The following is a 69,937-nucleotide window of genomic DNA, read 5'->3' on the forward strand; positions in this document are numbered from 1 at the left end:
TCCCTAAAATGGCTAAAGCAGTGCTGAGAGAGAAATTTATAGCATTTAACATGTACATTAGAAAAGGGGGAATTAAGAAGATGGGAAAGATATTTTTAGTAATACAGAAGGGTATTCAGGACACACTGTTAAATGGAAAAAGTTTAGTTGATAAGTCACGTCCGATTCTTTGTGACCCCACGGACTTTAGCACCCCAGGCTCCTCTGTCCATGGGATTTCCCAAGCAAGAATACCGGAGTGGGTTGCCATTTCCTTTTCCAGGGGATCTTCCTGACCCAGGGATGGAACCTCAGTCTCCTGCATTGGCAGGTGGATTCTTTAGCACTGAGCCACCAGGGGAGCCCATATTTTATGGTAGTATATGCTATAATATAGATAATTATTTCCCATTGAAATTTGTTTATAGCTTTTTTAGAAAAACCCATTACTGGTAATATACTAACGAGCTGTCTTACTTAAACAGCTTAAAATTTTAATTTTTATAACGTGAACTTAGATGAGTCTTGTGGGGAATACAATAGTTTCCTCTGTTGCTACGTTTCTTTTCCTCATGTATTTAAAACTATTTTTGTGAGGGCAGGAGAGAGAGAGAGGAAGAGAGACAGAAACAGGGAGAGAGAGACTAATTTTCAACACCCGCTCAATTAATGGAGGCTCCTAAAAGAATGCAGGGCTGGAATGGGAAAGATGCTCTTGGATTCTGTCGGTTTGGTCTCTCATTCCAATTAGCCCAGAGAGATAAATGTCCTGCCCAGAGCCAGGCTAGGACACTGCTCGCCCTGCGTCCACACGGAGCTCTTTCACCTGAGCAGTCCTGCCCCTCCAGTCAGTCCCCTGGTTACCCCGTCTCTGTTGGCAGCTGTCACTCTTCCTGTCCCGCTGTGGCTATCTCCTCCCTTTACTGGGTCTGAAGGGTGCCTCGAATCTGCTCCTTGGGGTCTGGCGCCCTCTGCTGGCTTTGAGGATTCACCACAATCGTTAAAGGACCACCCGATCTGCCCTGAACTTAGCAGCTCATTCATTCCCCAAAGTCATAGGGGAAACTGAGGCTGCAAGTTGGGAGAGTGACTGGATCCAGAACACAAAGCAAAGAAACTTCTTGGGCTAATACTTGGGCCTTCTGACCCTTCTTTCTGCACTCTTTCTGGCACACCGTCGTTGGAAGAAATGAAGACGTAGGAGATGGCAGACTTGACTCCAAGGCTGGCGAAAAGTCCACCTTCCAGATGTATCTTCAGGAGCCCTCCTGCCATGTTGGGGAAGGACTGAATGTTGAGCTGGACTTTTCCATTGCTGTATTCTAGGGCAGTGGCCCTACTTCCCTCTCTCAGTTTAGTCAGTTCAGTCGTTCAGTCGTGTCCAACTCCATGGACTGCAGCATGCCAGGCCTCCCTATCCATCACCAACTCCTGGAGTTCACTCAAACTCATCTCCATTGATTTGGTGATGCCATCCAACCATCTCATCCTCTGTCATCCCCTTCTCCTCCTGCCCCCAATCCCTCCCAGCATCAGGGTCTTTTCCAATGAGTCAACTCTTCGCATGAGGTAGCCAAAGTACTGGAGTTTCAGCTTCAGCATCAGTCCTTCCAACGAACACCCAGGACTGATCTCCTTTAGGATGGACTGGTTGGATCTCCTTGCAGTCCAAGGGACTCTCAAGAGTCTTCTCCAACACCACAGTTCAAAATCATCAATTCTTCGCCTCTCAACTTTCTTTATAGTCCAACTCTTACATCCATCCATGACTACTGGAAAAACCATAGCCTTGACTAGACAGACCTCTGTTGGCAAAGTAATGTCTCTGCTTTTTAATAACCTCAATACTCCCATCAGAGTGTGGATGGATTTAATGATGCCCTAGGCATAGCCTTTGCTTCCCCAGACTCCATCATTCACAGCTTCCTTCATGGATTTTGCATGTCCATGAGTCACTCAGACTATAATTTACTTAATATGTTTCTTTAAGGTGTCTCATTTTAAACTTCAAAGTCTGCAGGAATGAATCACTTTTCCCTGGGTGATGACCCATAGATGCATCTGGTTCCCTCGGAATTGTCTTTGAGCCCTTGCTGTCTGCATTTTGTGCAAGAAGACTTGATCCCACTCAGAATTCTTCCCTTTAAAAACAAAATAAAAACCATAACTTGCTGGAAAGGGTGTGGAGAGAAGGGAACCTTCCTACACTGTTGGTGGGAATGTAAATTGGTATAGCCACTATGAGGAACAGTATGGAGGTTCCTTAAAAAATTAAAAGTAGAGCTAATATATGACCCCGCAATCCCACTCCTGGGCATTTATCTGGAGAAAAACATGATCTGAAGGATATGTGAACCCCAACATTCATTGTGGCACTGTTTACAATAGCCAAGACATAGAAGCAACCTAGACATCCATCAACAGACGAATGGATAAAGACATATATATTATAGAGGTATTTACCTGGTGGTCCAGTGGCTAAGACTCAGCTCCCAATGCAGGGGGCCCAGGTTTGATCCCTGGTGAGGGAACTAGATCCCACATGCTGCAACAACAACAAAAAAGATTCTGCATGCCTCACCTGAGACCTGGCACAGCCAAATAAATAAGGAAATAAATAAATATATTAATACAATGGAATATTAGTCAGCCATTTAAAATAATGAAATAATACCATTTGCAGCAACATCGATGGACCTAGACAGTGTCACACTAAGTCAGATGGAAAAGGAGAAGTATCGAATGACATCGCTTATATGCGGAGTCTAAAAAGAAACGATACAAATGAACTTACAAAATAGGAAGAGACTCACAGACTTAGAAAATGAACTTATGGTTGCTGGGGGAAAGGGATAGTTAGGGACTTTGGAAAGGTCATAGACACATTGCTGTATCTAAAATGAATAACCAACAAGGACCTACTACACAGCACATGGAACCCTGCTCTATGTTACGTGCCGGCCTGGACAGGAGAGGGGTTTCGGGGGAGAATGCTGCTGCTACCAAGTCGCGTCAAATCGTGTCCGACTCTGTGTGACCCCATGGACTGTAGCCTATCAGGCTCCTCTGTCCCTGGGATTCTTGCCCCAGGCAAGAGTACTGGAGTGGGTTGCCATTGCCTTCTCCAGGGGGTCGGGGGGAAGAATGGATACATGTATATGTATGGCTGAGTCCCTTCGCTGTTCACCTGAAACTACCACAACACTGTTAATCGACTATCAGTTCAGTTCAGTTGCTCAGTTTTGTCCAACTCTTTGTGATCTATGGACTGCCGTATGCCAGGCTTCCCTGTCCTTCACCATCTTCTGGAGTCTGCTCAAATGCATGCTCATCAAGTTGGTGATGCCATCCAACCATCTCATCCTCTGTTGCCCCCTTCTCCTCCTGCCTTCAATCTTTCCCAGCATCAGGGTCTTCCAAAGAGTCAGTTCTTCGCATTAGGTGGCCAAAGTATTGGAGCTTTAGCTTCAGCATCAGTCCTTCCAATGAATATTCAGGGTTGATTGCCTTTAGGACTGACTGGTTTGATCTCTTTGCTGTCCAAGGGACTCTCAAGAGTCTTCTCCGATACCACAGTTCAAAAGCATCAGTTCTTTGGTGCTCGGTATTTTTTATGGTCCAACTCTCATATCCATACATAACTAATGGAAAAAACATACCCCAACACAAAATAAAAAGTATAAAGTTTTAACTGGAACCTATTATACAGAGTGAAGTAAGCCAGAAAGAAAAACACCAATACAGTATACTAATGCATATATACGGAATTTAGAAAGATGGTAACAATAACCCTGTGTACGAGACAGCAAAAGAGACACCGATGTATGGATCAGTCTTATGGACTCTGTGGGAGAGGGAGAGGGTGGGGAGATTTGGGAGAATAGCATTGAAACATGTATAATATCATGTATGAAACGAGTCGCCAGTCCAGGTTCGATGCACGGTACTGGATGCTTGGGGCTGGTGCACTGGGATGACCCAGAGGGAGGGTAGGGGAGGGAGGAGGGTTCAGGATGGGGAACTCGGGTATACCTGTGGTGGATTCATTTCGATATTTGGCAAAACTAATACAATATTGTGAAGTTTAACAATAAAATTAAATTTAAAAAATGAGATAAACAGAAAAAAAGAAGTATAAAGTTTTGGGGAAAAAAACAACTATTACTAGGGAATGAGAAACTGGTATCCTTCAGATACCATTCTCAGTCTTCACTTACTCCTCATTACACTCTTTAGGGGTAGCTACTATCGAAATTGAACATCGAGGCACAGACAGACTAGTCCAAGGTCTCACAACTGAGAAATAGTTGAACTGAACTGGATCACACTCTACTTCTAAAGCCAACTGATGTGAACTTGCTGATCTTTTGAAATTAAAGGTAAAATGGGGGCTTCCCTGGTGGTTCAGTGGTAAAGAATCTGCCTGCCAATGCAGGAGACATGGGTTCAATACCTGGTCCAGTAAGATCCCACATGCCACAGAGCAACTAAACCTGTGTGGCACAATACTGAGCCCATGTGCTGCAACTGCTGCTGCTGCTAAGTCGCTTCAGTCGTGTCCGACTCTGTGCGACCCCATAGATGGCAGCCCACCAGGCTCCCCTGTCCCTGGGATTCTCCAGGCAAGAATACTGGAGTGGGTTGCCATTTCCTTCTCCAATGCATGAAAGTGAAAAGTGAAAGTGAAGTTGCTCAGTCGTGTCCGACTCTTAGCGACCCCATGGACTGCAGCCTACCAGGCTCCTCCATCCATGGGATTTTCCAGGCAAGAGTACTGGAGTGGGATGCCATTGCCTTCTCCAGTGCTGCAGCTACTAAAACCCAAATGCTCCACAAGAGAAGCCCCATAATGGGAAGCCCGTGCACCACAACTAGAAAGTAGCCCTTGCTCGCTGAAACTAGAGAAAAGCCCACGCAGCAATGAAGACCCAGCACAGCCAAGTAAATAAATGCAATTTTTAAAAAGTAAAATGATGCAAAGCAATAGTAAGAGATACTGACCAGTGCAGCATCTGTGCTTTGGAGGGACTCATTGTGCAGGTGGGAGGCAGACAGCAGACATAGGAATACAGGGGGGTGGGCCATGTGTGATAGCAACAGGGAACCAGGAGCAACATCCAGCATGTGGGAGTATAAGAAGATCAGAGAAGATGTGGGTCCTAAGTCCCAGGGAGGTGGAGAGGGCAAGAGCATTCCTGGCCATGCTTTTCTGATGCCACAGGGAATGGCATTGACACTGCTGGGTCCTCTGCAGCCCCTTTTGATCACTTATAGATCATCCAGTAACATTTATCCATGGGAGCCCTTCTTGATGGGGTAGCTCTGCCTTCAGCCTTCTCCTAGGGTAGGGCTGTGTCCTATGGGACAGGCAATCAAGGTGGGGGTAAAGGTGCAGGTGGAAGGATAAGCTGGACTCATAGTTCTACCTCTTGATGACTATGACCTTGGCCTCAATTTCCTCATCAGCCAAAAGTCCCATAGAGGTGCCCCGTGCTTCCCCTTCATGGAACAACTTGCTGCCCGTCTATGGGAAGTGGGGTCAGCAGCCTCCAGCTGTCTGCTGCTTGAGGATCAGCTGCAGAGAACCCACTCTCCCCTTCTCCAGGCTGCGGGCACATCTGCCGACTGAGTGAAGGTGTGGGGGGGGGTTGGAAGGCCCAGCCATTTTAACCCGATAAGGGACCCTCCCTCCAGAGCTCAAGGTCTCAGTGTCGGTGGAGGCTTTGTTCCACTTCTGCCTCTGTCCAGGGCAGAACAGGGGCTGATTCCAAATAAACCCTTGGCACCCCAGACTCCCTCTCAGTATCTGTTTCTGGAGAACCCGATCTGTGACATAGCCGTTTTACACACTCAGGACAGAGGAGGCATGCTGCCGGTTTTGATGAAACGAGGTTGGATGTTAATCTAAATATGAGAGTTGTCCAACTCATCGGGACCTACCTTCTGACCAGACCAAGAGTCATTTTGGGAGGAGGCACTGAAGGATGCAGGACAGTCAGGCAGCCTTGCTTCGTGATTTGACCTCACAGAACCAGGGCAAATCACTTGAAAACAAAAGGGCTAAAGGGCAGTCAAAGGAGGCTTTGGAGAGAGAGCGGTGCTGAGACGGGTGATGTTTCCAGCAGTGCATCACTTTAGGTAGTAGCTCCACAGACATTCATTGAACATACATAACGTGTGAGAGCGCATGCTAAGAGGTGAAAAGTTTTGGAGAAAAGCCTCAAAGAATTTCTCTGACCCTGACTGTCCCCAAGAGCTATTCCTTAGCCCTATGAGCTCTGGACATTTTTCTAAACAGTTCTCTCCTTCTTTGATTTCTTTTCACTGAATAACTGAAGCCTCTATAATAAAAAATGAACTTTAGCCAAAGAGTAAATAAATAAGCAAAAAAACTCAAAATGCTTTTTCACCACTGAATATAGCAAATTGTTCAGTCGCTCAGTTGTGTCCAACTCTTTGTGACCCCATGGACTGCAGCATGCCAGGCTTCCCTGTCCTTCACCATCTCCCAGAGTTTGCTCAAACTCATGTCCATTGAGTTGGTAATGCCATTCAACCACGTCATCCTCTGTTGCCCCCTTCTCTTCCTGCCTTCAATCTTTCCCAGTAGCAGGGTCATTTCCAATGAGTTGGCTCTTCACATCAGGTGATCAAAGTATTGGAGCTTAAGTCCTTCCAATGAATATTCAAATTTTATTTCCTTTAGGATTGACTGGCTTGATCTCCTTGCAATCCAAGGGACTCTCAGGAGTTTTTTCCAACACTACAGTTCGGAAGCATTAATTCTTCGGTGCTCAGCCTTCTTTATGGTCCAACTACTTGTAAGATTTAAAAAGCCTCCCCTGATCCTTATTGCTGCACTCACTGTTTCTACTGCATAGTCTTTTAAAAAACTTATTTATTTGTTTTCGGCTGCGTTGGATCTTCGTTGCTACTGGGGCTTTCTCTAGTTGTGGTGAACAGGGGCTACTCTTCTTTGCCACGCATGGTCGTCTCATTTCTTGGCTTCTCTTGTTGCGGAGCATGGGCTCTGGGCATACGGGCTCAGTTGTTGGGCTTGCAGGCTCGAAAGCAGGGGCTCAGTAGTTGTGGAACACGGGCTTAGTTGTTCCATCGCACTAGGTATCTTCCCGAACCAGGGATAGAATTTGTATCCCTTGCATTGCAAGATGGATTCTTAACCACTGGACCACCAGGGAAGTCCTGCATAGTCTTTATTGTAAAAATAACAATTTGGGTGCTCTTTTGGTCACTTGGCATTATTTTATAGGAATTGTTCTTTGTTTCAATACAGTGAATGTATTTGTCACTGTAATGCCTGCACAATATTCTATTGAATGATCAGATCATACATGGTTTAACTAAACCCTATTACTGGCTAAGTACTGCATAAACTTCTAGATCTTCACAGACATAGAAAAACATAATTACATTTGTATGCATAGAATAAGTTGTTTTTTTCCTCTTAGGTAGCTTACACTGGATATCACCCCAGAGGTAAAATCATGCAAAGCATATGATTGATCAGTTTTGTCAGCATGTCCTCTGGAAAGCATGGTCAAATTTATAGTGCCACAAGCAATAGGCAAGGGTTTTCTCGGTCAGTTTTGAATTTAGAAATACCTTCTAAAATTTTGTTACTGACTTAACAAATTGATGTTCTTCTTGGTTCTAATATTTTTTAAATTTGCAGTTCTGTTATGGTGACCTTGCAGAAAGTATTCTCTTAAGGCCTAGGGACCAGTGTCCCATCTTGCCAAGAGATGGCGCTGTGACTCTGTGCTTAGGCTTCCTGAGACAGCCTAAGCAGCCTGTTAGCGGTGGGGGGGTGGGGGGAGGTGCGTTTGTGTATGAGTACCAGGAGAGCGGATGTCAAGAAATCCTCTGGTTTCCCCCCACTGGAACCCCAGTTTCACACCTGAGGTCCGAAAGACCTGGTTTTGGTTAGGAGGTGACACCCCACCTGCTGAATCTGCTTTGCCCCCCACCCCCCAGGAGTGTATCTACCACCCTCTCAAACTCAACAGAACCCAAGTTCCACTGCAGGCCAGACATAGACCTGTTCAGGCACTAAGTCCTGTCTGACTCTTTGCCACCCCATGAACTTCAGCACGCCAGGCTTCCCTGTCCTTCACCATCTCCCAGAGCTTGCTCAGACTCCTTGAGTCAGTGATGCCATCCAACCATCTCATCCTCTGTGGCCCCCTTCTCCTCCTGCCTTCAATCTTTCCCAGCATGAGAATCTTTTCCAGTGAGTCAGCTCTTTGCAACAGGTGGCCAAAGTGTGGAGCTTCAGCATCAGCATCAGTCCTTCCAATGAATATTCAGGGTTGATTTCCTTTGGGACTGACTGGTTTGACCTCCTTGCAATCCAAGGGACTCTTAAGAGTCTCCTCCAGCACCACACTTTGAAAGCATCCATTCTTTGGCGCTCAGTCTTCTTTATTGTCCAACTCTCACATCCGTACATGACTATTGGAAAAACAGTAGCTTTGACTACATGGACCTTTTGTAGGCAAAGTGATGTCTCTGCTTTTTAATATGCTGTCTAGGAGCAAGCATCTTCTTTTTTTAGTGTCTTCTAATTTCATGGCTGAAGTCACCGTCCACAGTGATTTTGGAGCCCAAGAAATAAACTCTGTCACTGTTTCAATATTTTCCCCATCTATTTGCTATGAAGTGATGGGACTGGAGACATAGATCACACCTTCTCAAAAACTCACAAGCAAGTGGAGGACAAAATCAACTTGAAATGCTGTACTTCCTATAAAACAGCTTCTAAGTGCACTGAGGGATTGGGAATTGGAAAGATTGTCTCCAACTACAGGATGGGGTCTTGGCGGATGTTGGGGCTGAGCTGGGTCAGCTGGGACAAGAGGTGGGTGAGCAGAGCATGGAGGGGAGGAGGTGGGGGCCAGGGGTGGGGGCCTGACCAAGAACCTTTGTGAGTCTAGAGCTCTGGTGGAGACTAACAGGCAGATGAGGTTGGGGAGACCCCAAGAGAGCCCAATTGTAGTGTGGCCTGAATGCCACGCTAAGAAGCATGGACTTGGTTTTGTAAGAGGTATGCTCATGGAAGTGTCACAGCAATAAAATGATGGGGTTATCCTTGTGCTCTGGCAAAAGTAGCCTGAGATCTAACTGATTCAGTGGTTTTCCTAAGCGTGTTCTGTGGATACATCAAGGGGCATAGCCCGTCAGGCTCCTCTGTCCTTGGGATTTCCCAAGCAAGAATACTGGAGTGGGTTGCCATTTCCTTCTTCATGGGATCTTTCTGACCCAGGGATCCAACCAGTGTCTCCTGCACTGGCAGGCAGATTCCTTATCACTGAGCCACCTTGGCTTCTGGGAAAGCGTGATGCTTTTTTCCCCCTCCTGCCTCTGTGGCCCCTCCTCAGTCTCCTTTGCAGCCTCTTCCCCTTCATCCAGCCATGAAACATGACTTCATGCAGGCTGCTCTCACTCCGCACTCTCCTCTGGGCTCAGCTTAATTACACCCTACCTCAGGATGACTCAGGCCTCCCCTCTGAGCTCCAGACCCATATATCCAATTGCCTCTTTGACAGTTCCTTCTGAATGTTTTCAAAGCATCTTTAATTCATGTCTCAAACTCTCCCACTCAAGTTCGCCAAATGCTGGTCCTCTTCCAGCATGCATCGCCTGAGTGGACATCCCACCATTCATTCTGTTGTGGGGCCAGTTAAAAATCTCAGAGGCACCACCCTTGCCCCCTCCCTCTTCCTCATCCCATTTCCAACCTCTCCCCAAGTCCATTGACTCCACTTCCCCCACAGCAGTTAGCACTGTCGGCTTCTTTCCTTATCTCTGTGTGGTCCACGCAGGTGGAAGCTGCAAAGGCTTTCCTGGACCACTCAGGGCCACTGCGGAATCTCCTAACCGATCTTCTTGCATGCACTCTGGCTCCTCTGCAATCTCCTCTTTTCAAAATGGAGAGCTGATAGTGTCACCCACTGTCCCAGTGAAATCTCCACTGCTTCCCATTGCTTAAAAAATTTTTTTTATTAAGATGATACAGAAAAGAGTATAGAACCAATGTACAAATGAAACACTCTTGAAACCAGCTGCCATGAAAGGAGGCAGAACTTGGCTGCCATCCCACTCCATGTGCCACCTTCCCTCACCCCCAGAGAAACTACTAACCTGACTTTTATGGTAAGCATCCACAGATGCTTCTTTGTCATCCAAGCATGCATCCTGAAATGTTAGAGTTCCCAAAATACTTTGCTGGTTTTTAAAATTTATGTCTGTTAGTTCTCTTTTAATCTAGCAGCTCCCCCCTATCTTTTACGCTCCCTTCTTCAAATGTATTTAAAAGAATTCCCATTGCTTTCAAAGTAAGAAAAAAATTCCCTTCCATTCCTGTAAAGTTTTGCTTGGTCTGATCAGCCCCCGCTCCAGTCCCTCCAGCCTCTTTCCCACCAGGTTGCTTTCTACTCTCTTGTCAACCTCAAGCCAACCTTGAGTGGATGCTCCTCCCCCCACCCTGGTGCCTTCTTCATATCCCTGCAGGGCTTTTACACAGCTGTTCGCCTGGCCAGAAATGCTCTTCCCTCCCTTGTAGCTCCCAGTTAATTCTGACTTATTTTTGTATCTCACTTGGGGGGTTCCCCCCTCTGAGAGGCCTTCTCCACCTTCCCTGACTTGATCAACCCTGCTGCCTGAGCCTCTCACAGTGGTCTCTCTTCTCTGAAGCGCAGGTCAGAGTTGTGATTTTTCCACTTGTTTGTGAGATGATATGATTAAAAAGCATCAGCTCCATGAAAGTGAGGATTATGTTTGTTTTTCCTCACCATTGTCTTTCCACTATTTAGCTGGGTGCCTGGCACATCGGTGGAGAAGGAAATGGCAACCCACTCTGGTATTCTTGACTGGGAAATCCCATGGACAGAGGAGCCTGGTGGGCTACAGTCCATGGGGTCATAAAGAGTTGGACACAACTGAGAAACTAAATAACAACAACAACTGGCACATAGTATGTGTTCTATAGAAAAATTTCTGACTGTTGTCCAGGGAGAGAGAGCCAGCAGACACCAACGCGGTTAGGAGGGAGTCTGGGTCTGAAGACCTGGGTGGAGAAGATCTGATTTCCTGAGAGGTGAGGGCTGAAGCAGTGAGGATAGGCGGTGTGACCTGGGAAGGAGTGATAGTGTGAGAAGAGGATGGGGACTTGTCTCCAGAACCCCAGAGGCCATGCCAGGGATCTTCTGCCTACCCCATGGCCTCTAATGCTGGAGCCAGGCCTGGACGGGGATGCCTGGGGAGGCTCCTGGGCCCAACCACTCCTCCTTGGGGCCACTGGGGCTGAGCTAAGTGGAAACAAATGTTCCCTGGCTTCCCACCAGCCCAGTCCTGGTGGGCGAGCAGCAATCCCTCCCTCTCAGCCTCTGCTCCCCCCTCCCCCTGTCTCACCCTCCCATCCCACTGAGTTCTTTCTCCCTTTGACTGATGGAGTGATGCGAAGGCTGGAGCATGGATAGGGTTGAGAGATGTGGAAGATATAAAGCAGGTGGGTTCTATGGGGAACCAGGGCCTGGGGTGGGGGTTCCCTTGGACAAAGGCCCAGAGTCAATCTCAGGAGAAACTTGACCTAGATTGACTAAAGCTGGGAACCAGGCATTTGAGTTCCCACTCTGGGCTGGAAAGGCACATTCTCATGACTTCAGGTGGGCTGGAAAAAGTTGGACTAGCATCTGGGATTCAGAAAGTAGAGGACAGCGGTTCTTCCTTTCTTCTATCTTTTTCCTTCTCTCCATCTCTCTAGAGGCCTGGCCTTTCCTCTGTCTCTCTTCTCCTGGGACCCAGAGATCCAGGGCCCTGAGGAATTCTCAAGTCCCATCACCACCCTAAAGGAATGAGAGTCAGGTCTCATTGCTGGGGAAGGAGGAAGGGAGGATGGTGGGGAGGGACCGAGAGGGAGAGAGAGGTGACTGGGAGGGGAAGAGTCAGGCCCAAATTCCTGGGCTCCTGCAGTTTCAGTCGTTCTGAGAAACAAAGAAACAGAGAAAATGATTTAGAGACAGACACAAACAGAGACCGAATTATGGAGATGGGAAAGACGTGAAAAGATGCACAGAAAGACAGTGAGAGAGAGAGAGAATCCGACAGAGGGCTCCGCTTTCCCCTGCAGCGAATCTGATGTTATCTATCCCCAGCTGCCTCTCTCCCCCTCCACAGTCCCCACTTCTGCCCCTCCTTCCTCTCCAACCCCATAGCCAGACTACCCTGTTTCTCCTTCCCCGCCTCTCTTTTAGACGACCTAAGGTGGAGGGATGGGGGAAGAGGTGGAGGGGGCCTGGAGGACAGAGAGAAAGAGATCAGAGTGGCACTCCATCCATGCTACAGAGGTGGTGTGTGTGTGCACGTGTGTGTACATGTGTGTGTGCACGTGTGTTTGCGTGATCTCCAGGAAAGCCAGCATGTGTCTCAGTCTGAGCCAGCCCACCTATGTGGCCAGCCCTACCTGTGGATGAAAGTTACCCAGCGTCATCTAGGAGAGGCGAGGTGTCCTGTGATTTCTGCGGGGCTGTCTGGAAACCTATGCCCAGCTGTGGGTGTGTGTGAGTGCATATGTATGTGCGTGCATCTTGATCTGTCTTTGTGTGCCTCTGTTTCCATCTCCTAGTTTCCCAGCCCTTCTCCGTGGAGGGTCTTCCAAGGTGATAGTGATGGCTTGAAGCCTCAGGAACATCTGAACTCATCTCTGTGAAGGTTTGAGGGCTTCAGGAGTGAAGTTATGGCTCTCGCTCTGCCCAGATGCCAGCCAACTCCTAGATGGGGGTGCAGAGAAGCAGAAAGCAGTGGGCAGAGGCAAGGTTGCCCTTGGAACAGAGGCCTTGAGAACTGAGGCTTCAGGAGACCTGCCCATCACAGACTGCAGCCCACCCCTCCCTGCCCCAGTGCTTCCACAGGCACTAGTGGGCCAGCTGTTTCTGGAATGGGATTCTGGGGTGCTTGAGTTGGGGGAAGGATGAGGACTTGGGAAATCCAGGGGTGGCCAAATATTCTACAAGGTCTGGCCAGAGAGAGTACTGCAGGAGGGTGGGGTGTTCTGTGTGTGTTTTTAGGAAAGGTGGGGGGTGGGGGCAGAAAGGCCGCCTGCGGGGGAGAAGGCTTCTTGGCAAACGCCCCAGTTTCCTGAGCTGATCCCTGCTCCCTGCCACTGCTCCCAATTCTGTTGTTTCAATAACATCATTTTTATCCACCCCACAGAGAGACCATGTCTTAGGAGGGGGAGGTGAAGGGCAGGGCTAGGGCATGAGGGGGTGGTAGTGAAGAGAGACTGGGGTCTGGAGGGAGCAGGGACCAGATTTGGGGCGCTCCCTCCTCAGGCAGAAGCAGGGCGGTCCCAGAGCCCTGGTCCCCTGATGACAAAGACAAATACATTAAAATTCTTGCCTCGGAGAAGAATGCAGGATCAGGAGAGCATTTCATAATCTGCAATAACAGTAGCAGGGTGGGGGTGGGAGGGCAGAGGGTTCGGAACCCAGGCAATAGTTCCCAGGGGATTGGTCATTGGCCACCTGCAGCCTCTAGGGACCCCCCCCAACCCCGGCCCCGCCCCCAGCCAGGGCCCTCCAGCCGCCTGTTCAGCACCATCTGGCCTGAGTGTGGGCCCAACCTTGGCTGCATTGTTCAGTGTGCAGGGTCCAGAGTTGGCACTGCCCTACAGAAACAGCAACTGGGTGCAAAATTAAAAGGTGCAGAGGCTGTGCCTGGCATCTGGTTGCTATTAAAGGCTAAAATGGGAGGGGCTGCACTTGGGCCACGCCCCCTACCTCTCTCAGCCCCTAGCCCCCGTCTCGAGAGCACTCCAGCACCCTCACCAGAACTCTCAGTGCCCAGGACAAGGGGTTAGACTGATTCAACTTGGACACCACGGCCCTAGGGTGGGGGTCCCAGCAAAGCCAGGGGCTTCCCCGTGTGCCTAGGCCAATGTTTCTCCATTTCTTTTCTCTTCTCCACTTGCTCATCCTTCCTTTCCCAGATCTGCCTCCTCCCCTGGGACCTGCATCTGTGGTCTTTTCTTACACCCCCAGCCCATCTTGATCCGCTTGTCCCTACACTCAGAATCTTGGCTTCTCTCTGCTCACCGGGGTGTTTCTCTCTCTTATCTCTCTTGGCAGTGGCCCTACTCCCCAAGTTCAGGTGCTCCCCACTCTCCTCCCCCCAACACACATACTCCAAAAGACCAGGAGCTTCCTCTAGACGCCTGAAGTTTCTGCCACATGGGCTTGAGGTCCTCCATCGTTATCTCCAGCCAGGAGCACCAGTACAACTTGATGGCTGTTCTGGATAGAGGTGGAAGGGAGACTGGCCCTTGCCATGGAATGTCCTGCACCACCTGTCCCTCTGCACCCCCGGGGCACACGGGGCGGGAGCGGGGAGCAGGGACTACAGCTCCCTGCCAGCCTGCTTGGTGTGATGAATGGAGCTGTCCTTTCTCCCCACGGGGGCCTTTGATCTCCCCTCGTGGGGAGGGGGCCAGGGGCATCAAAGACATTTTTGTGGCATTAGAGAATCAGATAAAATGCCATCTCACCTGCAGCTGCCCTCCCACCCGCTCCGGCCCGGCCAAGTTGGGGGAACAGCGATGAGGCAGGGACCCTCGGACTCACGAGGCCCGGCTGCAGTGAGTCCTGACCCTTCGCTCTGCAACCTCCACTCTGTCGCTCGCTTGCACGTGCGAGCGCTTGATCGCAGGCCATAAAGAGGTTCTTCTCTCTGGCTGTCTAATCTGCCCTCCCGCACCTCCTCCCCTGAGTGCAGGCCTGATGAGGCTGGGGCTGGGGAGCAGAGTGGAGGCCCATTGCTTCCTCCCGTGTTCAAGAAAAGGCTGAAAAGGGGGGCTTGCGGCTCAGAGGCGGGGTCCGGTCAGAGGTGACCCCCTCTGGAGTCTGCCCATCGGGCCATCGAGTTCTACACCCCTCCCCGGAGCACCCAGCGCCGGGGGCAGACTGTATCTCCCGGCCCCCGCTCCAGCATCCCACTCCGCACCGCCCCCCAACCCAAACTCCCTCATTCCTGGGAAGTTTTCTCTCTTTACAGTCAACAAACCTGTCAAACGTCTCCCTTCCAGCCCGTCCCCCATTCCTTCGCTCCTCTTCCTTCCCCCCGCTTACCCTTCTCCACCCTGCTTCCCCGCCCCTCCTTGCCCCCGACTCCGAGCGGCGGCGGGGGGCTCCCAGGCCTTGAGAGAGGCGAGGTGAGGGGGCGAGGCAGGCGGGTCCCCCAGCCACGAGCGTGTTCGGGCCCCGCCCTCCGCCGAGCTCAGCGCCCGCCGCCCCGGGGCGCTCGGCTCCCTCCCGAGAGTCCCGCCGCCTGACTGTCGCAACTGCCACCCCCACGGCCCCCCTGCCCCTCGCCCCCGCCCCAGCCCCGCTCCCCTCCCACCCCCGCCCCCGGCTCTGATTTCTTCTCCCGAGCGAGCTCGGCAGGAGACACAGGCTCTGGCTGCCCTGTCCGCTCTCCGCCTCCGCCGCGCCCTCCTCGCCCAGGATGGGCCCCCCCGCCGCCGCCGCCGCCGCCGGAGCCATCGCCTCCCGGCCGCCGCCGCGCTCGCCCTGAAGCCCGGGCCCCCGCGCGCAGCGGCTGGCCCCTCAGCCCCGCGCCCTGCCCGCACCCGCCGGCCCTAAAGCTGTCACGATGCAGCCGCCCGCGCCCTCCCGCCTGGGGCTGCTCCTGCTGCTGCTCCTGAGTCCGGCGCACGTCGGCGGACTGTGGTGGTGAGTGCTGCGTCTGGCTGCCCCCGCGGGGCCCCTGGAGCTCGGACGTGGGGACCTCGGGGCCGAAGGTGGGGCTCCGGATCGCGCTCCCGCCGCCTCCTGGCTCTACCTGTGCGCGGAGCCCAGCCCCTCCGCAGCTGGAGACGCGAGGGGGAGGTGCGTGCCGCTCCTGCCGACCTCCTCTAGGGGCATTTCTGTACTGCCACTTAGACGTGCCCACACACCCCCTGCCCCCCTCCCTACATTCTACTGTATTTCCTCCTCCTGTGTCCCACCCCAACCGCAGGTTACGCGCTCAACCCAGGTCACCGAGGAATCAGCGGATGGGTAGGAAAGAGATACGGGGAGACGGGGGCAAGATCTGTAGTCTGAGACACAAATGAATAAAAGAGTGTGTTAAGACGGCTTTGGATTTAGGGGAGAGAGGCTGAATTTGGGGGAAAGAGAAGAACAAGGTGGGAAACCACTGGCAGGGAGAGTCAAGTAGCTGCCTCTTCTCGCCCCACTTTGCTCACAAACCCACCAGCTTCTCTCTGGGCTCCTTCAGAATGGGTGGTAGGGGCGGGAAAGGGAGCGTAAAGGGGGAAACTGAGTCAGAACCTTCGCTTTCTCTACTTTCTCCTCCCCGAGCAAAGAGGAGGAAAGGCAGGAAAAGGACCCAAGCTCCTGGCCCTTCCAGATGTAGAGGTCATGGATGAAAAAATGTGCTGCTGGGAATCGTGGAGGGTCCTGGTGGAAGGGAACAAGGCCTGGCCAGCCAAAGGTTGGGGTCGAGTTCCCAGACTGCCCTAGCTAGAGCAGACACATAGGCAGCTGAGGTTGCGGGAACTTGGAGTCTTGCGGGATGGATAGAGGCTGGGGAGGTGGGTGCCCGGCCGGGACCGCTCAGCGATCCGGATCCCGTAGACTTTTTTTTTTTCCCCTTCTCAGTCTTAGGAGCAGCGAGGACCCGCCCGGAATAGTTGTGTTTAGAGAGGAGGGACTTGGACGATACCGCTGGTGCATTAGCCAATCCTAACAAGTCAAAACCTTGTCTATTTGCATACCGCCATATCATTGGCTGGATTCTCTACCCTCCACTCCTCTCCAACCCGGGGATTTGGAAGAAGGGGTGGGGCAGGCAGTTCCCTCTTTTCTAGGAAGATAGCTGGATGCCCACACAGGGAGCTGCTGGCCACGATCCCACTTCCATGATGTAGGAGAGAAGTCCCTCAGGGTGTCAGTGAGGGGGCCAAGCCAGGGCGACCTAAGTCTCGGCCAGGCAACATGAGTCCTTGGATCCTGACTTAGAATAATGCAGTAGCAGCTTTGAAATAAAGAGAACTGCAATCTAATCTCCCCCCATTGTCAAGCCTATGACCTTGGGCAAGTCACTTCTCCCTGCTTCCTGATGTCTCAACTGTAAGATAGGGAGTCAGTCCTCCTACCTGGAAGGGTTGATAGGAGGATTGGGTGGGATGACCTACAACATAATCTGACGTTGGGGAGGTGCTCCTAAATGTAAGTCCTTTCCTCCACACCCCAGGTTCTGGCCAGAATCCCCAAGGGTGAAAGGGGGATCAATTTAAATTAAAATCTAGGGTTTCTAGCAAAATTTTGCAAAGGGATCTCTATCTCTTATTCCCCATACACACCTGTCCTAACTTTGCCCTTTCTCAAAGTATGGAGACAGAGGTTTCTCCCTGAGGGCTGTTGCCTTCCTTCCCCACCCCACTCCACCCCCTATTATTTGTCCCAATTTTATCATCCTTCCGCTTAAAAATACCACTTCCTCCATGACGCTGCCCCTCTGTCTTCCCTCCCTTGCCTTCTCTATGCTTTCACTGCAGTCCATGCATTGGACATTATACCAGTTAGGCATTTCACTGACTGCCCTCTCCTCTTGGGTCCTCTTTCCCTGCTCCTGGGAGGCGGAGCCTTTGTCTTTAGGGCCCTGGAGACTAAAGGTGCTGGGGAGAGCTGTATGGCGTTCTGCTGGGATTTATGTTCATGGTGGCTCCTTTGTTTGGGAGGGGCTGCTGGATGGGAGCCATGCCAGAGGAAGAGAGACCTCATCCCTTGGAGACTGACCCTGAAGCTGGAAAGGAGGGAGTGGGGGAGGAGGGGAGGAGGGCAGGTGTGGAAGAACACAGAGGCCTTCATGGCCACAGCTGCAGGGCAAGCCGGGTGAAGAGTGAGGAGTTGGAGTGATAAGGTGTCTAGCAACTGGCTCACTCAGATACTTTGGAGAGGTTGTCCCCACCCCTGAGGCTTCACCTGAAGCAAGAGCTTCTTCAGGCAAGAAATGTCCAGGCTGCTCCCTGATGTCTAGAACTGGTTGGCTGGATCTTTTCTTCCTGCTTCTCAGAGAACACTGACCAGGCCAGAGCTCCAGCAGTGAACAGGAAAGCAGCTGGCCTCACAGCAGCTCATTGCAGTCCATGCTGCCATTCTAGCAGCAGCCAGGCTGGGAAGACATAGTTCCCCAGGAACTCTGAGTGACCGGACTGTCCTGGTTAGGAAAGGAGGGCTCTGGAGGGGCAGTGGCCCAGGCCTTAGGCTCACGGACCTGGCTCGAGGTCCACCAGAAGTTTCCCATTCCAATTTCTTCCCTCTTCCCCCCTTCTTTCCCACCGCCCCTCTTCTCCAACGCTTTCTAAACTCTGCCTCTGACCTCTGTCTGTCTCTCTCTCATCTGTAACCATATCTTTGTGAATCACAGAATCCCAGATTCCAGGACATTGGCCAGGCTCTCTTGAGGTCATCTTGTCCAGCTTACTGCCTCCAGGCTATCCAGCTTATGCTCTGGCCCTGACAGATTCTGTCCTGGTCATCAGCTCCCAGCCCTCCCATCCTGCTCTCTGCCCCTTCTCATCCTCCCCCAGGAAGTTCTTCTCAATATCTGGCCCATCTTTATTTATACCTTCAATCAGTGGATGTAGAAAATAGCTCACTCTCACAGAATAGCCAAATCAATCTCCCTTCTTCTCCTTTCCTCTTTCCATTTGATATTTTCTGTGAAAGAAACTAACCCTCCTGTTGTCCCACTCGGAAAAGCACCACTTGGTCTCGCTCCCTTCCCCCATCTCATCTTCCCTATGAGAACAGGAGCCAGGCACTGGTCAGCTCTGGCCCCTCGGGGAGGCAGGGAAAGGACCCAGGCTTCTTCCTGACACCCAGGCTTTCCAGTTGTGACTCCCATCACCCCTTCCCATCCTCTCGTTCTCTGGGGCCCCTGACCCTTCATGGTCAGTCTTGTTGCTGGCTCCCACAAGCTTAAGATGGGGTGGATGGTGGGGGTAGGGTGGCCATCCAGGCCTCCCCTCCCAGCCCTCCCCACCCCTCGCCTTGGCAGCTTCCCCTGGAAGGAGACAATGGGGCTGTGAGCAGAAAAGGGCAGGGGCAAAAGGAGGCTGGCTTGGTCCAGGCCAGAGCATGCCCTGAGCCCACCAGAGTCCTGGCACCGTGACATTTCCCGGGGGGTGCAGTCCCCTCCTGCCCTGTTCTCATCGGAAGCCAGGAGTTGGGTGGGAGCGGGAATTGGCGGGGGAAGTCAGCGGGAGGCTTGATCATCAGGGCCCAGCCAGGGGGATTCCAGAATGTGTACTTTGATGAAGAAATGCAACGGTGGAGGGGATGAGGCGGTGGGGGGTGGGGTGGGGTTGGGGGGTGCGGGCAGCCGGGCTGCAGTCAGGCTGGCGGTAGGGCACCCAGCCAGTCAGAGCAGGAGGTGTTCATGAACACAGAAGCCTGTCCCCTGGGAGTGGGGAGAGCGCCCTCTAGCCTGCACCCTCCTTCCTGCCAGGGGCAGGGTGGGGCGAGGCCCTGGGTGCTTTCCCCAGACAGCTTGAGGAGGAGCACAGGGAGGGAAAGGTCGCTGGGCAAGTACTTCACCCACTTTCCACCTGGTCTCTTTGGCTGTTTCCTCTAGCTTAGAGCCCTCTGCTTAATCCAGAAATTAGATCTAGAAAGGACCTTACAGATCATCTGGGCCAATCTTCTCACTCTCAGTGACAGAAGTCTAGCAAAGTTCAGGGACAGGAGGTGACTTGCCCAAGGCCACCCAGAATGCAAGTAGCTGAGGGCTGGGGACCAGGAGTCCACCTCCCTCTGAGTGCTGTGTCCTGGTGTGCAGTAGGGGTAGGGGTCAGGAAAGGGGTACAGGCCCCTGCACAGGCCCCTTCTGCTCCCCCCGTCTCACAGTGCTTCCCCACCTCGGTATGAGAGAGCAGATGGCACAGGACAGACTCTCTGCAGGATATCCAGTGGATGGTCGTTGTGTCCAGGCCTCTGACCAGCAGCAAGCCATCTTGTGTGGGGAAGTCATTCAGGGCAGGGAAAGCCCCTGCAAGGGGAGAAGTGTGAGGAGGTGGGAAGGGCAGCACCTGGGACTGGGCAGAAAGAACCCAGTTGGGCCGGGGGAGGGGGGCGGGTGTGGAGCCAGGGAATGGGGTGGCTGGTGGGCGGTGGGGAGGTAGGGGTTAATGGAGCTGGGGCATTACTGACTTTGATGTGGTGGTTGGGGTGGGGGTAGGGACTGGGGGAGGGGGAACAGTAATTACTGAGTTAGACAGAGCAGGACAGGACAGGCGGGCTGGGCACAGGCCCGGGCCCAGCCTCCTCGGCAGCCCAGCCGTCAGGCAACATTTTTCTACCCCTTCTCCACCACCCACCTCCCCCACCCCTGTGCAGCCCCCACCCACAGCCCCAGGGCTCAGGGCTCCCTCTGCTGGCTCTTGGGAGCTGAGGGTCAGACTAAGGAGTACCCAGAATGAGTGCGGGGAACTAGTGGGGATTTGGCTGTGAGACCCTTTAGAGGAGCAGGCATCAGAAAGGTCTGTGATCCTCTTGGCCTCAAGAATCCACCCAGGAGCGCCGGCTGGAGAAGGGAGGAGGGGGGTGGGGGGATCTTGGAGGGTGCTCCTGGTCCATGGATTAGACTGGCAGGGGAGGAGGAGATACTGAGATCCAGGCTAAGGAGAGTTGGAGCAAAGTATGTTCTCAGGAATTCACACATGCTGCCTGATTGCCGTGCACTGTGCAGGCCCAGGAGATGGTTAAGGGTGTGAATGGGAAGTCACCTATGGGAAGACACTTGTGGAAGCCCACTCTCTGCACAGGCTCTTTTCAGAAGTAGGCAGGTATTATTATTTATTTCCACTTTACAGTTGAGGACACTGAGGTTCAGAAGGTTAAGTTTCCTCATCCATTCAACAAAGGCTTGTAACAAAGGCCAACCTCCCCGGCTAGGGGCTTGCTAACATTGTGGAACCAGCAAAGGACAGAGCCTAGATCCAAACTCAAGTCCGATGGATTCTCAAGGCCCCGAGTTGTGTTCTGCTAATGACATTATACTTCTCCCTGAGATCTTTGGAATGAGTTTATATCTAATTGGAAAGAGAAGACGAGAAGATGTAACAAAACAATTATGCCACCGGCCAGGATGACAAACAACACTCCCGCCCCCATGAGTGAGGCAGGTGAGGGAGGTCAGTGAGGGCTGGGGCCCACCACTGGGTCCTTAGAGCAGGTGGGATCCGGGGCGAGTTTGGAGAGATGCTGTGTGAGATTTGGATGACTTAGAAGTGAGGAGGGGGGCGGGGTTGTCTCTGAGTCTGGAAACTTAGCGGTATGATCTGGGATGGATGCAGAGTCAGCCAACCCTGATCAGACTAATGACCATGTGGAGGACAGTATGCAAAAGCCCCTGAGGTATCAGAAGCCCTCGGGGTGGGAGGGCTGTTTCCTCCAGTCCCTTTGGTTTTTAAAATATTCGCCTAAATTTATTGCAACGGGGATTCCCCCATTGAGTGGCCGGGGTCAGTCCCCTATCTTGCTTGCCTGTACAATAAGGGTGAACTGGGTGGAAGTGGACTAGAAAATTTTCCACCCTCTGAAGCCAGGCATGGGAAGGTAAGTTAGGCCAGAAACCCAGGCCTCCAAGGCTTAGATTCACAGATGCTGCCAATAGGAACTGGCTGCCCCCGGATGCCACCTCATTTGGCTACTTATTCTACCAACTGAGGTCCCTGGGAAGGAGATCTTGGCACAGGAGGCCAAGCCAGCTAGAATGGCCAAACCCAGGCTTGTTCCTTCTTGTCTATGTACTGATTTCTTTTAGGGCTAGCTTTGTTTTTTCTATGCCCAGGAGCGGCTATTTGTTTAGGATCTCAGATCCTACATATTATATATTTCCTACCACCATTGTGCTCCAACCGCCAGCCCCCGCCCAACACACAGATGCTTCCAGACAGGCACCTCTTCCCTAGGCTGATTTCAGGCCAGTGCGAACTCAGAGGCCCCCAAAGCAGAGTTCAGTCCCTAAGCAAGCAGAAGGGAAGGAAGGAGGGCAAAGGAAGAGGGGCATTGAGGGAGTTATTTTGTGATTCGGTTAAAGATGGTGTTAAAGTTAGAGAGGCTATTCGAGTCTGTCTTGCCAACTCCTTATCTTCCTGACGCCCAGAGAGGGAACTGACTTGCTCAGCATAGCTCAGCTCACCCAGAGTGGACAGAGACCGGAGTACAAATGTGAGGCCTGGTGTTTTGCCCAACGCTTCCCTGCCAGTCCCCTTCTGGAGTTTCCTTTCCTGTGACTTGAAGATGGGAGTGAGGACAGGAGGGCAGGGAGCAAGCTGGTCCCTTGGGATTCTAGCTGCTACTATTGCCCATCCCTCCTCCTGACTGGCTTGTAAACAAGTCTAGTTCCCAGGCAGCCAGCCAGCCTGAGGAGCCAGACCCGGACCAGAAGCTGACTCCAGGGCAGCCCCTCAACCCTGTGCAGGGCCAGCCCCACCTCCTGGGGGGCTCTGCCTGTCGTGCTCCTCCTGATTCCTCTCCTATCTCAAGCTTCTGGGAAAAAGACAAGGTCAAGAGGTTCTTTCCCTTTCTCGCCTGCACACCCCACCCTCTCCTACTTCCCCAGAGCAGGAGGGGGGAGAGAAGCGGGATGGGACAGAGTAACCTTGGGAAGATAAGGCCAGTCAGCCTTGGGAAAGTAGGGAGTTAGCAAAGGGCAGGATTGGGGAGGGGAGACTGGGGAACTTGGCAGCTTGTGGGTGGAGTGGGGAAGACGGGTTTGCAGAGTCCCAGGCTCCCAGGTTGAGTTCTCAAGATGCAGGTGGCAGAAGAGGAGCTGAATGGCTGTGTGGAGGCCTGTTTCCCTGCCTCTAAATCCAGCTGGGGAGAAAATGTTTCTGGAAGCTAATTAGGAGTCATGAAGCCACATGTGGACAGGGTTCAAGTGAGGACCTTCTCCTTAGATGGCTCCTTCATTCACTCAAAAACATGCATTAGATGATATTCATTGGAGAAGCATAGTAATCATTCACAATATGCAAATTTTCATAATAAACATTGGAGGGGAAATACAAATTAAGCAGCTAAAAATCTGCCATGGAGAACGAAAATAACAGTCCTAACTCTCAAGGTGCTCCATAGTCTTGTTTACCAACCTTGTACAACCATACTGGAAGTTGCCCCCAATTATTTTTGTAATGAAATGGGATAAGTAGAAGGGGGATGAAGAGACTGATAGAAATAAAGATAGATAGATAAAGACTGATCAGCTTGTACAGCCAGGGGTTTTCCTACCCTTGGCCCACTTGCCCCTGCCCCATCTATTACTTCTCTAGAGATGCGAAAGGGTTGGGGCTGGACCTTCCCAGGTACAGTGGGAATGCAGTGATGGCAAGTCCTAAGCATGGAGGCAGGCAGGTTTGGATTATGAGTCTCTCCACTTAGGAGAGAACTTTGGTTCCTGGACTACTGGGGTAGGGGTGATGACTCTGACCGGACAGGGTGGTGATGGGGGTGGGGTGGAGTATGGTAGGACACTTTACAGGATTGAGGACTGAGCTCAAGGATTGAGCTTACACATCTTCCTGCAATCATGTCTCCAAGCATCTCACTCCTTAGTGAGAGAAGTTCTACCTTAAGACCTAAATTCCTCCTGCTGCTATTTAAGCCCATTATATCTCATTGTTGTGGGCCCAGAACATGCCTGGGCAGCCCGTACTTGCGGAGCAAATGGGGACAGTGGTGTGGATGTGCACTAAAGCTAAGCTGAAAAGTAGGCCACTTTGACCTTTGGTACATATCTACCAACATTTTCCTCCACGTTTTCTTTCTCATGGTGTTGCTTCTCCCCGCCCAAAATCTTATTCCACCCCCTGCTAAAGGCTTTTGAGTGGTTTCAAATTACCCTCAGCCTAAATACTCTACCTAGTTATTCCTACCAGACAGAGATCTCAGCTAAGTGCTCAAATAAGAGCATTCCAATTAAAATAGTCCCCTCCAGGTGTGAATACCCAGCCGAGTGAACCTTCAGGGGTATGATGTACAGCAACTAAAAGGAAGTGCTAGCCTCGGATGAAGCAAAGGCTGAGAATGGAGGGATTTCTGAAAGTGTGTGAAACTCCCGGTAAGGTCTTTACCCACCAAGCCCAGGAGTATCCCCTCCCCAGTCAGTTATGTTATCTGCCCTGAGACCCCCCCGCCCCGTGCACGGGTCTTGGCTTGCTGCCATCTTGCTCTGGAAAGGTCACAGACCCTGGAGCAGGAGAAGGGGTCAGTGTCATCTACTTTACAACATGGCTTCAGAGACTCAGTCCCCAGTGCCTTCCTCCTGCTCAGGGAAACAGGGAGATATCGGGGTTGGGGTTGGGGGTGAGGGGTGGAATCTGACAGAAGGAGAAATCTGGGCTAGAGAGGAAGGGGGTGTGACTTTCCTCAAAGGCGCCCTTCCCTGACCGCTCTAACATACCGTGGCTTGCTGTATTGCTGGGATTGCCCTACCTTTCTTGCATCAGGGCTAATCAGCTAACACAAGACCAGCTTGTGGTCCACTAAGACCAGATCCTTTTCTGACACTGTCTACTCTTCTTTATATTTCTTTATAATATGTACCTTCTTTTCTTTGACAGCTTACTTTTTTTTCCTATTGAGTTTATTTGTTATTTTTATTTTTGGCTGTGCTGGGTCTTCATTACTGTGTGCGGGCTTTCTCTAGTTGCAGAGAGTGGGGGCTATTCTCTAGTTGCAGAGTGCCCAGCTTCTCATCGCAGTGGCTTCTCTTGTTGCAGAGCAGAGGTTCTAGGGTGTGAGAGCTTCAGTAGTTGCAGCACATGGGCTCAGTAATTGTTGCACACTGGCTTAGGTGCTCAGAGGCATGTGGGATCTTCAGGACCAGAGATCGAACTAGTGTCCTCTTGCTTGATCTTCCTTCCGTTAAGGTCCTCTTCCTTTCCCTTTTGGGTTAGGCCTGGTGAATTTTAACCTTGGTCTACCTGGTGCCAGATGCCTTCACCTTGAGTCAAAATCCTGTAAGGATTTATTAATGAAGGTGTACACAGAAGGATAATACTAACTCTTTGATCTATAGCAATTTCAGTCTAGAATCTAGCTCAGAGGGGACACACACACACACACACACACACACACACACACACGCACGCACGGAATAGTAAGAGAACCAGGTGGGACAATCTCTGTCTCAGTTGGGGGTGCTGGTGGGGCAAGAGGCATGTCACAGCTCCCGGCTGTGGGCTGGGCGGGGCTGGTCTCCTGCCCCTCCCCCAAGCTCTTCGAGTTACAACCATGGTCTGCTGTTCTTTACTTCCCAGGGCCGTGGGCAGCCCTTTGGTCATGGACCCTACCAGCATCTGCAGGAAGGCCCGGCGGCTCGCAGGGCGGCAGGCTGAGTTGTGCCAGGCCGAGCCAGAAGTGGTGGCCGAGCTAGCGCGGGGCGCCCGGCTGGGGGTTCGGGAATGCCAGTTCCAGTTCCGCTTCCGACGCTGGAACTGCTCCAGCCATAGCAAGGCCTTCGGGCGCATCCTGCAACAGGGTCAGTGTGGGGAGGACCCCAGGAGGGGGCTGTTGTCTCGCCGTTGGAGAGTCAGAGGAGAGGGTGGGGGTGGGGGGAGGCCCACGGAGCCCCACTTCCTCCACGGGTCAAAGGACACGGCCCCGATCACGTCTCCCAGCCCTACGCCACTCTGCCTCGCGCCCACCGCAGCGCCCCAGAACCCAGCCCAGGTCTTGCTGTCTGACCGCCCCTCTCCGCTTCCGCAGACATCCGGGAGACGGCCTTCGTGTTCGCTATAACGGCGGCAGGCGCCAGCCATGCGGTCACGCAGGCCTGCTCCATGGGCGAGCTGCTGCAGTGCGGCTGCCAGGCGCCCCGAGGCCGGGCCCCACCCCGACCCCCCGGCCTGCCAGGCACCCCTGGGCCCCCCGGCCCCGCGGGATCCCCCGACGGCAGCGCTGCCTGGGAGTGGGGAGGCTGCGGCGACGACGTGGACTTCGGGGACGAGAAGTCGAGGCTCTTCATGGACGCGCAGCACAAACGGGGACGTGGAGACATCCGTATGTTGGTGCAACTTCATAACAACGAGGCGGGCCGGCTGGTGAGTGGGGACAGGCACGTATAAGGGTGCGCGCGCGCGCGCGCGCGCGCGCGTGTGTGTGTGTGTGTGTGTGTAAATGTGGGAGTGTGGGTGAGTTTGAAAGGATGTGGAGACTGTGGTATATGAGGAGGAGTGAGTTTGTGGAAGGGGTGAGTGGGGTACACGGTATAGGAGTTTGTTAATGTGTGGGAGGCCACTGGGGAAGATTGGCTGGGGGTGTGGTTGGGCCAGTGGGAGGCAAGGTGGCTGACCTAGAAGAGGGAGTCACTTGTGGGGCCTGGGAGGGGTAGGGTCTGATGGCCTAGTGGGCAGGGTAGGGAGGGGACACTCAGGGAAGAGGACCCAGGACCTTTAGGGACCTCAGGTAGGGAGGACATACTTCTGAAACAGGACAAGTAGGGCAAAGCTTGGGTGGCTAGGGGCTGCCAGGGCAGGGCCTGAGGAGGGAGACCAAGGCCAAGGATGAGAGAAAGGACAGAAGCCCAGTAAAGGCATGGGATCTGGAGGTTGGGGAGCTGGGAGAAGTGAGGGAGGCTCCAGGGACAATGGTCTTGGAAAGGAGTGAAGGACGAGGAGTGGATCCTGATGGTAGGAGGGGTCAGGCAGAGGCCAGGAAAGCTGTGACAGTCTAGGCACTTGTCAACTGGCTGCCTGGCAATCCCAGACCAGTCCCTGCCCAGAGCCCTGGCAGCCTCTCCCCTTCCCTCTATGATGAGGAGGGCCTCAGGAGCTCCTGTTTAGGGACAAGAAGCAGTATGAGTCAGATGTTCCTGGGGCGGGGTGGAGGGGAAAGAGAAGAGGCCTAGGAGGGGGCCCATAGACTTCAAGACTGTAGATAAGGTTGGCCCCTGGACTCTGAGCTTCCGGAAATGATCTTCCTGGGGCATCTGACCCCATAAATCTCTAGCAGGGTTGTGAGTTTTCCATTCCAGCTTCAGACATAAATGGTAAATAAAGGGCAGGACTCCTGGGTTTCAGTTCTCAGTAGGGCATTCATAGGGGCCCTCCTGCACCCTATGCCTCAGTTCTAGCATGTGCCAGGGAACCCCCATATCCTATGTCTTGTAGGGTTATGGCCTGAGGCATTGGGCATGGGTGGGAGGAAGAGGGGACTTGGAGAGGAATGTCCAGACAGGCCCACATACCTGTCGGAAAGGATTGGGGAGGGGTGGCGGAGACAGAGCCCAGGCAGCCTGCTCTGCCTGGGGCCCTGAGAGCAGGAATGAGAAGGCTGGCTGGCAAGAGGAATCCGTGCGACAGCTGCCACCTTTACCCTCTCCCTCCAGGGAGAATCTCACCCTTGCTGTCCATTCCGCTTTCTCCCCCATTCCTTGGCTTTGGATCCTGGAATCTTTACACTGCATACTGTCCCCCACTCCCCACTGTTCCCACTTCTCTATCATTCCTCCTCCTTTCCCGGGTGTCGGGCCGTGATTTCCTCCTTCCCACTTTGCGCGCTCTCGCTTTTTTATTTGGCTTTTTTTTTTTTTTTTTGGTCTGCTCTTTGCTGTCTTCCATTCACCACCCTCCTCTATCTTATTTTCTGTCGGTCCTCTGGGCCTTTCTGCGCCCCACCTCCCGGATCTGTTCCCATCCGCCTGCTCTTATGCTCCCCGCAGGCAGTGCGGAGCCACACGCGGACCGAATGCAAGTGCCACGGGCTGTCCGGCTCGTGCGCGCTGCGCACCTGCTGGCAGAAGCTGCCCCCGTTCCGCGAGGTGGGCGCGCGGTTGCTCGAGCGCTTCCACGGCGCCTCGCGTGTCATGGGCACCAACGATGGCAAGGCTCTGCTGCCCGCCGTCCGCACGCTCAAGCCGCCGGGCCGCGCTGACCTGCTCTATGCCGCCGACTCGCCCGACTTCTGCGCCCCCAACTGGCGCACGGGTTCGCCGGGCACCCGCGGCCGCGCCTGCAACAGCAGCGCCCCGGACCTCAGCGGCTGCGACCTGCTGTGCTGCGGCCGCGGGCACCGCCAGGAGAGCGTGCTTCTCGAGGAGAACTGCCTGTGCCGCTTTCACTGGTGCTGCGTGGTGCAGTGCCACCGCTGCCGCGTGCGCAAGGAGCTCAGCCTTTGCCTTTGACCCGCCGTGGCACCCGAAACTGCGCGCGGAGCCGCCTCTCGGTACCTGCGGGACCTCTGGGCGCCAGCAGAGGGCGCTGCCTCGGCCCGGCTTCCCCCTGAGAAAGTCCATCTTCCAGGCCTCTGGAAACTGCGAGGCGGTGGGACTTGAGACTTATGCCGGTTCATCAAGGCCCAGGGCACTGAGGGAGCCACCCGACAGGGGCTCCCGGGGACTTCATGAGGAGACCATATAGAGCCTCTCTCCTCGGCCCCCAGACGGAAACCAAAGAGCCAGTTTCTAGGCCTCTGGATGTGGGGCTCCTCAGAACTACTGGCCATGGGGTGGGTGGGTGAGTTTTGTATCAATAAAGATATTTAAACCAATAGGATATATCAATAAAGATATTTAAACCTAGGCCCAGAGTTTTTGGGGCGGGGGGGCTGCCATGGGACAGGCTCTGAAAGGAGTGAGTGAGTAAAGGGACATGGTTTTGATAGAACGGGCCTCTCAGGGGTCATCACCTGGGTCCCCATCTGTCTTCCAGAACTGGGCTCTCCTGGTGGTGAAGAGTGCCAGATCCCGCCCTTGGCATTCTTCTTATTCACTCTGGTACACATCTAGGGTCTGTATCTGCAAGCTGGGGGAGAACTGGGATCCCCTTTAATGGGCAGACTGAGGGGATCTAGGGAAAGAGGACCAGAAGCCTCTGGTGGTGTGCTGAGTTCTCAGGTCAGCCCTTGTCCTAATTCAGGGTGTGGGGAGTTTGTTTTTCTGTTTCTGGGAAATTTGAGGGTAGACTTATAAGGCCACCCAAACTCAAATGTTAACTTTATAAACGGTAGAATGTGATGAAAATATCCTTAGTAACATCAGATTTTGCTGTCATCAAAACTAGCTTCACCCCCACTAACACTGAAAAAACTTAGAATGGCATTTCCAATCAAACTTAGAGGGAGGTGAAGCAAAGCTTTGCCAAGGTTTCTCTTGGTATCCAACCACGTTTCTGCCTTTCTGATTCCTCTTGGAAAGCTAATGGTGAGGGTAAAGGGACAGAGGAAGGTTTGGGGTTCTGGGTTTTCCAGAATTGAGGGTAAGGCCCCCATCTTTCTCCAGAGAGAATGGAAGAGGACATAGCCAAATGGCTGGGATTCAGAGCCCCCAGTGTCCCCACAGTCCAAAAACTGCAGTGGAGAATGACTCTCCCATCAAGGTATGCAGAGCAAAGCATGAACGTTAGATTCAGGTACTCTGGGTTGGAAACCAGTGCTGTTGCTTAGAAGTTTACGATATAGGCCATCTTAGTCCCAGTGTCTTTACCTATGCAATGGGAATATAATTGTTTTAGTTATCCATTGCTGCATAACAAACAACCCAAAAGTAATTATTCCTCATGATCCTTTAGGTCAGGAATTTGTCAGGACTCAGCTGGGTGGTTCTGCTCTTTGTGACAGAGCTGTTGGTTGTAGTCATCCACTTGGCTGATTCTGCTGGTGGCTCTGCTGGGATGGACAGTCCAAAAGCCTTCACTCATGTATGTCCAGTGTCCCAGAGTTTCTCCAGTAGCCTCCTCTCCATGTGACCAGCTTGGGCTTCCTTACAGCATGGTGGCCTCAGCATAAAGCTGGATTTCAAATTATACTGTGCCAAACTTGAAGGCAGAAATTGCAAGTGTCTTGTTAGGGTCCAGCCTTGGAAGGTACCCAGCATCACTGTCATTCCCTTTTGGTTGACACAAGTCACAGAACCAGTCAAAATTCAAGGGGAGAAAACAGATTCCTCTTCTCAATGTGCTGAGTATTTGCTAAGTCACTTGTGTCGTGTCGGGTTCTTGGCGACCGTATGGACTGTAGCCTGCCAGGCTCCTCTGTCTGTGGAATTCTCAGTAGGACAAGGGCAACTTGTTACACCCATCATAATCTATCCACATCCTCAAATAATTTTAGGGCAGATTCTTTGAGATGTGCAAAGCACTTAGCATTTGATGCAATAATTTATGTCAGGTTTGTATTTAATAAATGGTAGTTACTGTGAGAAAGGGGATAGAGACCTGATGCTTTGCAGGCATTGGGCAGGCCTTGACTGCAAATGAAGATACCCAACTCAAACTAACTTAGGCCAAAGGGAATTAATTAGTGGATCTCATACCTGGAAATGGTTGGATGGCATCACTGATTTAATGGACATGAACTTGGGCAAATTCCAGGAGATAGTGAGGGACAGGGAGGCCTGAGTGCTGCAATCCATGAGATCACAAAGAGTTGGACATAACTTAGCAACTGAACAACAACAAAAATACCTGGGAAGTCCAGGTAAGTCTGAATTTAGGCACTGCTGAGCCCAGGGGCCCAAATGATTGACATCACCTCTCTCTCTCTCACCCTGACTCCCAGGTCGATTGTTTCTACTTGTCTGTCTCTCTTTTCATACTGTCCTTATTTTCTCCTGCTGCAGACAGACTTCCTCTATATGGCAGCCTTATGTCTACATTCTTAGACTCTTAGTGCCACTGACCCAAAAAAGATCAAAAAAGAATGGAATTCCCATCAGGAGTCCTAAGGAAGCTGGGATCAGGTCAACTTGACCCGCTTGCCTATCCTTGAACTAATAACAGTGCAGGGTGGGGTGTGTGTGTGGGAGACTTCCCTGGCGGTCTTGTGGTTAAGACTCCCCGCTCCCAATGTAAGGGGCATGGGTCCAGTCAGTGGGAACTAAGATTCCACATGCTCCATAGTGCAGGAAAAGAAAAAAAAACTAGTGTCCAGGGAAATGTACCACCACAACTGGCATTGGTAGCCCCCCTAGAACCACAGGGAACTGGGGCACAGCGAGGAGAGAAGATTTCTTCAAGTGAAAGAGAGGGAAGGGGAACTCATCCTGGGTATGACAGACCCTTTACATGGCTTCCAGGGCATCAGCTCTCCCCTGACAGTACCCCCTACACACACCTGTGTGACCTCACGTGGTTCAGCCCTCGAAGACCACATCGCTACCCCGGAGTGAAGCCTGTATGGAGAGGAAGTATTAGGCTGCAGTGAGAAGGAAAAGACATTTAGGTTTTCTTTTCTTTTCCAATCTTCTTCCTCCGGGCTCCCTCAAGTCAAATACCTGGGCTTCAGGGAAGTATCATGGAGAATTCGGACTCAGAATCTCTTGAACTAAGGGGTTTGGCTAACTTACCAAGGCGGGAGAATGGAGCCAGCATTGTGGGCCCATGGAAGAAAAATGAAGCACTGTACAGGATGGGGTTTTCATTCACATTTCTGCCTTCTCCAGGCTAAGCACCAAAGAATTGATGCTTTTGAACAGTGGTATTGGAGAAGACTCTTGACAGTCATTTGGCCTGCAAGGAGATCACACCAATTAATTCTAAAGGAAATCAACTCTGATTATTCATTGGAAGGACTGCTGCTGAAGGTGAAGCTCCAATACTTAGGCCACCTGATGTGAAAAGCCTGCTCATTGGAAAAGACCCTGATGCTGGGAAAGACTGAAGGCAGGAGGAGAAGGGGACGACAAGATGGTTGGGTGGCATCACTGACTCAATGAACATGAGTTTGAGAAAGCTCCGGGAGACGCTGAAGGACAGGGAAGCCTGGTGTGCTGCAGTCCATGGGGTCACAAAGAGTCAGAACAGACTGAGCGACTGAACAACTGCCTCCCCTGAGAGTTCCCTGGCTGGGTGCAACACTTACTGTTTAAAAAAAAAAAGTCTCCTGCACTTTTCTCAGAGGCCACCAGAGGGTGCACAGAGCCCAGCTTCCCTGTTAACACGGCTCACAGGACCTGCAGGACATCTGGGGAACTCAAGAGAGTTGTCAGTAAGAGAGGGTAGGATGGAAAGGAAGTAAGGAGACCCACGGACAGCTAGGTCAAGCTGCTAGGGATCCAGACTGTCTGAGACCTCTAGGCTGACCCAGATGTAGGGCTGGGATGCCTGCCTCTGTCTCTACTGCCGGGTTCTGGTGCCGGGTAGTGGTAGGAGGCGGTGATATGGGGTGTGGGATGCTGGATTTCCTCTTCTGTGATGCTAGGGAGGACAACTGAGGCAGTGGCAGAAACTGACACCATCCCTAGTAGGTTAAAAGGAATTCAGTGGGCGTAGCACGATAGCAGTGGGGGGTAAAAAGACCTAGTTTGCCAGCTTGAGCTGGGCCAAGTCAGTTCCCCTCTCTGAGCCTCAGTCTCCCCACTATGAAATGAGGGTACCTGATAGCACATGGTAAGAGTGCTTGCAGACTTTGAACGGGCACTCATGTGTTAGCGTCCATCTTCTGTGACCAGGAGAAACTGGGAACTACAGCAGGAGTCGGGGAACTGCCTTCTGTGAAAGGTGAGAGTGGTGGCCCGGGAGGCACCATTTTGACCATTATCCTGGTCCTCTTTAAGCTTGGAGGTGGCTCTGCATCATTGCCCTGAGGACTGGGATGGGGGCTGGAAGCAGAACTCAGAAATGCCCCAACACCATGACCACCCCACCTCCCCTGTCTTGCTCACCCAGCTGCCCAGCCTCAGGCACAGTCTGAGCCATCGAGGTCCCCTGCTGGCTGAGTGGTGGGGGACATGTGGAACTGGGGAGATGGGGGAAGAGCACAGAGGCACTCCAGATGTGTGCGTGACCACATCAGGAACGCCGGAACAAACAGGCAGAAGGGCGGGAGGCGGGAGGAAGGCCCAGGACTCAGGAAGCTCTTCCCCTCCCCTTCCGGACCTAACACACAGGGGTCTGGGAGACTGGAGCTGCCGGCTCTTCCCCCTTCCTTACCTTCCTGAGGGGACCATGGTCCCTGAGGCCTGGACAAGAGGACAAAGAGCTGCCTCATCACTCTGGGGCTCCTTCCCTCCCTTCTTCACAAAGCTAGCCTTCTCCAGCAGAGCATCAGGACTAAGCCTGGACTGGGCTCAGCTGGGGCCATGGGGGTCCCACCTGTTCTCACCCTGGTGCCTCCCTGGCCCTCCCTTCCCCGCAACCTCCGATGGAGCCGCCACAGCTGGAACCATTCTCCGGCGCTGCCTTTCATCCCTGGTCTCCCCCACCCCAAGTGGCCCCTGTAATTGTGGTCTCAGGCAGCGGCTGCGGGGGCTGGGGCTAGGCTGAGGGCCAGAGCCCAGGGCAGGGCCAGGGCGGGGCTTGGGGGCTGCTGATAGGGGCTTGCCCATGGCATGGGTCTTATGAGGTTGGGGCTCCAGCTGCAGACACTCTTTCAGGGTTTCATCTTCACATATGCCAAGGCCAGCCCACATAAGCCCTCGCTTCCCAGGGCTAGGGAGAAGCGCCTCAGATGGGGCACTCCTGGACCCTCATGACAGCAGGCTAGTGCCATGCTTGAGTGCCAGCAAGGCTTGGGCATTGTTTGCTTCCTGGAGTTTTCAAAGAAAGGGTCTTCTCCCTCTCCCTTACATTTCTGTATTTCATGAATAGTGGTAGGGGAGCAAAGAGATCAGTCTTCATCTGATGAAGGCCAAAGGGAAAAAAAAAATCAGCCACTAAACCAAGTCAGTGGCATTTCCCAAATGTGGTCCCCTTGAAAAGCGCTTGAGACATTGGTTAGAACTGCAGACCCCCAGGTCTTCCCTCTGGAAAGGCTGATTCAGCTTCACAGAGTCCAGAATTGGAATTTCCCACAACGGCCTACCCCAGGGGAAACATACAATGCATCAAGCGTGGGACATGCTAGTGTGAACGCTAGATGCGGAGTAAGGAGGTCTGCAGCCTGGATTATGAACCCATTGCTCGAGCCTTTCTGGGCCTCAGTTTCCCCAGCAGCCAATGGGAGTATAGCTCCCCAGTCTGGCTTGTCCCTGCTGGTGCCCTCTCCCACTCTGGGCTCACGCCTCCTTCCTGGGTTGAGACTGGTTCTGCCCTGCCCCTCCCCATACCCTTCCCAAACCTTAGACCCAAGCTGTCGCTCTTCCTGCAGCCTGGTGGGGGAGAGTGGGGAGGGCAGGGGGCGGCTGGGGTCAAACCCGGCTCTGGCTGACGCAGACTGCTTTCTGCCCCCGGCTGTTTCCCTGCTGTCCAGCCAGACTGCTCCCCCCACTGCCCCACCCCCACCCCCAGCAGCCTCAAGCCCTTAATTCCTGACAGCTGCGGTGGCTCCCGGCAGAGATGGGGGAGAGGAGGAGGGAGATGCCGTCAGCCTGCTGTTGCTCAGGCCGCCACCACCACCTGACAGTCTAGGGACAGGGAAGGCCCCACCCTTCTCGTTCGATTCCCCAGGGGGGGCCAATTCCAGGAATGGGCCCCTTTTTGTCTCTGAGCCCAGAGGCTTTGGTCGTTTATCCTTAAGCCAGCAGGGGCTCTCTTCAGAGAGGGGGGCAGTGAGGTTGGGAGGGATGCATATGTATAGAGTGAGAGGCTTGTGCCCATTTTACAGAGGGGGATGTCAAGGCCACAGTGGGAATAGGTTTTGCTATCAGGGTGCAGGTTAGAGCCAGAAACAGAAGCTGGAGCCTCTGTCCCTGACTCTCTGGCTTTTGGGCCCTTACCTGGGTCCGGTACACTCAACATGCTAGGCAAAACCTAGTGTTCAGCTGGGATGTGAGGACAGAAAAGAATCCCAGAGAGGCGTGGCCCTGAGCCAGGAAGCTGGTGTTCCGGAGCTCCCAGAGGACCAAGAGACAGGGCCAAGGTGAGACCTGGGATATCTACAGGCTAGACATGGGGAAGGAGGACTCACTGTTGGGACTGCTGCTGCTATGCTCAAGTGGGCTTTGATTCAGCTCTTCCACTAACTTGCTGGGTGACCTTGAGTAAGTCATGACCCTTTCTGAGCCTCAGTATTTTCTTATGAAATAAAAGGGGATGAAATAAGATAACCTCAAAGCACACTTTTAGGATTAAAAGACTCTCTAATCCCTCCTCTTAGGGTATGCCACCCCTGGATGCTCTGCTCCCAGACAAGCATTCACTGGAGTCCCAGGACTTTTACCTTCACTGGCTCATTGATGAGATGAGGTGGGTCTCATTAACCTCATTTCACTGAGGCAGAGGGTGGCTTCGTTTCCAGGAGGCACCTGTTGAAGGTCACACAGCCAACAAGAGCAAGATCGGGGGGCTGCCAACCCCCTCTGCAGGACCCCACACCTGCCTCAGCAGCCAAGCCTGGGAAGTCCCTCCTGAGGTGGGGGAGGCGAGCAGAGGGCCAGCCCCTGCAGGTGTGTATATGCGGTGGGGGGTGGGGGGCGGGGGATGGCTCCCCAGCAGCTGCGGCTCAGTCAGGCGCACACACCTCGCAGTAACACACACCTTCCCACACAAACCAGCCAGCCGGCTCACTGGCACCGCCCTGGGCCTGATCGCGCAGACCCCAACACCTCTTCTCCCCGCCCCTCCCCGCACGGTCTGCACAGCCGCTCCCACCCCAATGCTGAGCAGACACAGTGGCCTCGGGAGGAGTACACGCCTCTGCCCCCCTCCCCCGTCGTCGTGACGTCACGTGGGGTAGAGCCCTGAGACTCGGGGAGTGGGGGGGGGGGGAAGGAAAGGGGAGGCGGCCCGAGCTCCCCGAGCCGGGACAGTCACTCACTCTTTTGGGCGGTGGGGCCGGGCACAGACAGCGCCGCCCCCCCGCTACTCCCCCCACCCCGCCGCCCGCCTCGCAAGCCCTCGGAAGCACAGGCTCACTGCGCTGTGCTCTGGGGGCTCCCCGGCACCCCAGCCTCTCTTCCCTAGCCCACAGCACCTCCGGGCCCCCCTTACACTCAAGAGGCACCAGGAGTTGTTGCAGGGGGGCCTCGGGAAATTCCCCGAACCCCTGTGCCAGGAGGTGCCCGGTGCGCCCGCCCGCCCGCCGCCCCCCCACCCGAGGGCGGTGCCCGGGGGCGCTGCCCCATGGAGCAGGGAGGCGGGCACCGTCTGCTCCGGGAGCCGTGACCCGAGTCGGAGCTGTGTGTCGCAGCCGCCCCGACCCCCCGCGGATCATGCGCCGTCGCCCCTGGCTCGCCGGTCCCACCGGGCTGTGAGCCCCCAACTCCTGGCCCATCACGGCCTGCGCGCGATGGGCAGCACTCACCCTTGCCCCTGGCTGCGGCTCCGACCTCGGCCCCAGCCGCGGCCCGCGCTCTGCGCTCTCCTCTTCTTCCTACTGCTGCTGGCTGCCTCCGTGCCCAGGTGAGCCCTCACCTTATGCCCCGCCCTCCTGGAGAGCTGGGACCCCCAGCCACAGGGGCCTCTGCGTGCCTGCTGGGGCAGGGGACCCTGAAAGGAGGGAGGGACGGTGTCGCAGGAAAGTGTTTGTGACCAATGAAAAGAGTACTCTCACAGGAGGGGATTGAACTGGTGACAAAATAAGGGCAGGCCAGGGAGACAGGGCAGTGCCCAGAAGAGTGATGGCTACTAGAGGGGGAAGTGTGTGTTTAGGGGGCAGCAAGTGCCAACCTGGAGTCCCTGCTATGCTGGCGGTACACACCTCACCCCAGGAGTAAGCTCAAATTGCCAAGCTTTACCTTGGAGATTGCCCCTAGGCAGAGGCAGGGGTTGGGAGCCCAAAGGGGGTTGCCCAGGTGGGGTCAATGAGAGATGGCAGCTAGAAGGGTTCTTAGGGTGCATATGCATGTGTATGTGTGTGTGTATTTCTGTCTGTGGTCAAGTGAGCCCAGCAAGCTGACTTGTAAACAGCAGTCTGTGTGTGCACATGTGTGGATACGAGGGCTCATGGATCAATGTATGTTCAGATGAACATGTGTGTGAACTTGTGAGTGTCCGTGTGTATGTATATAACTATGTCTGATGAAGTGTGCATGTGGGTAAGTGTTCCTGCATCTGTGTGTCCACTTCAATGTGTGCAGAAGTGTGTCTGCATGAATGTGACTGTCTGAAGCATACCGTTGGGAGTGGTCTCTGGGAGAACGCTTCGCTTGAGAGCATCAATGCCTGGGGATGTACTTATGAAATACTGTGTGTGCAGGCATACCGGATGTGTGCCCATTTGCACATGTTAATCGGTGTGGGTGTGCAGCCCTGTGGGCTGTCTTGGAGGGGAGGATGGTGAGAAGGTTGAGAAAAAGGAGAGTGCTTTGGGGGTATACTGATAGGCTCAACCCTCGAAAGCAGGGGTTGGAACTGAGGGATTATGGCCTTTGGGACAGTGTGTATAATTAGATGGGGCCCTCCTAGCCCCCCAAAACGCTCACCCACCCCAACCCCACCTGCCTGCAGGTCTGCACCCAACGATATCCTGGGCCTCCGCCTCCCCCAGGAGCCCGTGCTCAACGCCAACACGGTGTGCCTGACATTGCCAGGCCTGAGCAAGCGGCAGATGGAGGTGTGTGTGCGCCACCCTGACGTGGCTGCTTCAGCCATCCAGGGCATCCAGATTGCCATCCATGAGTGCCAGCACCAGTTCCGGGATCAGCGCTGGAATTGCTCTAGTCTGGAGACTCGAAACAAGATCCCTTATGAGAGTCCCATCTTCAGCAGAGGTAGCTGCCTCTTACCCCTCACCCTTGCCCTGCCCACCCCATTCAGCACCCTCACTCCAGAACTGATCTACCAGCCATCCCCTAACCCACTCCCTCAAGCTGGCAAGCTCCCCAGATGCTCATCTCTTGGCCCTTGTTGCTCTCCTCCTGCCTCTTTCTGCTCTGGGCAAGTCCATGGTTGGGGGGAGGTGGGCAGTCAGACAAATGGGGCATATGTGGCTCCAGGCTGGGTTGTGTGGGATGCAGGTGGCAGGTTTCATGCCTGAGAACTGAACTCCTGGGTTATCCTGCCCTGAGATTGACTGCATAACTCAGGCCCAGGAAATACCCATATCGGTCACCTGTCTCAATTTACCCTATACCCAACTAGTAAATAGCATTTAGGATGAAGGGCCTGTGATGAAGTACCCAGAATCCACATGAACCTTTGCCCAACAGTGTAGGTGAGGGAAGCCTAAGCAGGTAAAACTATACTTCTGCAGAAGCCTTTCCCAGCGGGGAACACCACCAGCCTCTGTGTCATCCCTGCTGCCCTGCAAACCCTCTCTGAATCAGAGGCACTGGGTGTGTGCCTGTCTTCTGCCCAGTAGGCTTCACTTACCGTTCTGCCTATCCCTTTCCCCATCATGGCTGGGAGAAGCTGCAGCCTACTATCTGTCCGCCTCCCTGGACTTTTGGGTGACCCACCCGGACAATCCCGAGAGTGGCTTGGGCTGGAGATGGCAGGCGCTTTCCTCACTCAGTTCCACTCATACCCACCTCCTGCCCTGGTATTTTAAGCTTTGATCCAGGTCTTTGGAAAAAGATGGGGGTCTTGCCTCCTGGATGGACCTAACTGGGTATATCTCTCCTCCGTGCAACTACTTGGGTGGGACAGCGTGGGGACCTGATTCCTTGGGACTTGTACGATTCTCAGGTGACAGCAGAGGAGGCCAGGTACCCCTGTACTCGGTGGCCTTTGGGCCCAGGGGCTTTTGGGAGAGTCAGACTTTAATGTACCCTAATTTCAGAAAGAACTGAGTCAGGGGCATTCCCTGTCCACCAGGACCTCTCCGCGCATCCCCGGAGCCCCCAGACCAGGGTCTACCCCAGCTTCCCCCAGCCCAGCCCCTGGTCGCCCGCCCCGCCCCCGCGCGCTCTCCCTGCTCCCTCCCCCGCGCGCCCGGGGCGCTGTTTCTCCCGGCCGAGCCCAGCCCGACGCGTGTGGCGGCATGCAGCCGCGAACTAATCCCCGCGGGCCGCGGCAGACGGCTCCCGGCCCCAGCCGCGCGCCTCTCAAAGAGGGCGACCCCCCCACCCACCCGGTCCCGCGCTCCCGCCCCACCCGCCCCGCCGCCCCGGAGCCCCTCCAGCCGTCTGCCCGGAGAGGATGCCCGCGACCCCCCGGCCAATTGGCCGGCCCAACTCCGGCCCGACGCCCCGCCCTGGCCGCCCCCGCTGCCGCCTGGCTCACGGACACGAAGTGACAGGCCCCTGCATCTCTCCTGCCCCGGCCGGGCCGGGCCGGCGCTCCCCGCTGCCGGGCGCCCGAACCCACTCCGGGATTCTGGGTCACCCGCGCTCCCCGAAGTCCGGTTCTCGCCAGCGCTGGGCCCCGAGTTTGCTCCGGGTTCCGTTCTCTGAGGACTCGGGCACCCGTGTCTCTTAGGGGAGAGGCGAGGCTAGCTCTTGGCCCCTCTTCCCGGGGCCTCGGTGTCCCCTCTTTCCCTCTGATCCTCCTGCCCCCTCTAGACCGAGTGAACCCAGGCGCCCCGACTGCTTCGACCGGGGGGAGGCCCGTTCGGGCTGGTGGAGGACACGGGGGCTTTGCAGCTTGGGGGAGGCTTCGGAGCGGTGGAACCCCGCGGGGTTGGCACTGTGCCAGACGCTCCGGGTTCACCTGCAGTTTAATAAGCGGGAGGTGAGCTGGGGGGACGGGTAGGGGGGGAGGTGAGGTGTGGAGGGGGGAGACTTGCCAGGGCTAGCCGGCGCGGGGCGGCACCCAGCGCGGGGAGGGGGCGGGACAGCGCGGCTCCTGGACTCCTGTAGGGAGGCTGGGCTCCTGCCTTTGGCCTCAGAACACTGGCCTACCTCTATGGCTTCTGCCTCTCCCCCCGCCCCCACCTCCCCCATTGCAACACCTCATTTCTACCTTTCCATCCTCCTCGGAAGGCTTCTGGAAAGAAATGTCCACCCCCTACCCCTCTGCTCACCTCCCAGGGCCATCGTTGCCCTGCCTCACTCACTCCACACTCTTGAGGGACCATTTTCTTGGCCCATCACCTCAAGGACTAGCTAAATTTGAATCCCATGGGCCAGTCTTGGCGGTAAGGAGCCCCTGGACTGGATTCTTCCCCCAGTCTCCCTTCTTTTCAAGTCATAGATTGTCCATGAGGAGATCAGGTGACCCCAGTTTCCCCATATGGCATATCAGTATGGTGACCCCTCTTCTGACCCTGGCTGCCGTTGGAGTTCTCTTAAAGGTGTACTTGGGCTTCCCAGGTGGCTCAGTGGGTAAAGAACCCACCTGCTAATGCAAGAGACATAAGAGACGTGGGTTTGATCCCTGGGTGGCGAAGATCCCCTGGAGGAGGGCATGGCAACCTACTCCAGTATTCTTGCCTGGAGAATCCCCATGGACAGAGGAGCCTGGTGGGCTACAGGCCATGGGGTTGCAAAGAGTCGGGCAGAAGTGACTTAGCATGCACATGCATGCCGCTGCGTTTAAAATTCAGAGACTGCTACCAGGAGGTGGTCTCTCAGGTCTTCCACCTGAGTGCTGTCACTGTCATCTAATTGTCCTGACACTTTTCCTGTGATGGGTTGGCTGAAGGGATGGAGTTCTCATGAAGGAGGTAGAGGGAAGGGTGTTTGAGCACCTGGAGTGGGTGCTAGGGAAGCAGGACACACAGTAGGGCTTTCCCCAACCAAGCATAGGGAGGTGGGGCTGCTGGAACCTGGGAGTTGGGAGGCAGGGAGAGTGGGGTCTCTAGGGGACTAGAGTCCTAAATAAACTGTGAGAGGACCACCCCCATCTCAGAGGCAGCTGTGACCCAAGGATCCTGATATCCCCCACTTTCAGTTCTGAGGACTCACACGGTTGGTGCTTGGGTGGGTGAGATGCTGGACAAACATTGGCTAGAAGGGGCTCTTTATTATGTGGATTAAAGAACTCCATCTCTTACTCAGGATGCAGGGACCAGAGGGAGATTTGAGGAATGGGCTGTTTAGAGCTGGACTTGGGCACTGGAGTTAGAGGGGATGAGAGGACAGGGACAGATGTGGTGGAGAAAGTAGATCACGCAGCAGGTCCTGGAGCATTGGCACAGTTTAGGTACCGCCCTCCCTAAGGCCCAGACTCATTCAGAATGGATGGAAAGAGGGGGTGTGAGGCTCTGCAGTAAGCCAGGCTCCCAGCCCAGGAGAACCCAGCAATTTGAGAGTCTAGCCTCTGCTCTCCAAGGCCCCGGCTGTTTGTCTCTCACCTCCCTTTTACATTTCACCCTCAGGGAGTCTTGTTTTTATGCGTGGGCTTGGGATATGTGATGGTACTCACATGGGGAGACTGAGGCACAGGCAGTCATATCCTAATGATTATCCTAACCATAATCCTAGTCATATCCTAACAGGATCACCTAAAGTCCTGTTAGTCTCATTTGTTTAGTCACTAAGTTGAGTCCGACTCTTTGGCAACCCCTTGGACTGTAACCCACCAGGTTCCTCTGTTCATCGGGTTTCCCAGGCAAGAATAATGGAGTGGGTTGCCATTCCCTTCTCCGGAAGGAGACCTTTCCAACCCAGGGATCGAACAAATTACCCAAAACATATTAAGTACTTGCTGTGTGCTGATCACTGTTCTGAAGCACTTTACCTATACTGTAGGGTCTTCAAACAAATCCCATGCAGTAGGTTCTATCATTATCCGCCTTTTATAAATGAAGCTTAGAGAGGTTGGGTAACTTGCCATTAGTCACACAGCTTGCACATGAGCTGCAGAGCCAGGACTCAAGTGTAGGCCAGCTGTTCTTAGAAATTGCACTCAACCCCCTGCATACTGCCTCCTAAGCTGCAAGGCCACCATGATCTCCTACCCGGTGCCCAGAGGTGAACTGGTACAACGGAGAAGTAATCCAAAAAATGGAACTGACATGCACACATGTACACATGCACTCTCACATACCAACACCTACCCATAATTGTGAAGATGTGACTGTACATTCAGTGTCACCCCTAAGTGTTCCCACATATAGGTAACCCTCTTTCTCTCTCTCTCCCAGGCCGGGAACATGAACACACACAGATTATTTGCATACAGATTATTTGTGTGGAGGGAATGGAGACCAGACTTCTCCACCTCTCCTCCTTCTTTGACTTGAATGGGCAGGTCCCAAGCTTCTCTAAACCTTCCTAGTTCCCACCGGCTCCCGAGTCATCTCTCCTCCACACTTCCCTGCCCTCCAAACCTCCTCCCCCAGCCCCTTCCCCGGCCGTTGGCTGCGTCCTGTAGCAGCAGCTGACTCCAGTTAGATGCTGGCAGTCCCTGTCCCAGATCAAAGGCAGGGCGGCTAATTGTGCGTCTTAACGAGCCCCCACCCCCCAGTGCTCCGGGCAGCCCAGCTGGCCAAGGCCCCACCCCTCTCCCCCTCCAGCTGGCCAGATGGCACTGTGCCTGCGTCTGCCCCAGACAGTTGGGGCCAGGACCGAAACTGGGGCCCAGAATGGGAGCTGGGGGCAGACCCAATAGGCTGGACTTCTCTGAATGCTTGGAGCAGAGGATGACCATATAAGCCCTGCCTGGTCACTCCTACACGTGGCTGTGAGAGGTGCCAGAGGCCATGGGATGGTGTCTTTAGCTGCCCGGGGTTGGTAGGGGTGTTCTCTGTAGGCTGTGGACTACATTTCTCCAGACTCCTCTAGGCAAGCCCTTGAATGTAATGGAGCCTGGAAGATGGTGGTTGGGTTGGCCCAGCACATCTCCTGGAACCAGCAACTTGCTCTTGCCTGGTGTTATGCATAGACAAGGTCAGAGGACTGGGAACTGTGCTATCTGGGTTTCTAACTCAGCAGCAGGTCTTCTCCAGAGCCAAATGTCCTTCAGTAGAAAGTGGCCAGGCCTGGGAGCTGGTAGAGCTGGGGCTGGGCCCAGCTCCATTACCCCTCTTTTGTACTGTGTGTGTGTGTGTGTGTGTGTGTGTGTGTGTGTGTGTTGGGAGGGGTGCTTTCTGGGCTGCCTCTGGTGGTCTATATATGGCCATTTGTCCTAGAAGCAGGCTGATGACTCCCCCACCCCAAGCAATAAGTGCTCAGGGTCCCACAGATAAAAGGCAAGGGATAAATACAGGGTGTGCGCCTCAGCTAGAGTCTGCCTTTCTTTCCCTTGGGTCCCACCTCCCAGGGCATTGTCTACTCTTCTGGCCCCTTCTGAGGGCTCCTGCCTATTCTCTATTCCTTCCTGTTTCCTCAGAGCTAGTTTTTTCTTAGAAAAGGTCCTGAGATGTCATCAGCTGGAATGAGAAGCTAAAGAGGGATCATCTGCTTTATGGGCTTCTGGTGACCCAAGTGAGCCATGAGCTGCAGAGCTCCAGGCCTGGCTGGGGAAACAAGAGCAATAGCCTGAAACTGCAGCAGCGGTGGGTGAAGTCAGACAGCAGGAAGGAACTTCTCAATAATATCAAGTGTTTATGTAGTCCTTACTAGGAGTAAGGTATTATCCTAAGCATTTTAAATTTCTTAACTCAGTTCTTGGAACAACAATAAGACAGATGTTTTACAGATGAGAAAATTGAGGCACAGAGAGGTCAAGTCACTTGGCCAAGGTCACATAGCTATTACCAGCTAGTAAGTGGAAGAGCCAAGATTGAAACCCAGGCAGTCTGGCTCCAGAGTTCATATTCTTTTACACATCTTGTTTTTTGTTTTTGTTTTTTTTGCCAGGCAGGGAGAGGGGGACAGGGCCCTGTGATGCAGAGGGTGAGCATTAGGGGTGGGACTGGGTGAGGGTCTCTGTCCAGTCCTGGTTGGCTCTCTGGGGTCAGTGAGGCCTCCAAGCCCTCTCAGTCTTGATGCTGAGGTAGTAGGATCCAGAGTTTTTTCTTCTGAATCTCTGGCCTCTCCTAAGTCATCAGCTCCCAGCCGAGTTCTGGCTTCCCCACAGGTATCTGTGGCTCAGCTGAATCTCCTGCTCATGTGGGAGCTGTTATTGCCCTTGGTTTCTCCCACTGCTCAGACTCTCTCTGGTTCAGAGGCTGGTCAGAGACCTGCCCTTTGCCCGTCCTTTCTCAGATGCAGAATGAGATGTAGCTTGCAGGTCCAGAAGCCCAACCCTCCTCTGCAAGTAGGACTCCCCCTGCCACAGACCCAGAGGATGGCTCAAGCTGGGAATGTCAAGGAGGAGGAGCAGTGTAGACAAGTCCTGGGCTCCTGAGAGTCACCCATCTTGGAAGCTTTGCACCCCTGAGCATCTCATGAAGGCATCTGCCTTAGCTAACCATTCCTTCTCAGTGTCCAACATGACTACTCTTAACCCCGAGTCAGCAGGGGGCTCACTCCTAGCATCCTTGAGACAACCTCTTCAGCTGACCTGAAGACACCGCAGGCAGGGTGGCTGGGCAATGCCCTTTTCTGAGCAGACTTTCTGGGATGTCACGTGGGCAGGGAAGGGGGAAATTCCGCTGGTTCTTCTCCCTCCCTCTGGTACCTGGCCATCAGAGGGTGTTCCATGATGTGCCCAAGCGGGTGGCTGCAGTCAGGATATCTTGGGGCTGGGAACCTTAGGAGGACACCATCTCCTCTTACTTACCCTTCTGCCCATTACCATCCCCTGGGGCCCAGCATTCCATCACTGGTTTTTTTTTAGGTTAAAATTTGCCTTCTTTCTGCAGGCTTATCATAAAATTGCAAATATTGCATGAGATAATAACTTAAGTCTTTGATGGCAAAAAAAAAAAAAAATTGTTTACTAGATGGTGTCTGTCCAACGGGAGAGCTGTAGACACAAACTCTGAGCTTGCTAAGGGTGAAGGGAAAGGAGTTCAAAAAGGAGGGCTGTGGGGGAGACCTCCCGCATTCCATCCCGCGTGCAGAACTTCCAGCGGCGTAATTTCTGCCCCTCTCTGAGTCTATGTCCTTGTACCAGATCCCTCCCCCGCCCAACACTGGGCCTCTGCTTCCCCTCGGTGCGGTGAGAAAGCTGGGTGGGGAGGGCAGAGGGATGGGATATAAAGGCCCTTCAAAGGCCGTAAAACCCGCATTTCTACGCCCAGGTTTCCGAGAAAGTGCATTCGCCTACGCCATCTCGGCAGCCGGCGTGGTGCACGCGGTATCCAACGCCTGCGCCCTGGGCAAACTGAGGGCCTGCGGCTGCGACGCATCCCGGCGTGGCGACGAGGAGGCCTTCCGTCGGAAGTTGCACCGCCTGCAGCTGGAAGCGCTGCAGCGCGGCAAGGGCCTGAGCCACGGAGTTCCCGAGCACCCTGCCCTGCCCCCGGCCAGCCCCGGCCTGCAGGACTCCTGGGAGTGGGGCGGCTGCAGCCCTGACGTGGGTTTTGGAGAGCGCTTCTCTAAAGACTTTCTGGACTCCCGGGAACCTCACAGAGACATCCATGCGCGCATGAGGCTCCACAACAACCGAGTAGGGAGGCAGGTGAGCGCCCCACCCCGCTGGGCCGGCTCAGACCCCTTTGCCTAGGGCCCCTCCCCTCCTCCGGGCTCATCTCTCCTTTGGAGACCGTACCACTATCCCTAACTCAGCAACTTATCGTTGTGTGTGCTTAGTCTCTCAGTCGTGTCCGACTCTTTGCGACCCCATGGACTGTAGCCCTCCAGGCTCCTCTGTCCATGGGGATTCTCCAGGCAGGATTACTGGAGTGGGTTGCTATGCCCTCCTCCAGGGGATCTTCCCAACGCAGGTCTCTTGCAGGCAGATTCTTTACTGTCTGAGCCACCAGGGAAGCCCCAACTTATCATTGCCCCCTCCTAATTTGGTCATCAAATGTGTGTTGGCTAGCTACTGTGTGCCAGGCACCAGACTAGGCCTGGGGCTATGAGGGCAAAACAGCCTCTGCCCTGGAAGAGCTTCCCCTCTGCTGAGCAGCCTGATCCTCCCAGTTCCTGCTGTGAGCAGAGGGGAGAGCTCTGGGTTGCAGTCAGGACCTCCAAGTCTAGGCCTAGCTCTGCCACTCAGTCTCCCCGTCTATAAAGTTAGAAGGTTGAACTGGATGATCCGTAAGGCTCCCTAGTGTGAATGTTCCATGATTCTGTTTCCCTGTGCATAGACACCCCTCCTCTCCCAGGCTTTCTGTGCAGAATGAGAAATTCCTGCAAAGGGAGATTCCCTGGGGCCACAGTGGTACTGTTGTGTTTTCATCCTCATTTCTCTGCATCCCCGCCACCTCCAATATTCATACTCCCTCAAAGGTCATTCATTTTAAAGGGGGGAGAAGAAGAGGAGAGGGAGGAGGAGGATAAAGGGGGAGGAGAAGGAAAGGGAGGAAGAGAAAGGAGAAGAGGGGGAGGAAGATGAAGAAGAGGAGAGGGAGGAAGGGGAGGGGAGGAGGAGAGGGAGAGGACAGAAAGGAAGAAACAAAGGGACGGAGATGTGGAGGAAAGAAAGAAGGGAAAGTAATAGCACACATTCAATTTATTGAGTCCTTTCTCTGTTAGGCATTGTTCTGGAGCAGTATACTGTATATTAGCGTATTTCACTTACACCTACCTATGAAGGTTCTATTGTTCACCTCATGTTCAGATATGGAAAGTCAGGCACAAATAAACTAAGAAGCTTGGCTAAGGTGATGCAACTAATGAGAAAGTGGCAGAGGCAGGATTCATCTCCAAGCAGTTGAGTCCTGAACCCTTTATTCTATAGTGTAGTCTACGTGAAGATGCCTCCCTAACCCTAGTGGTAGCTCAGCACCATCTTTTCTTGGCTGCTCAGCCCCCTGTCCCTTCTCTCGGCCCTGCCCAGTCTGCTCAGGCCTTGTGTCTGGCTTCCCCTCACTCTGGCTGGCACTTTCTCCATCTCACTCCCCTTTCTCCTGGCTTCTCAGCCCAGGCCGGTTCACCTCCTTCTTCCATAAAGACTGGAGCTGATTCAGCTCTCCCATCATGACTGAGAGGTGAGGTAAACTGAGGCATACCCACCCTCAGGTCACATCCAGCTCCCACCCAGTTCTGCCCTGTTCATGCAGCTCTTTTCCCAAGCGTCCATTACTACCTCAGCCCATACCGACAGTGCCTCCTTCTCCTTGTTAAACTGGTTAATTAATGGCTGCTGCCTGTGGGAAGCAGATGTTCTGGAGCTGTTGGCCTGGGGAGGCACTGGGCTGCTTTCCACGTGGTGTTGACACCACAGGCTGCACATACAAGCTGCAGAGCCTTTTAAGACTTGGAGGAATGAGGTCCCTCTCTTATGGCCCTATTGCCGAGGTTTGAGGGCCCCAGATCATTGCTTTGTGTTTTTGGAGTGGAGCAGGGGGAGGGACATGTGGCCAGTTTCCTCTGGGGTCTCTGGTGAGGATAACGTGAAGGGGCTCTTTGGGAGGAGACTCAGGAGAGCAGGCTAAGGGCTGGGCAAGAAGTGGGTAGGTTGTATTAAGGTAACTAGCTCCCTTGGAGGCCCGGGAACCTCTCTCCACTTTCATTGCCCTGGGGGTCTGGCTCTTTGTGTTTCCTTTGGTTCTGTATTCAGGTAGAGACTTTGGCTCCTGTTGATGCTGTTTCCTAGGAGGAATGGTGGCACTCAGTGCTGGGCAGAATAAGCCCCAGCCTGTATGATGGGGAGGAGGGGAAGGGAAATCTCTCCAGCCCCTGGCCCTCCCCTTAGGCTTCTTGCAAAGTGCTACAGGGCCCAGAGGAAGAAAGAGGCTTTCTCAGACTCCCCACAGTCTCTGCTCACAGCCTGGAGTGAGGCCAGAGGCTTTGGGCTGGGAGGTAGTGGGGCCAGCACACCCCTGCTCCTGGTCCCCACCTGAGGGTTGGAAGAAGAGGGAATTTCCCTGAGGATCTGGGATCCCCCTCAGGAAGCAAGAGCCTCCAGCCCTAAGGGCCCCCTGCAGCTGCTGGGAAAGGCGGAGGGAGAGGAGGAGTGCAGGAAGGAGGGAATTCCCCTGGGGTCTGACGGGGTGGGAGGTGGAAGACAGAACAGCAGAAGAGTAGGCAGAACTCTTTTCCTGATTGCCTGGTTGAGAAGCTGTGCCACGCACCCACCGGCTTCGGGCCTCAGCCTTTGCCTCCGTTCAATGGGAGTTGGTTTGCAAAGCCTCTGAGATTCTCCCAGGCCAAGGTCTGCGTGGGGAGGAGGGCAGTGGGGCCGGCCGCGGGCGTCACCCTCCCCCGTGCCTCCCTCTGCAGGCGGTGATGGAGAACATGCGGCGGAAGTGCAAGTGCCATGGCACGTCAGGCAGCTGCCAGCTCAAGACTTGCTGGCAGGTGACGCCCGAGTTCCGCGCGGTGGGGGCGCTGCTGCGCAGCCGCTTCCACCGCGCCACGCTCATCCGCCCGCACAACCGCAACAGCGGACAGCTGGAGCCCGGTCCCGCGGGGGCACCCTCGCCCGCCCCGGGCCTTCCGGGGCCACGGCGCCGCGCCAGCCCCGCCGACCTGGTCTACTTCGAGAAGTCGCCCGACTTCTGCGAGCGGGAGCCGCGCCTGGACTCGGCGGGCACCGTGGGCCGCCTGTGCAACAAGAGCAGTGCGGGCCCTGATGGCTGCGGCAGCATGTGCTGTGGCCGCGGCCACAACATCCTTCGGCAGACACGCAGTGAGCGCTGTCACTGCCGCTTCCACTGGTGCTGCTTCGTGGTCTGTGAGGAGTGCCGCATCACTGAGTGGGTCAGTGTCTGCAAGTGAGCCGACGGCTCTCCTCCCTCAGGCTGCTCCTCTGTGGCGTGCGATCTTGGCCGAACATCACCTTGGTTCCTGGGAGTGGAGGCTGGACCACGAGATTTTATAGGAACCTCCCAGCCCTGAGGTCATCAAGACTTCAATCACAGGACAGTTCAGGCTTGCTTGGACCTCCCCACTCACTTCTGTGGTCTCCAGGACAGATTTTGCCTCCCGGATATCTGCCCCAAGCTCAGACAGCTCCGTTGGGCTGGGGGTTGCCCCACACTTTAGGGCAGCGTCAGCCAGGCATGCTCTGGGCTTGCTCCTTTATCTCTTCACCTCTTCCCCTGGAGTGGGAGGAAACCAATGGAACTGGTGGGTAGGGGGAGGAGGAATACAAAGAAGAAATGGCCATCACTGAGCTGAAGTGTTTCTGCAGAGGCCTCAGAGGTTCTCCTCCACCGGCCCCTGCCCCTCCTCGTTCATTTAACAAATATTTATTTTGCACTCTTTGTGGCCTGGCACTCTGAGGGGATGAGAGGTGCTGGGAATACAGATGTGAATAAGAGACACAGCACCTACCCTCTTGGAGTTTACATTCTGGCTGGGGAAGATGGGCAATAAATAAGAAAATGCACAAGCAAGGACATTTCAGGCAATGCTGTGTGATGTGAAGAAAATAAAGCAAGGTGCTGGATGTAGAATGATTTGTGGGGAGTGGGGCCCCTTTAGGTAAACCTGCTGGTCGGAGAGAACTGCACTCTGAGACCTCATGATAAGGAAAGCTGTGCTAAAATATTTGTGTACAATATGTATGCTAAGTCGCTTCAGTTGTGTCTGACTCTTTGCGAGTCCATGGGCTATATGTAGCCTGCCAGGCTCCTCTGTCCATGGGGGTTCTCCAGACAAGAATACTGGTGTGGGTTGCCATGCCCTCCTCCAGAGGATCTTCCCAACCCAGGGATTGAACCCAGGTCTCCCAGATTGCAGGCAGATTCTTTACTATCTGAGCTACCAGGGAAGCCCAAGAATACTGGAATGGGTAGCCGATCCCTTCTCCAGGGGAACTTCCCGACCCAGGAATCTAACTGGGGTCTCCTGCATTGTAGGCGGATTCTTTGCCAGCTGAGCTATCAGGGAAGCCAGAGCCATGCACAAATTGAGGGTTAAGGGCTTTCCAGGCAGAGGCCATGTGAATGCAAAGGCTCTGAGGTCAGAAAGATCTCAAAAGGAACAGCAAAGAGGCCAGTGTGATTGGAGGGAAGAAATCAAGGGACAGATGTCGGAAAGGAGCTGCCCAGGTTGGGGTAGGGGAATTGGCACATGATGTGTCCTTCCAGGCCAAGGTAAGGAGTTGGGATTTTATGTAAGAGAAATGGGAACCTTCAGAGGGTCTTAGGCAGGCAAGTGTCATGGTCTGATTCCCACATAGATTGCTGTCTGGGGAACTGAATGACTGGGGACAAGTTGACAGCAGAGGGCCGGGTAGGAGAGACAACCAGAGATAAGGCCTGGATTAGATGGGAGGTGGGGAAGTTGGCAAAGGGCCGGATCAGGAGCCCTGGAGGCCAGAACTCTAGCTGTCCACCTTGTGCCTGAGCCCTCTGCCACAAGCCAGGACGAGTGTTGGCCAGCAGCACCCGTCAGCAGAGACAGGAGGCACTCTGAGAGCAGTAATCCTGGGCAAGACCCAGCTCAACCCAGCCAGCCCAGCGCCCCGGGGAGCAGGTGGGGCTAGGAGGCGCGGCTGGGGAGAAGGGTGGCGGGGGAGGGCCAGGAGACTCACTGTCTGGATTCTGGTCTCTCTGAGTCCAGGTAGGGGAGGCGGGGTGTGTAAGTAAGGCTGGGGAGGGGGGGACATCCTTTCTGGGCCTCTTGTGCCCCCAGATCTCCAGCTTGGGGTACCCTTGGCAGGTCAGTTGGCCTCCCGTCTAGACCCTCAGAAGAACACTGTGGAGCTGGCAACCTAGGTCCAGCGTTGCCCTGTCCTTGGCTCTCAGAGCTGATGTTTTTCTGGAATAGACCCTCAAGGAGGAGGCAGTAGAAAGGGAGGCGAGGTCAGGATCTTGGGGAAAGTACTCTTCATCAACTTCATCCAGGCCTCCTGCTGCTCACAGTTGAGAGTCCTGCTGCCTGCCTCAGTTTACCCCAGAATGGCACCCTTCTTGATGAACCAGCCACGGATGAAGTCTTGTTCCTTTTCCTAGTTGGCAGCCTACACACATCTCCATACCTCCCTGGCCCTAACTCATGTCTCTCCACCACTGAGTAGGGGTGAGAAGGAAGGAAGCCCTCCTAGTGATGCACCCCCGTAGGGTCACCACCTGGGTGAGCTGCCCCCGCTCACTTGCCCTCAGCTCCCTTCCCTCCAGCTGCATCCCAGCAGTTCCCAGACTTGCCTAAAGCAGCAGGGCCTTCCACATGCTCAGCTCTTATGCCTCTGGAAAAGACAGGGTTTCTCTCCCCATCCCCCCAAAGACAGCCCCACAAGCAGGCGGGTGAGAGTCCCCTGGGAGGAGGGGTGGGCAGGAGCAGCCAGACACACCTGCCTCATTCCTTTCCTCTTGTTCACTCCGGAGAGAGCTGTGGGGGCTGGGTTACCTGCCTTCTTTCTCCCTCCCATTCAGGGTAGGAGGTAAGGGAGAGGCAATGAAGGCCTGGGGAGGCGCTCCCAACCCCTCTAGCCCTCAACAGCGTCCACTATATCATTAGCTGTGGCTTCAGCCTCCTCTGCCTTTCAGGCTTTAGGACAGAGCTGGGGGAGGAGAGACTGAAGATGAGAGATATAGAATGAGGTTTGGGATAATGAGGTAGGAGCTATAACACTGTAAAAGGTGTACCTCTAGAGGGAGGGCTGAGCCGTGGGGTGGAGCACTGAACACCAGGTTGTGGGGGGCATATCCCAGTCAAACCAAGTCAAGTCATGGTGATCTATTGTTGTTTAGTCACTAAGTTGTGTCTGACTCTTCGTGACCCCGTGGACTATAGCCCACCAGGCTCCTCTGTCCATGGGATTTTCCAGGCAAGAATACTGGAGTGGGCCGCCATTTCCACCTCTAGGAAATGTTCCCAACCCAGGGATCGAACCTGTGTCCCCTGCATTGCAGGCAGATTACCTACCGCTGAGCCACCAGGGAAACTCTCATGGTGATCTGATATATGCTAACTTTACCTTGTAAAGAAAGAGAGGGAAAGTTGGAGAAGGAACAAATAGGGTGTTGCCCACTCCGCAACCTCTCTCTGGGTCTGAAGCTGACTAGAGTTCAAAGCAAAGCTGGACCCCACATTTGAAAAAGAGTGTGTGGGACTTGGTTGGGACCCTAAAGGGAGATGTGCAGGTGATAAGGGGTGGGAAATGGGGCCCGAGAGGCACTGGGCTTATACACACTGGCTGAAAAGTGAGGCAGAAATCAATGTGCTGATTGGAAATAGGGGAAATAGACTGAACTAAAGTGGGATGGTGAAGGTAAATGGGAGGAAGAACTTGCCAACAGCTCAGAAAGGACCAAGGTTCAGATCTGGAAATGAGAACAGAAGGTGGACTAGAGTTCATTCAGATGGGGAGAAAGCCATCCCCACCCCAACACCTTTCACCTTGATGGACACTGGGCCAACGCCTTGCAGGAGGAAAAAGTATCATGGAGCCTGGATGGTCCCAAAGGTTAGAAGGGAGGGACCTAAGAAAGAACGGGGTGGGTAGATCAGCAAGCAGTGGTGGGGTTAAGGGTCAGGGAGAGGCAGCCAGACTGGAGTGGGGGATCAGAACCTAGGCATCCTGCTTTTCAGTCGCCCAAGGTCCCTAGGCCAGAAAAAAGAAGAAGGGAGAGGCAAAGGCAGAGGCCTCTGCAGCTGTAGGAGGGCCAGGTGGATGAGAAGCAAGGTCGGGGGCATCCGGGCCCTCCCTTGCCTTCCTCCGAATTAATGCGCCCCTAGCTAGCCCCCGGCAGGGGGCCTTCCACGTTGGAGCTTGGCCAGGCCCTAGTTGAGGCCTCCCTCCTTCGCTCCCCCCGCCCCTTCTCATGTGGTTGCCGGCAGCTGCCTGCGGTCGCCCCAACCCCTGCGCTCAAGGCTCGGGGACTTTCCAACAGGGGAAAAAATGACTTAATGAGAGTGCGAGCCGGGGGCGGGAGGGACAGGTCCCTGTAATCACCGCTCTGCTGTGGGGCCTGCGCGCCTCCGGGCCCTTCCCGGGCTTCCTGCTGCCAGCGGCCCCCTCGGGCTCCTCTGGGGGAGGGGGACGGGCTGGCTCAAGGGGATCCCTTTTCAAGTTCCAGGCTGTTTGGGGCCCTCCGGCTGCCTTTGCTCCCTAGTCCTGCGTGGAGGCTGGGACGCCCCATGATCCCTCGCTGGGTTTCGTCCTTGAAGTTGGGGGGTTGCAGTCTTTCCTAGGAGCCAGGGTCATCTTCTGATGGATTAGAGGGGTGCCGGAACCGGAGCAGCGCCCTTTTGCCACTTCGCGGCTGCGCACTTCCAAACGCCCCCGGTTGCTGTGGCAACCAGGGCAGTTGAGGTGTGTCCGCGGGGCTGGGAGGCGCCCCCCGCCCTTTTCTAGCCGCCCTCCGGGCCAGGCCCGGCCGCTGCGGTGCGCGGGGGTGGGGGTGTGCCGTTACCATGGCAAGGGTGCGCTAGGAGGGCACATTCTTCCCCAGGGTGGGAGCGCCCTGGGGATACGAGAAGGGGGGTGACGGGGGCGGTAGAAAGGGGAGGGGAGAGGGTCAGAACTAGGGAGGAGTCTCGGACAAGGGGAACCAGGGCTTTTGGGGTTGGGATGGGGAGTTTGGAATCTGCCCCCCGCCTCCATACCCTAGATCTCCGGAGACTTCCCACTCTTCTCCCCCAAACTCTCGCTGGGGTTCAAGCCCCTCATCCCCCGTTCCCAGGGAAAGGATCCAACTACCGAACCCGAAGGTCTTTTGGCTTCCTCCAGGGTGGGGAGGGGTTCGCCGAGCCAAGTGTCCATACCCTACCCACCCCCCACAAGCGGAGCTGCAGTCCAGACTGCGACCCGAAGCCCTGCAATTAAGCCCTTCGCCCTCCCCTGCGCCGCCCGCCGGTCCTCTGCCAGGCAGGGCCTGCACCGCCAATTACAGCGAGCGCGCAGCAGCTGATCACTTCGGAGTCCTGGAAGCGGCCCGGGGTGGGGACCTCAGGCAGGTCAAGAGGGCGGGGTCCCAGGGGGTAGTCCCCGGCCAGGGGTCCTTAATTAAAGCTTCGGGCTGTAGCCCTATGCGCAACTTCTCCGCTCCAGACAATATGGGGAGGAGAGGTCTACTCGGTGCTCAGTCCTTCTCTGCCTCAGTTTCTTCCTCCTCGAACGCAGAAAGAGCGCAGGGTGTGTGTGTGGTGTGTCTGAGGACGCAAGAGCTCAAAGGACGCAAGAGCTCAAAGCCCTCAAGGCCGGCTCTCTTTCCCGCCGCAGACAGCCGCGTGGGTCTCTCCTGGCCCGACGCCCCGCGGGATAGACCGGGTTCTGTCCTGCTGAGCCAGCCGGTACCGCGTTTTTCTGGGAATCGGAACATGGCGCCCCCTCTGGGCGGGAGGTTCCCACGCTTCTACCCCTACAATGAAAAACAGTCCCGGAGCCTGCAGGGCAGCGACGTGGGGACTCTGCCACCACATTTGCCCCCTGCCATCCCTTCTTCCCTCTCCCCTCGCCTGCGGGTCTGCAGGGGCTAGGGGAGAGCTCAAGTCTCCCGTGGTCCAGCTTCGCACATCTGGCCCGCAGCTGGTACCCGCCCACTTGGAACTGCTGTGGACCCAGCGCCCTCTGTTGGTGCCTAGCGGCGGCGCACCAGCTTTCCGCCTGGACCGCCGCCCTCCTGGGGTCTCGCTCCAGTTCCAAGGATTTCGGGTTCCACCCATTCGGCGCCCCATGCCCTTGCGTATACCCCACCCTCTGCCTCACGTCGCTCCCAAATCCGACTCCTTAGGCTTTTTGCTCTCCGCCGGCCGCTGCCTCGCTGACTCTCCTCGGTCCCTGTGTGCTTAAAACCTTGTCCGGGGGACCCAGCTGTCACCCAACCTCCCATCTCAGTCGTTCAGGCTTCGAGGGCAAGTACTGTGGTGAGGTCTCTCGGCGCCCAACATAAAAGTCCGCAAATAGGAACATAATTACATAAATCGCTGCCCATCTGCTGGATGGAATTCCTCGCTGCGCCCTTAAAAATGAAGTGGTTGGAAGTATATTTAGGGACTGAGACTGTCTGCTCTTCATCTAGGAGGGGGTGGGTGTGCAAGATGCAAAATAGCACAAGGAAGTATCCCTCCTTTATTGCAACAAAAAATTATAGATGTGATTTGCATTTTAAAGTCTAAAATAGGCAGCAAAATCCTAACAAATTATTTTCGGATGATGGAATTATAGGTGGTTTAAAATTTGTCTCCATTTTATCTACATTTTTCATTTACCTTTATTGCATGTGTATTACTTGGGCATGATAATAACTTCATTTCCAGAATATTTTTGTTCAAAATGTGACCATCGAATTACATCATTAGAATATTTTAAATTGTAAAAGAACCCTTTTAAAACTAGGAATTAGGGAGACCTCCTGACAAGAGCTAATATGATTATGTCATTGGGATTTTCTTCTTAAAATCATAATGCTTTGTAGGGAAAGCAGGCTTCTGACCTCTGAATTTCAGGGCCTAAAGAACTGAGAAGTTGTTAGAAGGGTCTTCAAATCCAAATGCATATCCAGTATTGTTGTGAATGGAATAGCTGATTTATTTTCCATTGTAATACATATGTATAAAGATGCTGTCATGATTAACAATGTAGAAAATAATTTTAATACCTTTTCCCCAGTCTTGATCTTCTTGGATCTCTTTGCAACACTATACATCATTAAACATCCTCCCCTTAGACATATTTAACCCTTTGGTCCATGTGCTTGATGTTGCACTGCCTCATCCTCCTCTCATTCTCCACTGCCTCAGGGATTCCGTTCACTCTTTCCTTGTCTTTTTTCTTTTTATTTGGTGTAACAAGAAAGTTACAACAATAGTACAAAGAACTTTCCCCTTCCCTGAACTGCTTCCTGAATAAGTTGCCTCAGTTCAGTCGCTCAGTCGTGTCCGACTCTTTGCGACCCCATGAATTGCAGCACGCCAATGCCTAACATTTTAGCGTACATACTTTAGGGTATATTCCCTGGTGTCTCAGACAGTAAAGAATCTGCCTGCAATGTGGGAGACCTGGGTTCGATCCCTGGGTCGGGAAGATCCCCTGGAGAAGGGAATGGCAACCCACTCCAGTATTCTTGCCTGGAGAATCCCACAGACAGAGGAACCTGGCAGACTAGAGTCCATGGGATCACAAAGAATCGGACACGACTGACACTTTCACAAACTTTTCACTTTCTTACATAACCTAACACACTAACACTTTCACATACTTTTCACTTTCTTACATGACCTAATACAATACAATAATAACCTAATACAGTACAATACTCACAATCAGGAAATTAACATTGATACATTAATACTATCTAACTGCCAGATCTTACTGAACTTTCCTCAGTTAGTCTAATGATGAAAGGATCCAGTCCAGAATTACTCATTGCATTTAGTTGTCATGTCTTTCCAGTCTCCTTCAGTCTGAGACAGTTCCTAAGATTTCCTTTACTTTTATGACCAAGATGACTCAGAAGACTACAGACCTATTATATTGTAGAATGTCCCTCAACTTGGGTTTATTTGTTGTTTCCTCATGATTAGATTTGGGCTATACAGCTTTATGCAACAATATTACAGATGTGAGTGTTTTACTCATTGCTTCATTATTTATTTTGATGCTTAGAATTTCCCAGACTTGGCCAGCTGCCAGGCTGACTTCTGTCACCACAATTCTTTGAGTACGTCCTTACTTTCTGGCACAACAGGATGTTCCAGGTTCGTCTTGTACTTTCTCTGCTCAAGTGCTGTAACCAGCCATTTCTCCAAGGGACCTTTGTTTCTTTTAATGGAGAATGATATGTAGAAAACAAGACCTGGGTGCCAGGCGTGCTCATTGTTATTGAGGTATCACTGCTTCCGGGTCTCTTATGGAGAGTGGTAGGAAATTTGTGTCTGATTAAACACATACATATGATCTATCTATATATCTATCAATCATTTATCAATGTGTGGAGAAAACCGTTTGTTCACACAATACCTTAATTACCATCCAACACTACAGGATTTATGATATTTTCTCCCTTTTTATTTGCATAACTTCCTTCTCTCTTCTTGTTGGATTTATCCCTTTGTAAGTAACCCATTCCTAGCTGCTGCTGCTGCTTCCTCCACTCCCCTTGCAGATATCATCTTCTATCTTGGCCTTGGTAACTTATGCCAACCCAGTGTCCACTCTGCCCCCACATGCTTGCTTCACTTTGGTTGGCCCCCACATGATGGCTTTTCAGCCACATTATTCAGACAGGCAGGCAGACAGGAAGGCTAGAAACAATTTTGCTGTCTTTTTAAGATTTAGATGCAATTCTCAATCCTTCCAGTTCCGTAAATGCCAACTGATCTTCCTGTCAAAAGCACTGGAGTCGTTGGGCACCTTTAGTTCCCTGACATCTCACATCCAATCCATCCGGAGTGTTGTTGGATTTCCTTCAGTTTATAGCTAGAGTTTGGATACATGTCACCTCCTCCATCATTACCATTATGGTGCAAGATACTGTGGTCTCTTGCCTTGAATGACTGTGGTTATCTCTTAGTTGATCTCCTTGCTTCTGCCCTTACACATTGCCAGCATACTCTATACATAGCAGCCAGAGTGATCCTTTTAAAGCATAATATTAATCATGCAGTGCACCTGATCTGCTCAAAATTCTTCCTATCTCAGAACAACAGCCAAAGTACTTACAACCACTTACCTAGACAGCGTATTAAAAGCAGAGACATCACTTTGCCAAGAAAATATAGTCAAAGCTATAGTTTTTCCAGTAGTCATGTACAGATGTGAGAGTTGGACCATAAAGAAGGCTGAGCACTGAAGAATTGATGCTGGAATTGTAGTGCTGGAGAAGACTCTTGAGAGTCCCTTGGACAGCAAGGAGATCAGACCAGTCAATCCTAAAGGAAATCAGACCTGACTATTCACTGGAAGGGCTGATGCTGAAGCTAAAGCTCCAATACTTTGGCCACCTGACATGAAGAGCCAACTCATTGGAAAAGACCCTGATACTGGGTACAAGATTGAGGGCAGGAGGAGAAGCGGGTGACAGGATGAAAAGGTTGGATGGCATCATTGACTCAATGGACATGAATTTGAGCAAACTCCAAGAGATAGTGAAGGACAGGGAAGCCTGGCATGCTGCAGAACATGGGGTCACAAAGAGTCAGACATGACTTAGCAGTTGAACAATATGGCAAAAATGGTACTAAGTACATAGAAGGTGCTCAATAAGTGAATGAATGAATGTCTTCGGGAATGACTACCAATCTGTCTTTAGGCCCAGCCTTCCTTCATAGGATCCTTCTTGAAGTTCTGGATGCCAGCTAGACATATTTTGCTGTGTGTTTGTGGCACCAAAAACTGAAGCTTTATGAAGGCAGTTTCATGATCTCATGCATATATTTGTTAATACAAGGAATGAAATTTCACTTTATTCACTGAAAGTCGATCAGTCGTGTTCGACTCTTTATGATGCCATGGACTATACAGCCCATGGAATTCTCTAGGCCTGAATACTGGAGTGGGTAGCCTTTCCCTTCTCCAGGGGATCTTCCCAACCCAGGGATCAAACCCAGTTCTCCTGCATTGCAGGTGTGTGTTTTTTTTTTTTTTTAACCAGCGGAGCCACAAAGAAGCCCAAGAATACTGGAGTGGGTAGCCTATCCCTTCTCCAGGGGATCTTCTTGACCCAGGAATCGAACCGGGGTCTCCTGCATTGCAGGCAAACTCTTTACCAACTGAGCTATCACCTGAACAGGGACTTTGTTCACTGCTGACTTCTTAATGCCTAGAACAGTGCCTGGCATAGAGCAGGCATTTAATATTTGTTAACTGAATGAATGAATGATTTCCCTCTCAAATTAGTTCTCCCTCTCTTTGTAACATCATCATTTTTTCTCATTATTAAGGCTCAAAACTCCTGTCAACTTGGACTTTCTCCTCTCCTTTCTTTTCCATATCCTATGACTTCCCCAAACCTGCCCATTCTCCCCCTTCATTGGCACTGTCAATGTCAGAGTTCATCACACACCTCAGATGTCACGACAGCCTCCCAACTAACCTCTTTGATCCATCTCTATCCGATTTTCCTATTTTTCTCTCCCACAAAGTGCTCTAATCATGTCATTTCCTTTGGCTGAAGCTTTCAATGGGTCTTTGTACCAATTAGGGTACTTAATTGCAAACAGTAGAAATGGACTCTGGTTCACTTAAGTAGAAGTGGAATTTACTGGAATGATATCAGGCAGTTCACAGAACTGACAGGAAGCCTCAAGAATCAGGCTCGGGAAATAGTCAAGGACCAAGAGAAGTTAAGCAGCCAGAACCTCATTCAGGTCTTGCCCAGGAGCAGCCTGATTTAGGGGGCTGCTTCCCCTGGGCTTCGCTCTCACATAGCCACCACCACCGTGAGAACTGACTGGTGCTGCCTCTAGGATGACTCATAAATAGTCATCTGTTTCCTTGGGTCACTTGCTGAAGACTCAGAGTCCTGAGTGGGATCATTGCTTTTGTTGTACACTGTTGAGGTCATAGTTCTGTGACCTTCCTGCTGGGGGTCAAGGCAGTGAGTATCTGACTTCTCACTAAGACATCCACTAAGGAGGATACTCCAGCATAGGAAAGAGGCTCAGATGCCGGGCAGCCTAAAAACCCAGTGTGTACCCACACACACGGTTCCTGAGTGTGTCACTGAAGCCCTCCATTCTCTGCCACAAACCATCACCTCTAGTTTTTTATCTCTTGCACACCATGTTCCACTGAAGCAGGACTACATGCCATCCCCTGAGTTGATCCTTCCTGCCTCAGCCCCTTGTTGCAACTAATCTCTAAAGATGGTCCCTAGCGAAGCACACTTCCTAGATATTCACACCTAAGTATTGTCTTCTGTCCTTGAATCTTGGCTTGCCCCATAATTCATCTTCATGGATAACAAGCTTTGGAAATGATACTGCATGACTCCCAAAGACAGGGTATAAGAAGTCTTGCAGCTTCTGCCTCAGCCTTTTGGAATGTTAGGGGAAGCCAGTCACCATGTATGAAGTCTGTCTGCTCTGAGACAACCATGCTATGAGGAAGTCTAAGCAAGGCACAGGCAAAGGCCATGTGGCGAGAGAGAAATTCCTGGCTAGTCCCCATCTGTTTCATCTCATCTGAAATAATTCAGATGAGATGCCAGACATGTGATTGTAAAAAGCCATCTCTTGGATATCCAGCCCAATTTAGTCTTCAGATGACTCCAGCTCCAACCTCCATCTGACTGCAATTGCAGAAAAGACCTCCAGTGACAACTGCCCAGCTGAGTGTCCTATTGGACTGTGAAGATAATAATAAATTGTTATTTTAAGCCACTAAAATTGGAGGTGATTTGCTCCACAGTAACGGAGAATCAAATCAGCCCCTTTGTGGTTCATGTTTTGTTCTCTCTGGAATGTTCCCCCAGTCTCCTACCCTATCCATGTACCACTCATATCTGCAATTGTCAAAAACCTTCTGCTTAGTGTGGCTCAGGACACAACAAAGAGCCAGGCTTTGGGAGTCGTCTATGGATGGGTTCAAAGGTGTTGAATCTTAGCTTAGTCTCACCATCCCTGTGACTTTAGGCAAAAGAATTTCTCAGTTTCTGCATCTGCCATATGGAAATAAAAACGCCTGTCTCCTGGAGTTCTTTTAAGTACTAGATAGAAAAATATATAATACAAAAATGCAACTGGTCCATTTTAGTCTCATTGAATAGAGATCTTCAGGAGATACCCAGCTTTCTAGACCTGCATCAAATGGCATTCCCAAAGTCTAATTCTTGTCATTTACAAAATACATAGTTTTGGACAAATCCTTTAAAATTCTTTGAGCCTACCCTCCTCCTATGTGACACAGGTTTGATGAAAGTAACTGTGTAATGGGGCTTCTTGACTGGGCTGACTGGACTATCTCATGGTGTTAGGCAACACTGCCCCCTTGAGATGGAACACCCAGAATCCTTAACCCATGTCCATTAACCTATATGACATCAGGAATCCTTTGGAAGTGAACAAAACCACGCCCACAATTGTAGTTTGGGCATGAAAGGACATACCTAGTGGGTCAGGACTGCCAGACCACAAGAAATAACAGCAGAGTTTCTGAAAGCTCATCACCCTGAGTGAGAAAGGGGTTTCAGTGGAGGCGGGAATGTGTGCATTGAACAGAGCAGTGGGAAGACTGTTATTTGGAATCATGTGAGGCTAGACATGACCATCTAATGGCTCAGTGCATCTTCACCCCCTACTTTCCCAGGGCCTCCCTGGTGGAGAAGGAAAGATCTGGGGTATAATGGCAAAGACAAGGGCTACCAGACACATGTATCTTTACTAAGGAAACCCTTATGAGAAGCAGCAGCAGATGTTTTTCTACCTCAGAGAGGGAGAGGCATGCCAGGGGATTCCAGTTGCAACCCATGCAAAAACAGGAAAAACATTTATGTTGTTGGAAGGCAGAATAGTGGTTACACCTGCAGGGGAAGGAGTGACTAGAAGGAAACATGAGGGGGATTCTGGGAGCTGGTAATATTTTGCTTCTTTATCAAGGGGCTGGTTACACCAGTATGATCATTTTATAACACTTGAGTACACTTATGATTTGTGTGCTTTTCTGTATCTTATTTCAATAACAAGTTCACACACACACATGCACACATACCTCTCCTTCTGTGGAAGATAACCAGTCATCTCCCACTTCAAGCCTTTTGAAGTGTAGTCACATCAGGTGAGGGGATAAAAGATTTGTGAGGTGGAGGCAAGGACCTCCTGGTATTGGCCCAGATATATTTCATTTCTCCCTCCATTCATTCACTCTTTCACTTAGTTTATTAAGTATCCCCTAAATATTGAAACCAAGGTAAGAGAAGCCCAAGTAAGACAGTAGGTGTTGCAAGAGGGTATCAGAGGGCAGACACACTGAAACTGTAATCACAGAAAACTACTTAATCTAATCACACTAGGACCACAGCCTTGTCTAACTCAATGAAACTAAGCCATGCCCTGTGGGGTCACCCAAGATGGGCGGGTCATGGTGGAGAGGTCTGACAGAATGTGGTCCACTGGAGAAGGGAATGGCAAACCACTTCAGTATTCTTGCCTTGAGAACCCCATGAACAGTATGAAAAGGCAAAATGATAGGATACTGAAAGAGGAACTCTCCAGGTCAGTAGGTGCCCAATATGCTACTGGAGACCAGTGGAGAAATAACTCCAGAAAGAATGAAGGGATGGAACCAAAGCAAACCAAAGCCTTTGACTGTGTGGATGACAATAAACTGTGGAAAATTCTTCAAGAGATGGGAATACCAGACCACCTGACCTGCCTCTTGAGAAACCTATATGCAGGTCAGGAAGCAACAGTTAGAACTGGACATGGAACAACAGACTGGTTCCAAATAGGAAAAGGAGTACGTCAAGGCTGTATATTGTCACCCTGCTTATTTAACTTCTATGTGGAGTACATCATGAGAAACACTGGGCTGGAAGAAGCACAAGCTGGAATCAAGATTGCCGGGAGAAATATCAATAACTTCAGATATGCAGATGACACCACCCTTATGGCAGAAAGTGAAGAGGAACTAAAAAGCCTCTTGATGAAAGTGAAAGGGAGAGTGAAAAAGTTAGCTTAAAGCTCAACATTCAGAAAACGAAGATCGTGGCATCTTGTCCCATCATTTCACGACAAATAGATGGGGAAACAGTGGAAACAGCATCAGACTTTATTTTTTGGGGCTCCAAAATCACTGCAGATGGTGATTGCAGCCATGAAATTAAAAGACACTTACTCCTTGGAAGAAAAGTTATGACCAACCTAGATAGCATATTGAAAAGCAGAGACATTACTTTGCCAACAAAGGTTCGTCTAGTCAAGGCTATGGTTTTTCCTGTGGTCACGTATGGATGTGAGAGTTGGACTGTGAAGAAAGCTGAGCGCTGAAGAATTGATGCTTTTGAACTGTGGTGTTGGAGAAGACTCTTGAGAGTCCCTTGGACTGCAAGGAGATCCAACCAGTCCATTCTGAAGGAGATCAGCCCTGAGATTTCTTTGGAAGGAATGATGCTAAAGCTGAAACTCCAGTACTTTGGCCACCTCATGGGAAGAGCTGACTCATTGGAAAAGACTCTGATGCTGGGAGGGATTGGGGGCAGGAGGAGAAGGGGACGACAGAGGATGAGATGGCTGGATGGCATCACCGACTCGATGGATGTGAGTCTGAGTGAACTCTGGGAGTTGGTGATGGACAGGGAGGCCTGGTGTGCTGTGAATCATGGGGTCGGAAAGAGTTGGACACGACTGAGCCACTGAACTGAAACACTGAAAACTTTAGCATGATAATAGCAGTAGCTTCCACCTATTAAGCAGCTTATTTGGAGTAGGGTCTGAATACAGACAACTCACAATAATCCCATGTAGTCTCATCCACATCTATTAGTCAAAGAGTTTCAGAAAGGTTAAGCAAATTGTTCAATGTCACACAACAAGAAAGTGTCTAGATTTTCATGAGTCAGCGTGAACCCAAAACTTTTCACTGAGCTACACTCTCCTATAGGAGTCTAGGGGTAGGAGGACTGTTCACAAATTGTTTCATCGCAGTAACGGTTAAGAGGCTTTAGAGCTGGAGTCAGGCTTGTCTGGGTTCGAATTTTGGTCTCACCCTTTTTCTGTGACCTTCAGCAGGTTCCTTCATTTTTGAGCCTGTTTCCCTATTTGTGTAATGAGCTTAAAAAAACACGTTCCAGTGAACGCCTAGAACAGGCAGTCATTAATATTTTTGCAAAACTCGACCAGGGCCACAAGCAGGCATGAGTACGGAGTGGGAAGGCGAGTCCCTGCCGCTCAGCTCCTAATCTAAACCATTTGGACCTGGTGGACTTAAGCCGGTGAGCATTTATAGCCCCATCGGCGGTCGTAGAAAACGGGTCGGGTAAAGAGCCTACGTGCCAAACGACACCCTAAAGGGTTAGCTCCTGCAGATTCCAGAGCGCGACTCTCCCGCTCCGCTCCGCAGGCCAGAAGATGCAATATCGCGAGACCTGACGGGATCCAACGGGTTTCCAGGCCGGAAGTGGGGGGCGGGCCAGAGGGGGCGCGCTCCTTTTGAAACATGCGGAAGGGGCGTGTGGGCTGGAGGTCGCTGTCCCTTCTGCGAATCGGTCGAGCAACGCTGGAGTGGGCAGCTGGGTCAACGGAGACCTAAATATGGGGTTAGGTCGGGAGCGGTCACAGCTTCATTCATTGGGCAGCTACCAGGGCTTGCCATGCGCTGTGAGGCACTGTGTCGAAGCCCCTCCTTGCCTCCCCAGAGCTTTGCTCTGTCCGCTCCACACCAACCTCCAAGCGTAAATAAAGTTCCCTCCCTTTGGCTCAGCCTTTTAAGGAGCCTTTGTGACCGCGGAGGGTGGTTTGCTCTGACACTAACCAAACTTCACCTTCTGGAGGGCCACTTGCCCAGGTCCCGTTTGTGGCCATGGTATGGATCTTAGCAACGTGTTCACACGATCATGTTTTTATAAACTTAGCAAAACTGGCGGTATCAGTATTTTAATCCACATCTGTTAAGACAACTGCCTCTTTCCACTGGGACTTTCCGGTCTGGGAGCATTGAAGTAGCCAGGGGCATCTTGGGGAGTTTTTAGGTCGGTCTTCTCTTGACTAGGGCTTGATTGTGTCTACTTGGGCTGCCTTTGGGTTCTGGGTTGTACAGAGTCCCGATGAGAGACTCAGTAAAGATAAAAGGGAAACAGTTGCCTTTCTAAAGTGCCTCCAAATCTCGGATGGTGGCAGCCTCCTCCCTCCACCCCTCCCATCAACGAAAGAAGGACAGCGTGTGGTGAAAGAGAACCATCAGAAGAACTGCAGCCATGGGTCCTCTCTCTGTGTCAGGGTAAGTGTGGAATCCTTGAACAGAAACAGAAGCTGGTGAACCGGCTGTGAGTGAATATGCATGCAAACATGTCTTTTATTGTTTCTCAAGCCAAGTATATTTTTGATCTGTTTCCCTGGAGACCGGAATAGGAAGAAGCTTTACTAAGTGGAGTATAATTTTGCCGACTCCACTTCCTTTCCAGTTCTCCAAGTTAGTCATCCTGTCTATTCACCTGAACTCGTTTTATCCAAGGTTACTTAACTTCTTTGTTGCTAAATTTAACTTTTATCTCCTAATCCTAACTGACTCTCCTTTGCTACCAATGCTCTTTTCAAATGTAAGTCCTATCCACCTCTACTTAAAATCTTTCAGTGGCTCCCCTTTGCTTTTAGAATTAATACTCAAATATCCAGCCAGCATGGTCAGACCCAGATCTCTCCAGATTCATTCCATTGATCTTTTACTTCTCCAATGGGCCATGCGTGTTTCCTGATACAAAGGTTTTGCACGTTTTCCTTCACCCATTTTTATATATGCCTCAGTTTATCTGTTAACACCACAAAAACTTGGGACAATAAATTTTTGCTACTAACGCACTCAGTTTATGATAATTTGTTACAGCAGCTCTAGAAAACTAATATACTCGCCAACACTTGTTATTTTCCATTTTTAAAAAATTTCTTAAATATAATTGGAGGCTAATTACAATATTGTATTGGTTTTGCCATACATTGACATGAATCCGCCACGGGTGTACATGTGTTCCCCATCCTGAACCCACCTCCCACCTCCTTCCCCATCCCATCTTTCTGGGTCATCCCAGTTATTTTCCATTTTTAAAATGATCATTATAGCCATCCTTTTGGGTGTGAAGTGGTATCTCATAGTTTTGGATTGCATTTCTTTAATACAGGTGATTTTGAACTTTCACATGCTTATTAGCCATTTTTATATCTTCCTTGGATCCTCTGTTCATTTTTCAATTGGTCTTTTATTATTAAGTTTTAGAAGTTTTTTTTATAAATCTAGAAAGAAGTCCTTTATCCTTTATGTGTGTGTGTTAGTTGCTCAGTTGTGTCCAACTCTTTGCAACCCCATGGACTGTAACTCGACAGTCTCTTCTATCTATGAGATTTTCCAGGCAAGAATACTGGAGTGGGTTGCCATTCCCTTCTCCAGGGAATCTTCCTGACCCAAGGATCGAACCTGGGTCTCCTGCATTACAGGCATATTCTTTACTGTCTGAGCCACTGGGGAAGCCCTTTTATCCTTCATACATTTTGCAAACATTTTCTCCTCTGCTCAGGTGGTCTTTTCCCTTTCTTGATAGTATTCTTTGAAGCATGAAAGTTTTACTTATCCAATTTATCTATTTTTTCTTTTGTTGCAGTGTTTTTGGTGTTTTATCTAGTGCCCTTCTATCTTGACCTGGTTCAAATGTTCCTCGCACAAGGAAGACAGCATTCCTCTGATGCATGCTCTCACAAAACCATTTTTGTAATTACAGATTTATTGGAGAGATTTATTCAATTGTCTTTCCCTCCAGATGATAAACTCCAGAAGAGTTTATCCATTGTGTCCCCAGCAGAGTGCCTGCTATATAGCAGGTGCTCAGAGTTGTTGAATGAATAAATGTGGACTTGACTCAATGGACCATTCCCTGTGTGAAACACTCTTCGTGTGGTCTTGATAACGTTCACTCTTCTGCTTCTCCTACTTCCCAGCTGCTCCTCGGGCTGTTCCGCTGGTTCCTCTTCCTTTACTTTTCCTGTGGTCATAGGCCCTTTTCTCTTCTCACTCTCTGTACTCTCTTTGCCTCTTGCCAGGACTTTAATTGCATACTTAAAGCTGCTGCTAAGTCGCCTCAGTCGTGTCCGACTCTGTGCGACCCCAGAGATGGCAGCCCACCAGGCTCCCCCGTCCCTGGGATTCTCCAGGCACGAACACTGGAGTGGGTTGCCATTTCCTTCTCCAGTGCATGAAAGTGAAAAGTGAAAGTGAAGTTGCTCAGTTGTGTCTGACTCCTAGTGACCCCATGGACTGCAGCCTACCAGGCTCCTCCATCCATGGGATTTTCCAGGCAAGAGTACTGGAGTGGGGTGCCATTGCCTTCTCCGATACTTAAAGCTAATGACACTCAACTGTTTCCTACCTAGATGGTTCTCCTCAACTGCAGACCACTGAAAAAACTGTATGTTTTTTGTTAAGTGGAACGTTCTATAAATGGCAATTAGGTCAAGTTGGTTGATAGTGTTGTTCTTGCCTTCTGTGTTCTTATGATTTTCTGTCAGCACATTCTATAAATTATTGACAAAGGAATATTGAAATCTGAATATAATTGTTGATTACTCCTTGCAGTTCTATCAGTTTTTGCATTGTGAATCTTGGAGCTCTGTTTTTAGGAGCATAAACACTTCGGATTGTTATGCTCCTTTGATGAATTGACCTTTTTATCATTATAAATTATCCTCTTTATTGTTGGTTATATTTTTTCTCTGAAATCTACTTTGATATTATTATAGTCACTCTGGCTTTCTTTTAAAAGGTACCAGCATGGTATGTCTTTTTCTATCCTTTTGCTTTTACCTAGTTATGTCTTTATATTTAAAGTATATTTAAAAGAAATCATTTGTCTGACTGAGCCATATCTTAGTTGTGGTACGCAGCATCTTCAATCTTCATTGCGGCATGTGGGATCTTTTAGTTTTGACAGGCAAGTTCTTAGTTGCAGATGGCATGCGAGATCTGGTTCCCTGATCAAGCCTGGGCCCCCTGCTTTGGGAGCACAGAGTCTTAGCTGCTGGACCACCAGGGAAGCTCCTAAAGTGTATTTATTTCACTTATCCTTATTCCTTCTCCAGTGTTCTTCCTTTCTTTATGTAGATCCATTTCCTTTTCTCTAAAGAACTTCTAACATTTCTTGCAAGGCAGATCTATTGGCAACAAATTCCTTCAGTTTTTTGTTTGTCTGAGAGAGTCTGTTTCTCCTCCACTTTTGAAGAATAATTTTGCAGGCTACAGAATTCTAGGTTGGTAGTTTTTTCTCTCAACACTTTAAATATTTCAGTCCACTTTCCTCTTGCTTGCATGGTTTCTGAGAAGTTGGATGTAATTCTTGTCTTTGCTCCTCTATAAGTAAGGTGTTTTCCCGTCTGGTTTCTTTCAGTATTTTTTCTTTATCTTTGACTTCTATAGCTGTAAAATATTAGTAGTGTAGTGAATCTAGTCCCAGACCTTCCACCTTCACAACAATTAATTCAAAATGAATCACAGACTGTTTTTTGTTTCTTTTTATCTTTTTCTTGCCTTCTTTTAAGATGTATACTACAAACTGTAATATCACCATCTACATGTGGCAAGAAGGTCAGTATTTTATAAGAAACCAAGAGTTATAGCTAATTCTTAGGTAACCTGGGACATAACTTAAGAACTAGGTGATTTAGGACCTTAAGTAAAATTGTGACTGGGTCATGTTATCATGCCCACAACATCAGAAGTGCTTCAGTTCCCTGCCATCATGGGGACTCAGCTTCTTTCTTTCCTTGATTTTCCTACTCTTCCTGCTAGCAGTCAACCCCTTCAGTCTCTTCTCTGAATATCATTTGTTTGTTCATTGATTTTGCTTACTCATGGCTTCTGCTTCTTTGTGGCCTCAAAACCTCTGCAACTTGCCCCCTCTTTTTTGTGTTCACTCAATTTCACAACCTATTATCACCTTCTTCATCTCAGTTTCAGCTGTACAAGAGAGTGAATCTGATTGATTCATTTAGGCATGGTCAGTTCTCTTGGCAACGCTCTTGTGCCAGGTCACATCATGGTCATCATTCATTTATTTGCCTATTTAACAAATATGCAAAGGGCATTGGCTCACATTCAGGTAATCTATCATAAGGTAGGCGCCCAATCCTGGGCTAATAGCTGTGGTTGGAGTAGAGTGGAGGATGAGGTCATAAAGCGGTAACAGCATGGATATCTACCAATATATTTAAGAAACTGTCTTAGGAGGGGGTTGTGGTCACACCAAGCATTCTGAGCATTCTAACTGGTCTAAGCCTTGACCAGTTCAGGAAACAAATTCCAGCAAGACTTTTGGCAGAAATCATTGAAAGTAATTCAAAATTAAGACCCCTGGTTCCAGGTGTGGTGGCATTTGCCTATAGTCCCAGCTACTCTGGAGGCTGAGGCTGGAGGATCGTTTAAGCCCAGGAGTTCTGGGCTGTAGTGCGCTATGCTGATCAGGTGTCTGCACTAAGTTTGGCATCAATATGGTGACCTCCCGGGAGTGCAGGATCAACAGGTTGCCTAAGGAGGGGTGACCAGCCCAAGTTCAGAACCCTCATGCTGAGAGAGTGGTATTTTACCTAACGGTGAATAAAAGTGTCTTTTGAGATATAAGTACTGAAGGTGACAGAGTTAATTTGGGGGATGGGAAGCAGAGGTCATTTAATGTGAAACTGAAGAGTTGATTCATATTCTGGCCTGATGAATAGTTGTCCCATCTTTGCTGCAGGAGCGCTTTTAAGGTTAAGATTCCCTAAGAAATTCTGTGCCCTAAAACCATTAGAGACGTCTTGATCTGGAAGACCGTCTGAGGAAAGAAGCTTAGAATGTTTGATTTTGAACATGGATTAACTACATAGTTCAAAAATTTTAATAAACTGATCCACATAGTAACTGTTGAATTGATCCTCCTGGAATAATATCAGCCAAAAATGGGAATTTGACATTGGCATCTTCTTTCCTATCAACAGATTCAGCTTGCTGCCTTACTCCCCACTCTGTTCCTCCCTTCCTCCCTCCCTTCCTCTTTCAAAATGTTTTTTGTTTTTCAAGGAATTAAAAAGTACATCATATTATTAAGAAATTAAGAAATATATCAATCACTTAAATATATTACATGAATATGTATAGTTTAAAGATTAATCATCCAATGAATTTTCATAAGCACACTATTTAGGTTAAGAAACAATATTTTATGAGGATTCCATAATGCTCCCTGGAGGCCCTTCCACAATTATATCCCCCACCCTCCTCCACAGAGATAACCTCTGCCTGACTTCTATGTGAGTTATCTTCAAGTCTCTAGAATTATCCTTACAATTCCTAATACCTAATATTCCTCTACCATACATTGTTTTGCTTCATAAAACAGTAACATGCACAAAACTAGTTTAGTAGGTCAGTGTACAGTTCCTCTTTAGATGCAGGCCCCCAGGAGAAGGTGAAATGATGGTCTCTGGATCAGAGGTAACCTCACGTTCCCTGAAAATTTACAAGGCAAAAGCACAAGTGAGTCTATGGGAAATAGGACTCATCAAAACTGGCCTCCATGGCAGAGTGAAGTGTCAGCCAAATACAGGACATCAGGCAGGGATGTGATCAGGAAGAGTGGGTGGCTGAGTATTTTGTGATGTGAAGTTCCCGTGGCCTACTTCCAACTCCTGGGAATGGTTCAGAGCAAAACATTTCTGTGAGAGTGAAATAAATATCTTC

The 69,937-nt window shown here is 51.9% G+C and overlaps 2 protein-coding genes across 2 annotated transcripts; both read left to right on the top strand.

The window, feature by feature from the left end:
- The first annotated feature begins 15,416 nt into the window (after positions 1-15,416).
- WNT6 (Wnt family member 6) lies at positions 15,417-28,581 on the top strand. The gene is made up of 4 exons (XM_027513563.1): positions 15,417-15,722; positions 25,322-25,542; positions 25,770-26,104; positions 27,724-28,581. The coding sequence occupies exons 1-4, from the start codon at positions 15,643-15,645 to the stop codon at positions 28,183-28,185; spliced, it is 1,098 nt and encodes a 365-aa protein (XP_027369364.1). The 5' UTR covers positions 15,417-15,642; the 3' UTR covers positions 28,186-28,581.
- Positions 28,582-35,736: 7,155 nt separating this feature from the next.
- On the top strand, positions 35,737-49,039 carry WNT10A (Wnt family member 10A). Its single transcript, XM_027513564.1, has 4 exons — positions 35,737-36,277; positions 37,325-37,587; positions 44,829-45,208; positions 47,917-49,039. The coding sequence occupies exons 1-4, from the start codon at positions 36,165-36,167 to the stop codon at positions 48,412-48,414; spliced, it is 1,254 nt and encodes a 417-aa protein (XP_027369365.1). The 5' UTR covers positions 35,737-36,164; the 3' UTR covers positions 48,415-49,039.
- The last annotated feature ends 20,898 nt before the right edge of the window (positions 49,040-69,937 follow it).

Source organism: Bos indicus x Bos taurus, chromosome 2, assembly GCF_003369695.1.
Source record: "Bos indicus x Bos taurus breed Angus x Brahman F1 hybrid chromosome 2, Bos_hybrid_MaternalHap_v2.0, whole genome shotgun sequence".
Classification (NCBI taxonomy): domain Eukaryota; kingdom Metazoa; phylum Chordata; class Mammalia; order Artiodactyla; family Bovidae; genus Bos; species Bos indicus x Bos taurus.

Excerpts from the sequence above, each read along its gene's own strand:
- WNT6 (XM_027513563.1), top strand. The coding sequence starts at position 15,643 with ATGCAGCCGCCCGCGCCCTCCCGCCTGGGGCTGCTCCTGCTGCTGCTC. Across the intron at positions 15,723-25,321 it reads CACGTCGGCGGACTGTGGTG|GGCCGTGGGCAGCCCTTTGG; the intron begins GTGAGTGCTGCG and ends TTTACTTCCCAG. Across the intron at positions 25,543-25,769 it reads CGGGCGCATCCTGCAACAGG|ACATCCGGGAGACGGCCTTC; the intron begins GTCAGTGTGGGG and ends CCGCTTCCGCAG.
- WNT10A (XM_027513564.1), top strand. The coding sequence starts at position 36,165 with ATGGGCAGCACTCACCCTTGCCCCTGGCTGCGGCTCCGACCTCGGCCC. Across the intron at positions 37,588-44,828 it reads GAGTCCCATCTTCAGCAGAG|GTTTCCGAGAAAGTGCATTC; the intron begins GTAGCTGCCTCT and ends TTCTACGCCCAG. Across the intron at positions 45,209-47,916 it reads ACAACCGAGTAGGGAGGCAG|GCGGTGATGGAGAACATGCG; the intron begins GTGAGCGCCCCA and ends CTCCCTCTGCAG.